At 35.5% G+C, this 60,948-nt stretch overlaps 5 protein-coding genes across 19 annotated transcripts in view; 2 read left to right on the forward strand and 3 right to left on the reverse strand.

Annotated features, from left to right (window-relative positions):
* The window catches only part of LOC135626622 (alkylated DNA repair protein ALKBH8 homolog), a 3,844-nt gene extending 1,394 nt beyond the window's left edge, over positions 1–2,450 (reverse strand). For both annotated transcript variants that reach the window (XR_010492380.1, XM_065132056.1), the window contains exons 1-4: positions 2,290–2,450; positions 2,070–2,190; positions 1,929–1,960; positions 1–94 (exon numbers count right to left, since the gene is read on the reverse strand). The exon at positions 1–94 is cut by the window's left edge and continues 119 nt beyond it. Coding sequence is in view for 1 of the 2 variants with exons in the window: in XM_065132056.1 (XP_064988128.1) it covers positions 1–94; positions 1,929–1,960; positions 2,070–2,190; positions 2,290–2,433 (391 nt within the window). In the remaining variant the exon portion in view is untranslated. The remainder of the gene's footprint in view (positions 95–1,928; positions 1,961–2,069; positions 2,191–2,289) is intronic.
* Positions 2,451–3,112: 662 nt separating this feature from the next.
* On the reverse strand, positions 3,113–6,066 carry LOC135626621 (phosphoglycerate kinase, cytosolic-like). The gene is made up of 6 exons (XM_065132055.1): positions 5,711–6,066; positions 4,952–5,029; positions 4,606–4,866; positions 3,948–4,265; positions 3,585–3,743; positions 3,113–3,495 (listed from the first exon to the last, which is right to left on the reverse strand). The coding sequence occupies exons 1-6, from the start codon at positions 5,903–5,905 to the stop codon at positions 3,301–3,303; spliced, it is 1,206 nt and encodes a 401-aa protein (XP_064988127.1). The 5' UTR covers positions 5,906–6,066; the 3' UTR covers positions 3,113–3,300.
* Positions 6,067–22,700: 16,634 nt separating this feature from the next.
* LOC135626627 (uncharacterized) lies at positions 22,701–31,526 on the forward strand. Of its 2 annotated transcripts, none has more exons than XM_065132062.1 (7): positions 22,701–22,820; positions 23,741–23,837; positions 24,874–28,182; positions 28,338–28,580; positions 30,335–30,493; positions 30,718–30,861; positions 30,943–31,526. In XM_065132062.1, the coding sequence occupies exons 2-7, from the start codon at positions 23,769–23,771 to the stop codon at positions 31,201–31,203; spliced, it is 4,185 nt and encodes a 1,394-aa protein (XP_064988134.1). In that variant the 5' UTR covers positions 22,701–22,820; positions 23,741–23,768; the 3' UTR covers positions 31,204–31,526. The 2 variants fall into 2 exon arrangements, with proteins under 2 accessions (XP_064988134.1, XP_064988135.1); XM_065132063.1 differs by having other exon boundaries at positions 23,741–23,825.
* A 781-nt stretch (positions 31,527–32,307) lies between these two features.
* Positions 32,308–34,315, reverse strand: LOC135627270 (uncharacterized protein PHLOEM PROTEIN 2-LIKE A4-like). Of its 2 annotated transcripts, none has more exons than XM_065133292.1 (3): positions 34,063–34,315; positions 33,326–33,471; positions 32,308–32,844 (listed from the first exon to the last, which is right to left on the reverse strand). In XM_065133292.1, exons 1-3 carry the CDS (start codon positions 34,120–34,122, stop codon positions 32,457–32,459), a joined length of 594 nt encoding a protein of 197 aa, XP_064989364.1. In that variant the 5' UTR covers positions 34,123–34,315; the 3' UTR covers positions 32,308–32,456. The 2 variants fall into 2 exon arrangements, with proteins under 2 accessions (XP_064989364.1, XP_064989363.1); XM_065133291.1 differs by having other exon boundaries at positions 32,308–32,850; positions 34,063–34,273.
* A 6,681-nt stretch (positions 34,316–40,996) lies between these two features.
* LOC135584101 (peroxisomal ATPase PEX1-like) lies at positions 40,997–59,458 on the forward strand. 12 transcript variants are annotated; one of them, XR_010492383.1, is made up of 18 exons: positions 40,998–41,246; positions 43,443–43,616; positions 45,665–45,764; positions 48,056–48,529; positions 49,974–50,696; positions 50,805–50,896; positions 51,674–51,747; positions 51,909–52,131; positions 52,276–52,369; positions 52,512–52,666; positions 53,328–53,555; positions 53,849–54,049; positions 54,347–54,472; positions 54,605–54,666; positions 55,650–55,767; positions 58,243–58,527; positions 59,046–59,146; positions 59,230–59,458. XR_010492383.1 is itself a non-coding variant. In XM_065132064.1 (17 exons), the coding sequence occupies exons 1-17, from the start codon at positions 41,049–41,051 to the stop codon at positions 59,082–59,084; spliced, it is 3,366 nt and encodes a 1,121-aa protein (XP_064988136.1). In that variant the 5' UTR covers positions 40,998–41,048; the 3' UTR covers positions 59,085–59,458. The 12 variants fall into 12 exon arrangements, 5 of the variants coding, with proteins under 5 accessions (XP_064988138.1, XP_064988139.1, XP_064988136.1 ...); XR_010492382.1 differs by having other exon boundaries at positions 59,233–59,458; XM_065132064.1 differs by having other exon boundaries at positions 59,046–59,458.
* Positions 59,459–60,948: the final 1,490 nt, after the last annotated feature.

The raw sequence follows: 60,948 nt of genomic DNA on the forward strand, positions 1-60,948 counted from the left end.
CTTCTCCTGAAGATGTGTCACCAAACCACACTGCCTCACGAACTAATCCGGAAATTTCAACTGCCCATCCTGGAAGATCCCCAAATCTCATAGCCTTCAAATAAGGACAAGACGCGATCAATATTATGGATGGAAACAACAGAAATTGTACACAGAATTTTATAAAGAAATAAAGCTATCAAGATACTCTCTAACTCTTTTGAGAGTTACTCAGATACTGCAGGCCTATCATTATTCACAAGAAACATCAAGAATCTCTATCAGAAGAATCTGTTTAGAGTAAATCATCACAAGAAAGACCAGCAAACTAACAGAGAATTATTGTACATCCTGAAGAATAATATAACGCTAATTTACAAGTTAGTGATAATAGTCTAGTCGTCATTCTTGAGAAGAAAAAGAATGTAATGGGAGTTCAAAAACCAGTGACTATTCCTAAAGGCAGGCCAAGGGAACCATTAAATTCAGTTTTCAAAAGAAAAATAGGTGATCAAATCAAAAGATCCATTATAACTCTAGTCATTCATATACAGGAAATCGGAAGGTTGCTTAAATCAACCGCTTCTAGACAAGTTCCTAAACTATTGTTTAATGTGCAAGGGCACATTCAGGTCATCAATTCACAAAATTAGTAAAAAAAAATGTTATTGTTGTTAAAGGACTTAATTTGTGTCAGACTCTGCTTACTTGTAGACTAGGGCTTATTGTTACTACTCAAAGAATTTTTCAGACTCAACTTGAATCTTCAGTCGGAGTCATGGCTCAAACATCAAAACAACCGTTTTACTTGTGAGGATAAATCTAGCTAGCCACTGCATAAGTTGGAGCCTTGTGCGCTGGTCTACCCTTGTTCATCACAAGATTCAACTGGACATCAGGTCCAAATATCTACAATCAAGGCATTCTTTTGAAAGCACAAGACCTCATCCTTTGAGGCCCTTAATCAACCAATATGGCAATAAACAATTGTACAAACTCCAATAACATAAAAACAGATACAAGCATCATCTAGGAAATAGAAAAAGCAATATGAAGCTGAGAATCATGACAAGAACAGCCAACAAATAGAATCAGCAGCAGCAAGAAAAGAAGAATGGGCCGAAAGAGGGGATGGGGGAAGTTAGTATGAGCATCTAAATATAGCACAAGAGAAGCAGTTAACAATACATGCTCCTAAAAGTGCCTCCTTTTCCTTTTTTTTTTCCTTCTAACTGTACACCAAGAATCCTCAAATTCATTATCGACAACCTGCCATGTTCAACAAACTACACAGGCAGGTTTGTGTTTAAGAAAACAGCAACAAACAACAATCTAATAGTTTTTACCACATGCATGCAATCTTCGTGACATGCAAATGCACACACCCAAACACAAGTGCAAGCATACACACACAAACAAGAGAAGAAGAACAGAAAAAAAAAAAAAAAGATCACCTCTACACAAACAAGAAAAGGATAGGAAAGATAGCAACCAAGGTTCAAGAATCATAGCTTAGAGTAGTAGCCATGGAGATCTGTCAACTAGTGCAATAGAATTCAGCTATCATCAGTGAGATGCTAATAGCAACAACAACAAATAGGTGGGAAAGCCTTTGCATTCACTCCTCTGATTTAACTATCATCCATACATTGTGCAACAACTAGCTTATAGGAGCATAATAAGTAGATTTATAAAGTGGCAAAACTAGAGATATTTCATGATGAGTCTAAAATGGAAGAACCAAAATGTTGATCAATCAACATGTGGTTTGGTATTAGGACCTTTAATGTTTGTCAAAATCCGATGGCAATGAGCGACATGAATTGAAAACTATGATTAAGTTTACACAAACTGCAATCATATTTCACCAGTTAACTTTGATTACAACTCCTGTCAGGTACTTATAAGTAGAACACAACTGTCAAATAAGGAATCAAAGGTAAACTTGCCTGATTGTGACAACCTCCATCGAACCACCCCTCTGCAAATACGAATAAAAAAAGCAAGCAAAATAGAAGTTGAAGTACAGAAGAAAACCACTAAAAAAGAAGAAAAGAAATATAAACCATCGAATTTGAAATGGCTACTACCTCGTCGGATCGCCGATAGCAAAGAGGACTGCTGAGCCGAGCAGAGGAAGCCTCGGCAGAGCCACAAACCCTTGACTCCGTCGACCATCTCCCAACTAAGGGGGACTCCATCCCCCTGCTTCTGCAGAAGCAAAGAGCCCGAAGCAATCGATCAACGACAAATCCGACGAAATAAAGATGAAAAGGGGGAGGAAAGGAATAAGGGGTGCGGCAGGCGAACCAAGCAGTGGAGGAGGGAGGATCGGGAGGAGGAGGAGGATTCGAATTCGTCGTCGTTGTCGCCGCCGCTGTCCGAGGATTCTCCAAAGGCTTCTTCCAGCGCGCGTCTCTGCATCTCCCGGGCGTCGATGTCGTCGTCTTCCATCTCTTCGTTGATGGTTAATTGGGCACGAATTATATAACTGCACGTATAAGGCGCAGCCCAAAGCCCATTGGCCGAATCAGGACCGTCGATTAAGAAGGCCTACCGAGATTGGGGCCACATCGAGCCCCCAACTCTTCTTTTCACATTTGAATGTGATATTCATATTTATTCCCTTATTTTAGATTAATTTTCATCTATTTTCGCTATTATTTGAAAGATTGGGTTGTGCTAGAAATTGATTTCAATTTAAATTTAATACTCGAAAGATGTGCCTCAAAACAAATAATGAAGAATAAGTTTTCTTCCTTTTTATTTTTCATCTCAGCTGTTATCTTACGTGGCCAATTATTTTTCAAGTTTTTTTCAAAAAAAATATTACGAAAACGATTAAAAAATGTTCTTTAGAAAATAAAATTTCACAAAGAAATAGAAACACTATCAATAACATGTTTCCAGAACAACAATTGTTCCCCTGCAATGTCATTTGGAGGAGAAAAAAGTGCTACTCTAAATAACATTTCCAAAGTTCAATTTTAGCTACAATATTGTCAAGAACTTTCATCCATACAACAATTGGAGAGTAGGTGTTATCATACATTTAGCTAACACAAACAAGATTCAATATCTACCATTTTTAAGGTATAAGTTGCCAGTAAAATGGGTGGAAAATAAGAAAACAGAAAGGAAATTTGCAGAATAGACCTTTTGAAGTCAAGAGGGTTTGGGTTACAGGCAATTAATTGACACCACCAAATTAAAATTTATTCGAACACATTAGCAAAACCGAGTTAAAAGCATCTGTGCTGACATCCAGCAACTCATTAGATTGCTACTAAAAGTCAAAGATGAGGGACTTCCATTTTGGGTTCAGGCATCATCAAGAGCAAGAACACCCGGCAGAGACTTGCCCTCCAGTAGCTCCAAGCTTGCACCACCTCCGGTTGAAATGTGGCTCATCTTGTCGGCAAGTCCGACCTTCTCAACCGCTGCCACGGAATCTCCTCCTCCGATGATGGTTGTGACCCCTGTCCCACTCAAATCAGCCAACTTCTTTGCAATTGCCTGCGTTAATGAGACAGAATCATATACTCCAAAACAAATAACATGAAGTTTAAGCATCAGCCTGCACTTGTTTTTCTGCAATAATTTACCTCAGTTCCCACTGCAAATTTTTCGAACTCGAAGACACCCATGGGTCCATTCCAGATGATGGTCTTGGTGCTCTCCAAAGCTCCGCTAAATGTCTTAATGGAATCTGGACCGATGTCGAGGCCCATCCAGCCATCAGGGATTCCGGAAGCTGGTACAATCTGCAGAAAGCACTTTGCTAAATCAAAATGCCCAATAATTATATGTAAATCTCTCTGGATTATGTATATTATTTATATTCATGGTTATCCCAAGTTAATCCTAAAAACAAGAAAAATAGAAGCAGACATTATATGTTGTATATATAATTTGACAATTGAAGTTACACAAGTCACCTAGAATATCCAATAATTAAATGAACAAACCTTGCTATCTGCATCTGCAGCAAACTTGTCAGCTATGACCACATCAGTAGGCAACAAGAGAGACACCCCTTTGGACTTTGCTTTCTCGAGAAGTGATGTAGCAAGGCCAAGCTTGTCTTCCTCGACCAGTGAAGAACCAACAGAGTACCCCTGTGCTTTGTAGAATGTGAATATCATTCCTCCACCAAGGATGAGAATATCTACCTTCTCCAGCAATGACTCTATCACCCCAATCTTGCTTGAAACCTTAGAGCCACCAACAATGGCAGCAAAAGGTTTTTTGGGATTGGTTACAGCTCCAACAAGATAATCGAGCTCCTGAGACACAAAATAATAGTAATTGTAAGTCTTAGCATTAGTGTAAATTTGATACAGAACAAAGACATTCTAGAAGTAGATAGAAAGAATATTTTTCTTTCGTTGAGTGAAGTAGTGTTAGTATTCACTAGAAACAACAACAGCATAAACAAGTTTAAGGTACACACAACAATTGGATGAAAAAGTTCAAGTCATATGTATCAACTAAATGAATAATTTTAAACCAAAAGGTTCCCAATACCATTTGTAAGAAAGGAAAAAAAGTGACTGATATGTTCCATAAATAATGTTCGCATTTTAATTTCACATTGCAGGTTTCTTGACACAGTGAGATGAATACCTTCTGCATGAGAAAGCCGGCAACAGATGGCTTTAAAAATTTGGTAACACCCTCTGTGGAAGCATGAGCTCTATGTGCAGTGCCAAAGGCATCATTGACATAAAGGTCAGCCAATGATGCTAGCTTCTTTGCAAACTCCGGATCGTTTTTCTCTTCCTCCTTATAGAACCTTACATTCTCAAGAAGCACAACGCCTCCATTTGGTAGTGCAGCAATCGACTTCTCAACTTCCTCTCCAATAGAGTCATTTGCCATCTCAACCTAAGCAAGTAAGTTGAGGAATTAGATCTGAAGAGAGACCAGAGTTTAGATAGCACAAATGTTTAGTGGAAGAAACAGTATATACATTAACGCCAAGAAGCTCAGATAGCCTAGGGACGACAGGTTTCAAGCTGTACTTTGGGGTAACACCTTTGGGGCGACCCTGCAAATTTAGAGCACACAATCAGTTCACTGTTAATTGCCACAATCACTAAGCAAATGGATAAAAGTTGAGATATTGACTTATGTATGTTGGGTAAGTATCATGAAACCTATGACAATAAATCACAAAAAGGTCGCAATATGCTTGCCAAGAAGTTTTGGACATAGCATTCTAGTGTATACTGCATGCTGAAGAGAAATCAAAAGTAATGCCAAGCTGAAGAACCATGAACTTTGAATCATTTTAATAATGAATCAATTATTTATATTTTATACTACTGACACCACAAGATCACAGAAAAACTTAGAAAAGGTGCCAAATTCGAGAAAAAATATTAAAAGACTAATGTAAACATTTTGAGCTTCTTTTCCACGAAGGAGAAAAATAGAAGAAACAGAATATTGAACATATGTTTCTTGCAGCATGAAATATGTTATCTCTGCCTTAGTCATGATCTACGGAAACAGTCAACGAAATAAACTAAAATTCATCAACTGCCATTCTATATTTCGCCTACTCCTACAGGTACCATTCTATAATGATAAAAAAATTTCCCCAAAAAATTCAAAGAAGTATGATAAGGAAGATAAATCTATTAGAATCATAGATACACCAGAAACAAAGGAGATCAATCAATATGCTGAAGCAACAAATAAAGAAGATATGGATCTAAGGGATCACCAAATGGCTAGCAAGGATGATCCTAGCGCCGCGCTCCATCAAGTACTTGATCGTCGGGACGGTGGCGCGGATCCGAGTGTCGTCGGTGACCTTCAGATTCTCGTCCAAGGGAACGTTGAGATCCACCCTCACGAAAACCCTCTTCCCCTTGACATCGGCTTCCTTCAGGTCACCAACATTCCTCTTCGTCGCCATTCTTCCACCAAATTAACCTCCGATCCACACACCAAGAGAAATCGCACGAGAAGCAGCAGATCGAGCTGGATCCGATCTGACACAAAGCTGAGAACAGTCACCGACGAAGTGGGAGATCGAAACGAGGGCTTTGAGACCGATGAGAGGCGGAGGCTCGAGCGAAGCGAGAAGAAGGAGTGGCTTTTATAGAGGCGGAAGGGGGCGTAGGTTAACTGGCTAACGCTATTGTGCGCCAAGTGTTTGCGACCGCGCAGCATCCCGTGAACCGCCGTGGATTTGATCTTCTTACGGTGGGCCGCACAGTGAACGGCTCAGATTGGAGCGATGGAGCATCGGACGGTCCGCACGCCTTGGTTTCCATCGACCGCAGAAAAACCAATTGAAGACTCAAGCACGTGATTCAGACACGCACCTGCACAAGTTTAGAAGGATGATTTCATAATCTACCAAAAATAAAAATTGTAAGATCTATCAATATACTTATCAAGTTTAGAAGGATGATTTCAAGATGTATAAATAAGAGTACAGTAACATCATCAACTGCAAGAAATACCTTCTTTTTACAATCTGTGGAAGATGGAAAGAACATGTGTACCATTATACATGAGTAATAGTTCTACTGGTAAATTGTCGACATCATCAGACTCTATTTATATCTGAACCCTGAAGCAAAGACATTGTAATTATCATTCTGCTGAATCAAATCTATAATATGACCAAGAGAAAAAAAAAAAAGAAGGATGGAGTTGCTAAATCATTTCCAATGAGATCTTACAACAGTTCCAGCAATTTACATTGTGCGGAAATCAACTACCTGCCCAAGAATGCATTTAGAGTTATTCTCGCTGAGTCCAGCCCGTTGGCTTCGATTATGTAAGTCCAAATATGATTTATCAATAATTAAAAGAAAAAAAAAAAAGAAGACGTGAGAGAAAGAGAGAGAGAGCGTGTGCAGCTAGGGGTGGCGGCACACGGAGAGAGAAAAGAACAAATAGAAAGAGGAGAGATAAAATATAGGATTTTGAGTTTTTTTATTTTTTCCGAATTATATGTAAAGAATCTTTATAGTAAACTTTACTATTGTGCTGATGTATAATTTACTCTTGAGATATTTTTCTATTATATCTATTTTATGAGACTTAGAATTCTCTTTTTCGATAAGATCCATGTTATATGATGATGATATGTTATTCTTGAGCCAAGATCTATGTTTTTTGATATTATTATAATCCTCTGATTATTTTAGAGAAGATTTACTATAAACTTGTTATCATTACTATTGGTGATAGTAGTTTAAGGTGGACTATGGTCACGTAATGTTTCCCGCATTGGATTTTTCACATTAAAATTTGGTTTCACTGTGTGATTGATTTATTGCTCTATTATTTATACTACTTTAGTTGATATTTGTATTTTAATATCAAGTTGGTATTTTGATGAGGAACCCATTTTGATAGGAAGGAAAAGAATTATTCTACTTTAATAGGTTTTTCCCAACAAGTGGTATCAGTGCAACAGGTTGTTGGTGCTAGTTTTTTTTCTTGTGTGATTGAAATGGAAGAATCAAATGATATGATTAAATTAAACTCATCAAATTATTCCATTTGGAGACGTATGATGGAAGATCTGCTTTATTGTAAAGATTTATATAAGCCGATCAAGGTTAAAGATAAATCTTCTACTATGGACGATAAGAAATGAGAGGTTCAACATAGAAAAGCTATTACTTATATTAGAAGATGGATGGACATAAATTTGCATGAGCATATTTATGATGAAACCAGAGCTGATGTTGTTTGGTAATGATTAAAAAACCTATTTGCGAAAAAGATAGTGGGAAATAGAATTTCTCTCCTCAAAAGACTTGTAAATTTGAAGTATAAAGATGATGATAACATTATTGAACATATACGCCTATTTTAGAGTCTTGCAAACAAGTTGATTACTATAAAAATAAATATAGATGATGAGATACAAAGATTATTACTTCTCAGCTTTTTACCAGAAAGTTAGGAAACATATATGATGATAATTTGTAACTCCATGCCAGAGGAGACTCTAACTATAGATATGGTTAAATATAGTTTACTAAATGAAGATGCTAGAAGGAAAGAATATGATGAATCTTATTCTAGTGCATTTGTTACTGAAAAACAAGAAAGATGTGGAAGAAGTCATAGTAGAAATCCACATGATTATAGAGGAAGATCCAAGTCTAGAAGAGATATCAAATATTTCCAATGTAACAAACCAGGTCACATAAAAAAAAGTGTAAGTTTTGGAAGCGAGAACAGAATAAAAGGGAGAAAAATAATAAAGAGACAAATACAATTGCTGTTGAATGTGATATCATTATTATTTGTGATGACGGTTGTGTCAGTCTTGTAGCTCAAGATAGTAACTAGGCAATTGACCCTGGTGCTTCATTTCATGTTACTTCTCATGGTGATTTCTTCAGATCTTACACTGTTGGTGATTTTGGTAATATCAGAATGGGAAATAGTGATACATTAAAGATTATGGGTATTGGAGATATTTACTTGGAGACCAGTATTAGGAGCAAATTGATACTCAAAGATGTTAGACATGTTCCAGATAGAGTCTTAACTTGATATCTACAGGCAAACTTGATGATGAGGGATTTACACACTATTTTGTGGAAAGCAAATGGAAACTCACTAAAGGTTCTCTAATTGTGGCAAGAGTAAAGAAGCTTAACTCTTTCTATATTATGAAAGCTAAGTTACACAAAGGAGAGATTAATACAATTCAGAAGGGTGAAAGTATAGATCTTTAGCACAAGAGGCTTGGTCATATCAGCGATAAGAGACTTCAAACTCTTACTAGAAAGCAGTTCTTGCCAGAGTTGTAAGATACATCTCTTAAATCTTGTGATCATTACTTAGTTGAAAAAACACAAAGAATTACATTTCATATATATCCATCATCTAAAAAATCAGATGTTATTGATTTAGTTCATACTGATGTCTGTATAATATAAACTAGAACTTTTTGAGGTGCTCTTTATTTTGTTACTTTTATTAATAACCATTCTAGAAAAGTTTGAGTTTTTTGCTTTGAAATCTAAAGACCAAGTACTCGATGTTTTCAAAGAATTTCATGTCACTATTGAAAGAGAAACTAGCAGAAAGCTAAAGTGTGTTCGAGCATAGTGACGAGTACATGAGTCCTTTTGAGAATTATTGTATGTTTCATTGTATCAGGCTTGAGAAAACAGTTCCTAAAACTCCTCAGCAAAATGGTATGGTAGAAATGATGAAAAAAACCATTGAAGAAAGGATTAGGTATATGCTTTCCCATGCTAAGTTACCTAAGTCATTTTGGGGGAAGGCTACGAGAACTACAGTTGACTTGATAAATCTTTCTTCATTAGTTCCTCTGAAAGGTGATAATCCAAAGGGAGTATGGAAAGGAAAAGATATATCTTAAAATCACTTGAGAGTCTTTGGGTGTAAAGCATTTGTTCATATTCCTAAGAGGTCTAAGCTTGATAATAAGGCAAAATCATGTATCTTCTTGGGATATGGTCGAAGAGTTTGGGTACAGATTATGAGATCCAATGAACAAGAAGATTATTAGAAGTAGAGATGTTATGTTCCTTGAAGACCAATTGTTTGATGATGGTGATAATGTTGATAAGCTAAAAACCTCTGTTTATATTCCTTGGAGTTTGAGTCCTTCACTTGTAGTTCGTGATGATCATGGGGGAGATGAACAAGAAGATTGTAGTAAGAATGCAAGTGATGATATTCCTACAGTTGATGATGCTGAACCAACTGAATAAACACTTCCACTACTAGTTGAGATTCCATTGAGAAGATCTACTAGAGAGCGACAACCATCTACTAGATATCCTCCACATAACTATGTTATTCTTACTGACAGAGGAGAGCTAGAAACTTACCAAGAAGCTATTCTATATGAGCATAAGAATGAGTGGATTAAAGCCATGCAAGAAGAGATGAGATCCTTGCTTAAGAACCACACCTATGACTTGGTAAAGTTATATAAAGAGAAGAAAGCTCTCAAGAATAAATGAGTTTATAAATTGAAGACTGAAAATAATAGCTTACAACAAAGATATAAGACATAACTAATTGTGAAAGGATTCAGTCAGAAGAAAGGTATTGACTTTGAAGAAATATTTTCTCCTATGGTGAAAATGTCCTCTATCCAAGTTATTCTTGGTTTGGCCGCCTGCTTGAATTTAGAAATTAAGCAACTTGATGTGAAAATAGTATTTCTTCATGGTGACTTAGAAAAAGAAATTTACATTGAGCAACCATAAGGTTTCAAAATCAAGGAAAAAGAAAATCTTATGTATAAACTTAGGAAAAGCTTATATGGGCTCAAATAGACACATAAACAGTGGTACAAGAAGTTTAATTCATTTATAATGAGCCAATGGTATAATAGAACTACATTTGATCATTGTGTGTTTATGAAGAAATTTTCAGATGATGATTTCATTATTCTCTTGCTATATGTTGATGATATGTTGATTGTTGGTCATGATGCTGGTAAAATTGAAAAGCTTAAAAGAGAGCTAAGTAAGTCTTTTGCCATAAAAGACTTAGGATCGGTGAAACAAATACTTAGCATGAAGATTCTTTGTGATAGGAAGAAAAGGAAGATTTAGCTATCTCAAGAGACCTACATTGAAAAGGTTCTTGAAAGATTCAACATGAGTAAAGCCAAAGCAGTTTGTTCTCCACTTGCAAGTCATTTGAAGCTTAGTTCGAAACAATGTCCTACAAGTGAGAAGGAAAAAGAAGAAATGTCTAGAGTGCCTTACTCATCTGCAGTAGGCAGTTTGATGTATGCTATGGTTTATACTAGGCCAGATATAGCTTATACAGTTAGAGTTGTCAGTCGACTTATCTCTAATCCTGGTAAGGAACATTGGACAACAATGAAATGAATATTAAGATATCTAAGACTATGTTTATGTTTTTGCAGTGATGAACCTGTATTAGAAGGGTACACAAATACAGACATGACAGGTGATACTGATTCTATGAAGTCTACTTCGAGGTTCTTGATGACATTTACAGGGGGAGCAATCTCTTGACAATCTAAATTACAGAATTGTATAGCTCTATCAACCACAGAAGTAGAATACATAGCAATTACTGAAGCATGCAAGGAAACTTTATGGATGAAAAAGTTTCTACGGGAATTGAGCTTGAAACAATAAAGATATACTATTTACTATGATAGTCAAAGCGTCATTCACCTCTCCAAGAATTCAATATATCATTCTAGATTTAAGTATATTGATGTGAGATATCACTAGATTCATGATGTGCTTGAATTGAAAAAATTACAGTTGGAAAATGTACATACCAATGAGAATAGATTAGATATGTTGACAAAATATTTGCCTAAGAAGAAGCTTGAAGTATTTAGGCAAAGAGCGGGCTTAGTACAACCCATCATATGAGTTGGAGGGAGAGAATTGTTGGGTCCAACCCATATGTTAGCTTGGATTAATGATTTTGGCTGTAAATCCGAATCTGATTTATCAATAATTAAAAAATAATAAAAAAAAAAGAAAAAGGAGGAGACGTGAGGGTAGAGAAAGAGAGATAGTGTGCAAGGAGCGATGCGATGCACAAAGAGAGAAAAAAAAGGATTTTGAGTTTTTTGCTCGACGATCAAGGTCAAACTTTATCAGTTTTGACCTAAATTATATGTGAAGAATCCTTGCAGCAAGCTCTACAATCTTAACGATGTTGATATGCAGTTTACCTTCTCTGAGGTACTTTCCTACTATACCCATTTTGTGATACCTGAAATTCTCCTTTGATGAGTTCCATCCTATCTGATGATAATATGATATTTTTGAGCCAAGATCTATGTTCTTAATGTTATTGTAATCCTCTGGTTATTCTAGAGAAAATTTACTGTAAACCTATTATCATTACTATTGGTGATAGTAGAAGTTTAAGGTGGACTATAGTCTCGTGATTTTTTCCGCATTAGGTTTTTCACGTTAAAATTTAATTTTACTGTGTGATTGATTTATTGTTCTACTATTTATATTCCTCTGATTAATATTTGTATTTTGATATTAAGTTGATATTTTGATGAGAAACTCATTTTGATACACAAAGAAAAAAAAAATATTCTACTTTAATATGTTTTTCCCAACGGTTAAGGCTCTGGATTTTCACATCGCCCATATCTATATCAGGAAATACTCTTCACCTAAATTTTTTTTATATTTTAATTTTTTTTAATAATCATCATTATTATCATCCCCAAGTAATCAGCAAACCAGGCAGCTAAAATTTCTAGTTTGGCAATATCGAGTTCTGGCTGCACGGTTTAGGTCATTCCAGGAGTCAAAGGAAAACCAGGTAATCTTCCTTTTTTTATCCACTTTGACAGTTTGAGTCACTAGGATATTGATTCTGCAAGACAATACTCTTCACCCAAAAAAATCTTTTCATATTTTAGAGCTTTTTTAACAATCATCATCCATTATCATCCACAAGTCATCAGTAAGCTAAGCAGCTAGAATTTCCAATTTGGCAGTATTGAGTCCTGGCTGATGGAATTGCAAGGTTTAGGTCATCCAAGGAGCCAAAGGAAAAGCAGGAAATCTTCCTTCTTTTATCCACTTTGGCAACTTGAGTCATTAGGATATTGATTCTATACTTTGGAAGAGTCACTAGAATATCTGTATCAGGCAACACCCTTCACTCAAAAAAAATCTTTTCATATTTCAAAGTTTTTTTAACAATCATCATCCATTGTCATCCCCAAGTAATCAGCAAGCCAGGTAGTTAGAATTTCTAACTTGGCAGTAGAGAGTCCTAGCTGATGGAATTATAGGGTTTAGGTCATCCAAGGAACCAAAGGAAAAGCAAGTAATCTTCCTTCTTTTATCCACTTTGGCAGCTTGAGTCATTAGGATGTTGATTCTGTACTTGGAAGAGTCATTAGGATATATGTATTAGGCAACACTCTTCACCCAAAAAAATCTTTTCATATTTGAGAACTCTTTTAACAATCATCATCCATTGTCATCCCTAAGTAATCAGCAAGCTACACAACTAGAATTTCTAGTTTGGCAGTATTGAGTCCTGGCTGATGGAATTGCAGGGTTTAGGTCATCCAAGGAGCCAAAGGAAATGTAGGTAATCTTCCTTCTTTTATCCACTTAGAAAACTTGAGTCATTATGATATTAATTCTGCACTTTGAAAAAGTCATTAGGATACCAGCATCAGGTAACACTCTTCACCTAAAAAAATCTTTTCATATTTCAAAGCTTTTTAACAATCATCATCCATTGTCATCCCCAAGTAATCAGCAAGCCAGGCAACTAAAATTTCCAATTTGGCAGTATTGAGTCCTGGCTGATGGAATTGTATGGTTTAGGTCATCCAAGAAGCCAAAGGAAAAGCAGGTAATCTTCCTTCTTTTATCCAATTTGGCAGCTTGAATTATTATGATATTGATTTTGTACTTTGGAAGAATCATTAATATATTTGTATCAAGCAATACTCTTCACCCAAAAAAATCTTTTCATATTTCGATGCTTTTTTAATAATCATCATACATTGTCATCCCCAAGTAATCAGCAAGCCAGACAGTTCGAATTTTCAGTTTGGCAGTATTGAGTTCTGAGTGATGGAATTGCAAGGTTTATATCATTTCAAAACAAGTAATCTACCTTCTTTTCTCCACTTCTCCACTTTGACAGCTTGAGTTATTAAGACATTGATTCTGCAGTTTAGAAAAGCACATTTTGAAACTCTGCATGGATCCACCAGGTCAGATTTGGCAAGATCTTCAAAGTTCAAACTCATTTGCAATTGCAGTGTAGTAAATGTACCATTTATTGGCAAGAAGCTTTTCCAGAACAACTGAATCATGAAACCCATAATTTTTGGGCTATTGAAGAAGCTGGTTGAACAAGTGCCTGAAAATTCATCAGACAGTTTTGAGTTCCAGCAACAGTTCTTTTTCTAGTAATACTGTATATTTCATTGCATGTTAAGAAAATAAGTGTGACCATTGCAATTGTTCAGGCAACTAGAATGCCTAACTGTTGTTAAGAAGGCTGATATTTAGTTGTTCTAGTAACATATAGTAATTCCAGAGCTATTTTCTAGCACTACTAGAAACAACTATAAAGGCATTATCAGCTCCCAATAATATGTACAAATAAGGTCGCAAGCAGCTGATTAGTACATGGATTATAGCATATGTTTCGTATCAGTCTAGAATTTTACATTTCATACTATTCATGTAAAGAATACTAAAAGCTTCTTACTGGTGAACGGTGAAGCAGATCATGGCCAAATACATTCCTGGTCAGAGAGACTATAATTATCACACACAAATCATGTATTTATTTGCCTTATTTAAGTCACAATGGATGTTCATAAATTGAGACTTGTTATCAATCATAATTAAACATACATGAATCGTAACTTGCATCTCACATAGATCAAAACATAGCAAAATAACGTTCATATTTTCTGTGCACAGTGAATCTAGCTGTTCTTCAAACCATTTCAATTTGCAGTTTTACCTTTTCGATTGTTTTTATTGTCTTTCGAAGTCTGTGCATAGGTTTTCAGCTACTGATCATCTGTCATGGTAAATTGGCACTTGAAATAATTATCCTCCAAGTCATGGAATTGCATCTCTCTTTCTCACACATCGAGTTTCTTTCCACAGTGCTGCCTTTTTAATCCCTTGAAGGCACAGAAAACATAAAGATCATTCGAACCATAAGTTTGATATCACCATAGAATGATAGTTAACACTATACAAAAAACAGCCAGTGACATCTACATAATTGGTTCTCATATTAATCTAAAACTTAATAAAGAGAATCAAATGGATCTTGAGCTTTCCTGTATGCATTTTACAACTGACGCAAGATTTCGAACAAGCTTGAAGCCTCTTTCTTTATGTAAATTAGGAAGAATTGACTGCATCTTGCTAAAGACATTATGGTCCAATAATTGTAAAGACATCTTGCTAAAGACATCTTGCTAAAGAATAGCCTGCATCTGGTATAACCGAGCAACTGACCCACCAATATCAGTTAACAATGGTGGCAGCATTACTGTTTTTTACTTGTATTCCCATCCATAAAACAAGGAATAGATTCAGGAAATCAACTGAGATCACCAGATTTTGATTGTTGGCTGGTCATCCCAGAAAACACATTCAATTTGCAGAAAACCTGAAGTTACAGAACTTTCCAAAGATCGCTAAATATGCTAAATATGTTCATTAATTTCATTTTAAACATAAAAGCAGACCAGGATGGTAGTTGAGACACATGTTCAGAGTCAACACTGCCCTTTGCTCTATGCCAATGTAAAAGACAGTATGACATCCTGGACAATTTTGCATACCATCATTTACCTAATCCATATTTAATACTGTATTCCAGATTTCTGCTAGATGATGCAATATGTGCAGCATACTCTAAATCTCACCAATTGAATGAAGATTCGAAGTTTTCAATTAAGATCAATATCAAATCCATAGAAATCATTTTCTTAACTAGCCACATTTGGATTGCATAGATATGATTCATGCAGCAAATAGAATATCACCCTACATCAAGAAATCGATTAAGGGCAGCCAGTTTGCATGAAGATCCTCCCAATGCGGGGTAGATAACTACAAATCTATGGAATACCAACTGAAATCCGGAAGATAGACAAGAAGACAACTCCAAACCTCCCGCCTTCTTTGAAATTTTCTCCGAGAAGATATATTTTGGGGTAAAATCCAACCCTTTTCGGACCCCAAGCTTTCCTCGACTAAAACGGTCAGATATTGTGAGTTAAAGATGAGAAAAAGGAAGTCTTTGATGAACGGAAGAAGCTGGAGAGGAGAATCGAAGAGGAGGCGAGAGCAATGTTGCCGAACTTTGAAGGTGTGGGAGTTGGAGAGAGAGACAGAGCGAGGCGGGGTTTTTCTTGATGAGTTAATCTCGTCCGTCCGTTCATCCGTTCGAATTCAACGGCACTGATTCACTGAACCTGTTTATTTTTCTTTAATCTTTTATTAAGACAATTTCTATTCCTTTTTAAGACAACATATTTACCCATAAGTTATTTTTTTTTGTTTATATATATATATATATATATATATATATGGGGTTAATTTTAAGATTATCTACATCCACACAAAAACCATCAACAACCACTAATTATGGTTAATTTTAGCTAGTTTGAATTATAAATATATGAAATAAAAAGTATAACTATCAAATAATATATATTTTAAAAATAGGGTCAATTAATAATCAACTGATAGAATTTAACTACATAAGTATAAGTTTTTAGATTTTATAGTGATGTATAGATCTCTGAAAAATATATATGTAGACAGATAAATATAAAAAATTATTCTGCCTCTTTCTTTTTATTTATTTTCTCTCTTGAAACTGCATATTAAATTATGTTTTAAATCTACTATGAGAGAAGATTACAATCCATTGTATCCAAACCACAATGGATTTCCATTTAATCTATTTCCAAACTATTGAAAAAAGATCCAATGTTGAATTTAAATATATATATATATATATATATATATATATATCTGTTTTGGGCCCCAACTTAGCTTTGGGAAAGGTTACCCTCATGAATGATGACAGGAAAAGCATTCTAATATTAGCTCCATGAGATGACAAGAAGACAAAGCTTTTCAGTGGGCAAAACCACCCATACTTCATGGACTAATAACATACTCCTCTTCAGCTGATGGTCACAGTTGTGGCTGTAGCTGAGAGGGGTTTTGGTTCACTCAACCAGCAAATGGCTCATGACAGAACAAATAATTATGTTGTTCTCAGTAGCTGATATGGTTGGATTAAAACCATAATAGTGTTAATACATGAGCTTTGGATGATCCAAACACTCACTATTGTTCTCCTTTCTTTCTTTAATCTTTCCACCACCACTCTCCTCTTTATGTTTGATCTGATAGCATTGGATTGAAACAGTGATTGACACTTCATTTCATGTTCCACTTAACATGTGAGTTTTGGATGATCCAAATATCTTTCAAATCAAAATCATTCAGAAATGGACTTTAAACAGTTATACTCAATATAGTTCTCAGTAGCTGAATTAAAGGTTTTAATCTTTATGTTTGGTCTGATAGATATAATTGGATTAAGGCCATGATGGGCACTTCGATTCTTGTTCATCAATGAGGTCTGGGTGGAATTGTTGTTTTCAGTAGCTGAATGAAAGACCCTACATTTTCTTTTTATCTTTACACCCACATCCTCCTCTTAATGCTGTCTGATATCATTGGATTAAGACAGTGATGAACACTTCATTTCCTGTTCATGTATGAGCTATGGAAGATCCAAATACCCTCCAAATCAGATTCATTTTCCTCAATACTGTTCTCAGAAGCTGAATAAAAGGTACTACTTTCCTTTCCAATTTTTACAGCCTCCTCTTTATGTTTGATCTGATATCACAGGATCAGAACAATGATGAACAGCTCATTTCTTGTTCATATATGAATTTTGGATCATCCACCAAATCAAATTCTTTCACAGAAGTGATTCACTCAGTGATGATCATGGAACAAATTTACTCAATATTGTTAATGTTTCAGCTATGGATCATCCCAACATCCTCTAACTCGATTTCATTCAGCAAAATTGATGAACATGAAACAACAGATCGACCCAACAGGGTTGGCATAATTTATCGCAGCTGCCAATCAATAAATCTATGATACATAAATATATTATAGTTAATAAAGCCAATTCATCTGTCACCAGCTAACGCCGGTCAGTGAAGGATTGCAGAAAGAAATGCAGGTCAGAAACGGAACAAAGAAAAGAAAGAGGAGCTCGGACTTTTCTGTAAAGAAGGAAAGCCGTTCAATCTGTCACCAGCGAACTACTGGTCAATTGAGGGGCGGCAGAGGTTGAGGTCAGGAGAAGGGAAAAAGAAAAGGAGCGCATGCCTTTTCTTGCAAGGAAGAGAACAAAAGCCAAATCGCTGGCTCCTCAGCGGAGCAAAAAGAGACAGCCGCCATCAATGGCTTTTGTCAAGCAGGTGGTGAGGTCGGCTTGGTCGGTGGAGCTCGGGCCCCCCACCTACCTCTCTTCCCTGTCAAGATGTCACCCACCACCACCTCCCCCCACACCCCCTTTGCTCACCGAAGCTGCCCACCTTTACTACCACCAAGTCCAATATAAATATGTGATGCTCTGATACATAAATGAAAGATGTGTTGTGTTTGGGGAAAGACCAACCGTCCAAGTCCATTCAAAATGTTGGATTCTATGTCGGAATTCTTATATTTGTCATGGTCTTTGATGACAACTCATCTGATTTGGTCTTCGTAATATTGAATTTGGTAGGAAAAAAAATAAATTACTTTAAAAACTGAATAATGAAGTTTTACGAGATGGCACCCATCTTTGATTTTTATAAGAAAAAATTTTAAAATACCATTCAAATCGAGGATCATTTTTATTGAACCCGATAACTTGATTTAAAGTCGATTGATGCAAAGATTAGTTTGGTTCGGTCCAAATCAAATGGATTCAAGTCAGATCCTACGAGAATGATCGAGTTGAGTTTGAATAAAAAGACAAATGAGAATATAATCAACGGCCTATGCTTCTCCCCCCCTCTACTCTTTAGTGGCAAATAGTGGCTCCTCTCTTCTCTTTTTAAGGATAGCAAGTTTCACTATTCCTCTCTAGTATTTATAAATGACAATAACATCTTTTTCTTGGCGAACTCCACTACTCCTCTATGGCAACGAACAGTGATGACAAACTCCTCTGCTCCTCTCTAGTATTTGTGAATAGTGGAGACATCCTTCCCTCTTCGGTGGTAGTGAACTTCTCTATTTCACTCTGATATTTATGAATAGTGATAGTATTCTCCCATCTTCAATGATAATAAACTTATCTGCTCCTCTACGAAGACGAATGTCGGTGGTGAACTCCTTTTCTTTCCGACATTAACTTTTTTTATAGCGGTTGTGTTGATGACATTACCGAGTGATGACGACCTCATCTCCTCTCCAGCTATGAACGATAATGTCTATGATAATATCTTCCTCTCTCCCACGACAAACTTCTCCTTTTTATTTTAAGAAAAATTAATAATTTTTTGAAATTAATTTCTCTTGTTGATTCATTAAGTTTATCACTAATTTTATTGCCAATGTGAGAGTCCTCAAAGGTTTTATATGTTTATATAATACATAAATAAAAGATATATTATTTTTAGAAAACATCAACCATCCAAGTCTATTCAAAATATTATATTCTACGTAGAAATTCTTATATTTATCATGACTTTTGACGATAACTTATCCTATTTCGTCTTATTAGTTTTGATAAAAAGAAAAAGAATAATTTACCTAAAAAATCTCAATAATGAGGTTCAATCTTTGATATTGATTTTTATCAGTGATACCTCTTTTATTTAAAATATTAAAAATATTCTTAAAATCAAGGGCCCTTTTTGTTGAATTTAGTAACTTGATTTAAACTTGATCAATCTAAGGGTGTGTTTGGTCAGATTAGGTCATGTTTGAATTAAAAGATAAAGAAGATTAAATGGATTCGGATCGGATCCTATGAAATAGATTAGGTCATGTTTGAATTAAAAGATAAAGAAGATTATACGAGGGTTACATCGAATGAGTATAGCCCTAGTGTAATTGATAACCAATGCTCTTTTTCTCTTTTTTGCTCTTCTTTAATAGTGAATAGTGACAACATATTTGTCTCGATGGTAGCAAACTTCTCTACTTCTCTTTGATATTTGGGAATAGCGGTGACATCCTCCCCTCTCTAACAGTAGCAAACTCCATTACTCTCTAATGATGAATGACAACGATGAACTCCTATGCTCTTCTCTGGTATTTTGAGAATGGTGGTGGCATCCTCTCCTCTTTGATAGTGGCGAACAACAACGACGAACTCCTCTGCTCCTCCCTAGTATTTACAAACTATGATAGTTTCCTCCCCTCTCCGATGGCAATGAACTCTTTTGCTCCTTTCCGATAATGAATGTCAATGCGAACTCCTCTATTTCTATTTAGTATTTACAAATGGTGATAGCATCCTGCCCTCTCCGACATCAACTTTTCTATAATGACTATGTTCACGGTCTAGGTTAAATGGATTCGGATCGAATCCTATGAAGTGGATCATATCAAGTTTGAATCAAAAGATAAAAGGGAGTTATATGAGGGTTACATCAAATGAGTATAACTCTAGTGTAATTGACAACCAGTGCTCCTTTCCTCTTCTATGCTCCTTTCTAATGGTGAATAGTAGCAACATCCTTTCCTCTCTGGTATTTGCAAATGACGATGATATCATCCCCTCTCTAATGATAGCAAACTCTACTACTCCTCTCCAATGATAAACTCCTATGATCCTCTCTGGTATTTGCAAATGGTAGTGGTATCCTCTCCTCTCCGATGGTGGTGAATGATAATGTCAAACAACTCTACTTCTCTCTAGTATTTACAAACGATGATAGTTTCCTCCCCTCTCCAAGATGACGAATATATTTGCTCCTCTTTAGCAACAAATGTCAATGACGAACTCCTCTACTCCTCTTTGGTATTTACAAATGGCGATAGGATTCTGCCCCCTCCGACATTAACTTTTTTATAGCAATTATGTTGGCAACATCAAGCAGCACTACAAACGACATTGATATTTATCAATGGCAATACTGAGTAGCCACCACCATTGGTATCAACTTCTCTCCGACTACGAGTAACAATGTTTTCGTCGATGGCAACATCCTCCTCTCTCAAATGATAAATTTTTTTTATTATTTTCTTTAAGGTAAAAGTTATAATTTTCTTTGAAACTAATTTTTCTTATTGATAGTAGTTGATTGTTCTCTAATTACTTATATTTATATTTTTGACATTATATAAGAATTTTATTATTTTTTATGAAATAAGAAGATATTGATGATCTAAAACTAAAAGAGGGTCTTTGTTGGTGAATATTGTTAAAATGTTGAGATCTTAAGTTTGGATCAATAAATTTAGTAGAGTTATTCAAGAGAAGCGTAATTATATTTGGAACATATTTTAGGATTATTATTGATAGTTTTTTATATTTAGGTTTGAACCGATTAATTCTTATTTTTAGTTACAATCTGGTGTGAAATTGTTAACATAGCTTTCTCTTGCCAAAAGTAACATTTCTTATAATTTTTGTATTGATAGCTTTTCTAAAATTTTATTTTAGCATTTATATAATTATCTTGAAGGGTTTATAATTCTTATCTTAATTGATGAAATTAGACAAACACTCCGTTGAAGGTTTGTTGGCAAGAAGCTAACAATGACGGTGTCATCAACATGACCCCCTTCCTCTCCTATTTATAACGTTCATTTGCTATCAACTCACACTATCTCTACTTGTTGTTGGCTATAGGGATGACAAAGGAGCTGACGACGGAAATGGTGATGTTGCCGATCACAATCGACAAGAAGGTTAGCAATGACAACCTTATTTAGCATTACCATTGTAATCACCAATGATTTTTTTCTTTCCTAACATAAATCAAATTATCATAAATAATATGATACTTTATTTAAATTATTAGTTTTCTATAGTGTGGTTAAAGAAACGATTAAAATTGATTTCCTTATCGATCAATTAAATTATTAATCGATTTATTTCCTAATAAATGATGTACTTTTTAGAATAGTTCAAAATTTATTTTTTGTATGTGAACCATAGGAAATATATATTACAATTCTATCTTTATATGTAAAAGTGAAATAAAAATAAATTATAAATATAAAAAAAAATTAAATTACTATTTATCTTTTGCGAAGAACTCTTCTTCTTGTATATAAAGAGGGATGTCCCTTTCCTCGTTCCTCACAAACCCTAGCCGTGAGAGAATCGAGGAATAATGTTTTTAAGAAAAGGATATATCAAGAGAGGTATGATACTTTTATTTTTTTATTACTAATTTTTATTTATGATTTAAGATATTTGATATTAGAATTATTATAATTTGTATGATGCATAATAAAATATTAATTTTACATTTTTTATTAATAAATAATTATAATTGAACTATGATATTAGAATGATTAGTTAATTTAATAATAATTTAAATTTATTTAATTAGACATATTTATGTTTCAAGGAAGGGTATCCAACATCATAATGTGATCTTATGTTTTCATATAGATACAGGCCCTAGTTCTAAAAAAATAAGATTTTAATGGGTCCATCTGCAATCAATTCTGATATATTCAATCAATTGGAAAAGTATATGTATCCATGACATTATTAAATCTATGTCTACAATGTTTGTGGTTTGCCATCTCGTCTCAATTTGGCTTATTTTTCAGTTTTCCTCCCCTTTAATTTATTCCCTCTAGCAAAGGAAAAAAAAATATAGTGGTAGACATGATATGTTTGTAAGTATATAATCCATACCTAAAAATTAAAGATAAAGAGTAATATTTTAGAAGAAGAAAATATTTTATGTCGATTAGAATTACCACAACAATATAATCAACCTTACAATCCAAGTCAAAATCAGCATCTCATGGCCGCTGTGGAGTCAAACCTTGTCGAGGGGCATTTTAGTCCCAACGTGAAATTAATCGTAGTTTTACGTAAGAGCATTTTCGTAATTTTAAGGACATTGTTCTATGCGGTAACCACACCCGGCTTCGGAATGGGCGGTGACGGGACTACGCGGGCCCCTGGGGAGCTCCCCTTGTTGCCGTTCTCGTACAAAAAGATTCCCCCACGCTTCTCCCACCTCTCTCTCTCTCCCTCTGTAATCTTCGCTCGACCAAAGGAAAGCCGAGGGCGAGATCGGCGCCAAGACTCGGATCGTGAGATCACTCGATCTCATCAAGGCAAGTCTCTGGAGCTATCTCGTTCTTGATCCAGCGTCGAGTTCATCTTTTACTTTTTGGTCTTCGATCATCTTGATGCCTAGTTTCGTCTTCTGCTATGATCTTTGATAATGCAAGGTCAAAGTTTTTGGGTGATGCAGGCTCTCAACCGGATCGATCGTTTTCTGTAGAAAGTTCTGGTTTTGTTCTATAAATCGTAGTAAGATCGGATCTTTTTTTTTTTTATTGTGCCGCTTCGTTCGATCGAAGGTGACCCTTTTTTGTTAGTTTTCTAATGTTTCATCGATCACTACTGTGCTCTATAGAATTTAGCTACTTTTGGAAACTAGATATATCATTTTCTTGGTGGAAACTTTCACTGTTTTTGATCTTTTTATTCCTGAAATGCTTCAAACATTTGTATTGCTCATTTGTGTTTGATTCGTTCTCTAGAAACAACACAGGAAGCATACAAACAATTAAACAACCAAAGTGAGAAAACTTAGTTGATCGCAGTCAGATCTCTGCATCCTTCTCACTGATGAAGCCTTTGGAGTCACTGATAAAACTTAGTTGATAGCAGATGTGATTTGCATAATATATAGGACCCCTGCAGCCTAATTGGTTTAGGTGGCCCAGCTCGCACACTGGTAGTCCAGTTTGACCAGTTCCGGTGGATGGTAAACGGAATCTGATGATCCTGGTTGTTCTCTCAATGGGTCAAAATTGGTCCCAAATGAAACTGATGGTGGGTAATTAAGACACCATCTTTCTTATTGGGTAATGCTAAGGCAATATTTCCAATAATGCAGTCCTACTAATTTGCGCATGAAACGTTTTACGGTTCCATTTTCTTTGGTTAAAAGTACTACTTTAATCTGGTACGATCTCTGTTATTCATTTATGCATGCATAAGCAGCCTTTTGATTGTTTTTTGTCAGGTGTGAAGGAGTTGTAAAGGAAGATAAAATGGCTGAAGACTTGCAAGCAAGTTCGGACAAGATTGAAGTGAAGCTGTCTGAAACGGTTAATACATCAGTAATCATTTCCTTCCTTCTTATGAGCACTTCTATTTGTGTAACTATAAACAATGCAAAAGTGCATATCTTGCTGCAGTAACGTAAGCTAGACTTTTTTAATAGGGAAAGTTCTTCGAAAGTATTACAATTTTAAAACTGTCTGCTTTTGTTCAATTTCAGAATTGGGTAACTGCATGTCTGAATCATCTCTTGATTCTCTTCCTTGTAAAGGAGACACCCTGCCTCCTTTTGATTTACTGGAAAAAGGAAAACCTACCGAAGCTTTTTTTTTTTTTGGAGTGATTGCTAGTCTGCATACACCATACATCAATGATGGTGGGCTTTTGCCTGATATAGTGGTCATGTATGAGCTCCATTAGAGCTGTCATTGATCCTATATTAATGAAGCTTTAAATTTATGTATATATGTATATGTGCATGTACATATTATATATATCAGCAGATGTACAAGTTATGTCCTTTAATTTATTGGGTTGCATTTGCCTGGGAATGATGTTGGCCTTGATTAAATGAGCATGAAACTTTATAAAATTGCATGTGCAATATAAATATTAGGCTTTGATCTTCTGAGAATTGAAATTAAGTAACAAGAAGCTAATGCAAGATCTATCCACATCATGAGTGTTTCCCCAACTTCGTGACTTTCTTTTGCTTCTCTTTTAAGCAGTTAGTTCCTAAGGCCTTCAGTAACCTTTAAATGAAGAAAATCTTATTTATTGTATGCTGGAGCCGAAGGAAACATTCATTTTAAATTTTAAACAAAACAAGAATTATGACAAATAGTGATTTCCATGATTTTGGACATGCCATGTATCGATGTAATTCCCGAATCCCAATGTCTGCAAAACCTCAAGGTCCAAGTCACATGTCTATTTTCTAGCAAAGTCATATCAATTTTACAGACTAGGAACTCTGAACTTCACTGCCACTGAGCTCGACAAAGCTCAACCAAGTATTGTATCTAAAAAGTAACCTACTTGTTGTTTTGCTAAAAGAAAATATAGTTGTTTTTTCTGAGGATATTTTAATCGCAGGTAGGTGGAAATGAAAAAGAAAGACTGACGAACGGTGATACAGACTTACTGAGAAAAGAAGGAAATAAAGACGAGGAGGAGTCTGCATCTGATGGGGACTTCATAAAGGTAGAGAAGGAAATATTAGTAGATGCAAAAGAAAGCTCCCACCTGCTCAATCCAATAGTGGAAGCGGAGGAAACCTTACTCACTGTCAATCATGAATCTGGCAATTCAGAAGCAAATGCCAATTTTACTAAAATGAAAGAGAAGATCGAAGATTTAGAGCTTCAACTTGAAACTGTCCTTGGAAAACTAAATAGTTCAGAAGCTGAAAAAGCCTTCCTAAAATCTGAGTTTGATCTTGCAAATGACAAGTTAGAAAAAAAGAGCAAGCGTTGTGAGGAACTGGAACTTGGACAGAAATTGATGAAAAATCAGGCTTTAGATGATGAACAGAGGTACAATTTACAGCTTGAATCCCTTAAGGAAGCACTAAAAGCTACAGATATGAAGCATAAGGAGCTTATAGATGTCAGGGAATCTTTCACGGGGTTGTCCGCAGATCTGGAGATCTCAAGGGAAAGGATAAAAGCACTTGAAGAAGAGTTACTATCCTCAGCTGGTGAGCTGCATAAACTCGAAGAACTGAGTAAACATAATAGTACCCAAGCAGAGTTAGAATCAAGGAAAGTATTGGATCTAGAGAAGATGTTGGAACTGGCACATATGACTGCAAAGGAGATGGAAGATCAAATGAGTAATTTACAAAAGGAGTTGAAGGAACTCTACGAGAAATTTGCAGGAAAAGAACATATTGAAGAAGCACTTCAAAGTACTTCATTAGAGCTTTCAAAATTTCAGGAGAAGTTAGAAATCTCAAAATCAGACATAGCTAAACTGGAGCAGAACCTTGCTTCTAAAGATTCTTTCATACATAAACTGACTGAAGAATTAAATCTGCAAAAAGTTTCTGAAGAGCAGTTAAGGGAAGATGTAACTGCACTAGAAAATGCGCTTTCTGCTTCAAGAGAAGATCTCCAAACAAAGCTTGTTAATTTGGAGAAACTGGAACTGAATCTTCAGGAACAGGTAAAAGAAAGGGAAATGGTTGAAGCTTGCTTCAAGGACCAAGAAGTGCAGATATCAAGTTTAAGAAATGATTTGTTGAACTTGACAGTAGAAAAGGAAACTATAGAGAGCACTGTGACAGATCTTAAAACAAAGTTGTTAGAGACCGAGGAACTTAATAGCCAATTGGAGGCCAAACTAAATGTGGCTGATCAGAATTTCAAGAAAACAGACTCACTTCTATCACAAGCATTGTCGCATAAGAAGGAGCTTGAGCAAAAGATGGAATTGCTTGAACAGCTCCATCATGAATCCAGAATGGCCACAGAGGCTGCTACTAAAAGAAACCTTGAGCTAGAAGGTTTGCTCCAGGCAGCAAATGCAGATGAAGAGGTTATCAGATCACAGCTGAAGGAGACTGAAATGAGATTGGCATTCGCTGAGAAGAGCAATATGGAGCTCGAGCAACATTTGAATTCTGCAGAGACAAAATACCTTGATGCACATAATGAGAAGAACGAACTTAATGAGAAAATATCACAGCTCACTGCTTCGTTGAAAGAAGTAGAGGAAGAAAATGCATTGTCAAGAAGCCATTTTGAGGGTTATGAAGATAGAATTGGCCAATTGGAATCAAATTTGAGCAAGTCTTTTTCAAGGAACTCCGAACTTGAACTGCAGATTAATGATCTTGTCAAAAAGTGTGGGGAACATGAGGAACATGCTACTGCAAAGCATGACCGCAATCTTGAGCTGGAAGATTTGTTTCATTCATCTCACTCCAGAGCTGAAGATTCTGAAAGGAGAGTGGGAGAATTGGAACTGTCGTTGGAAGCTGCTAATCATCGGACACAGGAACTTGAGCAACTACTCAGCATCACAGAGGCAAAACATAGAGATGTTGAGGCTGAATCCAAGCAATACAGCAGTAAGGTTGCTGAGCTTGTTACAGAACTTGTAGCATATCAGACACGAACAGAAAGTCTTGAAGCTGTGCTGCAAGCTGCAAATGAGAAGGAGAGGGAGTTGACAGATAGCCTAAATATAGTTACGGAAGAAAGAAAAACAATTGAAGACCTGTCTAGTAGTCATGAGAAAAAACTCTATGAATCTGAGAATCAAATTCGGATGTTGCAAAATGAGCTGAAACATTTAAGAGAGAAAGTGGAAAGTGTTCAGGAAGAACTTGAGGCTTCAAATATTCGAGAAAAAGAGCTACTTGAGAAGTTTAGATATGCTGGAGAACAGTTGGAACATGATGGGAAGACTATAGAGGAAGTTACTGCAAGAAACCTAGAGTTGAATTCATTAAATGAATCTTTAGCCAAGGATTCAGAGTTAAAGCTCCAACAAGCAGCAGCGAGCTTTAAGCAAAAGGAGTCTGAAGCTGAAGAATTGAATGAAAAGTTAAAATATCTTGAAGAACAATTGGCATTTTATAAAGAACAGGCAGTTGAAGCTACTGAAAATGTTGCCTCACTTAAGGCAGAGTTAGAGGCAAATGCAATGAAGCTGGTTTCCCTTGGGAACAATATTGAAGAGCTTAAGCAAAATGTTATGGAAGCTAATCTAAGAGGTGAACAGACAGTTTCTGAAAATGAGTTGCTGGCTATGACAAACTCAAAGCTCAAGGACGAACTGGAAGCTCGTCAGCAAAAAGTCAATGAGCTAAATGAGTTGTTGAAATCCATACATTCCGAGAAGGAGGCTACTGTTGGGCAACTTGCCTCTCATGCAAGCACCATAGCACAATTAACTGATGAACATTCAAGGGGCATGGAACTTCAATTTGCGACTGAATCTCGTCTTAAAGAAAGTGAAGACCAGCTGCATGAAGCTATTGAGAAATACAAGCAGAAAGATTTGGAAGCCAGGGACCTGAATGAGAAGCTGCTTGCACTTGAAACTCAGTTGAGAACTTATGAAGAACAAGCTAGTGAGTCAGCGGTTGTTGCAGCAAATCAGAAGGGTGAATTGGAAGAGGCTCTTGTTAAGTTACAGCATCTGGAAGGACTTACGGAGCAGTTGAAAGGCATGATTGATGAATTCGAAACTGAGAATAAAGGTTTAGCCAGTCAAAACATGAGTCTCTCTGAGGAGCTTGCAACATATGATGGTAAACTGAATGAGTTACAAGTAGCATTCAATACAGTTGTTACAGAGAAAGAGGATATATCCATACAGCTACATGCTTCTAAGAAAGAATTGGAGGATCTCCAGCAACTTCATCACTCTGATAAAGAGGAACTCCAATCACAGGTTGGTAAATACATACAGTCATATCCATGTAAAATCAGATACCTAAATTTCTATGACAACTAATTTGTAATTTAGGAGCATGATTTCTTGTATTTCACATTTGTGAGCAACTCATCTTGGGAAATGGATTTGTCATCTAAGAAGTATCATTGCAGATAACCACTGCCACAAAAGAGTACAGCATGCTCAGTGAAATGCACCAAAAGGAAAGGAAAGAACTTGAGGTGACTAAAATCCAATTCAAAGAAAAGCTAAGTGAACAGGAAGCAAGGGAAAATTCTCTCAGCTCTCTTGTGGAAAATCTTAAAGCGGAGCTGGCTGAGAAATCTCTTATGCAAGAGCAGATTCAAGAGCTTGAACAAAAGCTGTTAGCAGCTGAGAAAGCTTATAGCCAAGAGGTACGTTCCTAAACTTTTTTACCCTTCAAAAGATGCTGGTTTGCAGCAATAGAAGTTTGGTTACTTAATCATCTTGCAGTCATTACATGTATTATTTAATTTGGCAAAATCTGCTGACTTCTGGAAGTTTAATTTTGTAGCATAGTTCTAGTGATACAATATGTTTATATTATGGATCTCACTGAACTCTGGCTGCTGTTTTATATCTATTTAGTTAAGAATGCTGCGCTGTAGCAATTTGAGTCATCAACTATTCTATTCCAAAGTGCAAGTAATTTCACTGGATGAAAAGCATAAGATTTGAATGAATAGTATCGTAGTATTAAAACTTTTTGACTTTTTAAGTGCCTAACTTGCAGAGGGACACAATGTTTTGGCTCACCTAAGGTGATTTTGTCTAGATTGGTGATGGTATAGATGATCAGGTGTTGGATGAAAAGTATTATAAGAAAACATATGAGTAAGATCCACGAGAACCAAAAATAAGGGGAGAGAAGCAAAAAGTTTTACGATACATGCTAATAGGATCACACAGTGAATAAAACATTAAAACTAATGGACATTGTTTTGATCCAATATATTCTGATAGCGTATTGTTAAACAATAATAAATTGTTATAGTAGTAATACAAAACAGTTACCTGTCTGTATGGTGAAGCTGAGGTATGTTTCTTAGTTTGAAGATTGTCTTGTAACTAGAAGAAAAACTCGAAGATAGAGATTTCTCATATGTGGAAAACTAAATGCCCAACAAATCAAATTCAAGATAGTGATCACCACAATTCACAGGCTTGAAAGAGAAAGTGAATCAAATAGGAAGGGAGGCTGGCAAGTAGAATCAAATTGGTCCTGACATTGAAATTCCTGTCTTAAGACCATATGAAATGGCAATCTAGATCAATTTTTATTAATATCAGGCTTGTTTTAGGTAGTCCTAATCTTTGAATTGGTAGAAATCTATTGGGATGATGCTTGTCTGCACAGGCAACTTAGCTGCTGACAGTAACATGCAAAACATAAGGGTGCATGTTGTCAGAGACAGATATGGAGACTAAATTCTAACCCTTCTTGTAGGTCATATTATATTTAGTCCATCTATATTAAGAAGACATGTTTTTTTTGTTCATAACTTTTAGCATTATCAAAAGCTAAATTGAAAAGATTATTCCGTTATAGGGTGCTTAATTGCCTTGTAGCCCACACATATTTGGTGCCAATTTGCCTTGTGGGCAATATATAGTCTTTTGTTGTGTATGAATATATACATGCACCTTAATTATTATGGCTTGCATGTTAACCTTTCAAGGAATACACAGAGGAAAAAGGGGTATGCCATCATTTCCAACTACTTGGCAGATGTACCTGAAACATAAGATACGTATGCAAACGTATATCTCCTTTCGGAGAACATGCATGCAGAAATGCAGAATTTGGATGCATATATGTCAATGTGAAGTTTAATTTGTGTGTATTGCAGGATATTTCTAACGTGCTTTTATAGTTGCAGGAGAATGTACAAGTGAAACATTTTGGGTACATGTAAATATGATGTTATGTGTGTGTGTTTATATTGTGAACATTAAACAAGACAAGGTTTTCTTGTTGTATTATTGGAACATAGTGATGCCAAGATATATGCTACATTAGTTTGTTTTGTGTTATCAAGTTTCTTTTGATATATATCAATCATCAGTTTCATATAGACTTTCGATTGTCATTAGTGATCTCTGCTGTCTAAGTGATTACATTTTACAGAAAGAATTGGACACCAAAAAGGAGTTGGAAAGGCAAGCTTCCCTGAAGCAGTCACTTGATGCATTAGAGTCCAAGGATCAGCATGCCACACTTCTTGAAAAGCAAGTTGAGGAGCTTAAGCAGAGGCTACTAGAAGCTGAAAACCAGTACAAGGAGAAGGTTGGCACATATATGTTGGTTCATATACCTTCAGATTTGTATACAAATTTGTTTGAGAAAAATGAATCAACCTAGATACTCATATAGAACCTATAAATGTCCATAAAGTGTCATCCACATTCTGCTAGGAACTTTATGAGGCAATCAATCTTTCAAAATCTGCAACAAACAGTGCACATATCTTGAAGATTGCATTTTGTATATGACTTCTTCGGAACTCGCAGGTTATTGAAGAAAGCAAAAAGCTTACGCTTCTTGAGGTGGAACTTAATGAATTGAGACTTAAACAGACACAAACTGCTGAAATGGAAAAGAAGATTGCAGAGCTTGAGAACACATTGCAGTTGGCTCGCACAAGTGCACAAGATGTAAGATCAACTAAATCCTTTTGGTAGGTCAAGTTTCTTTCTCTTTATGGCATTATTTTGGAAACACTTCTATCCCTGCAGGTGAAGAATGAAACCTCACAGTCAGAGGTGCAGTATGCGACTGAGGTGAAATCAAGAGACCTTGGATTGGACACCTCAACACTATCAAAGAGAAAGAGCAAGAAACGAAGTGACAAGGTGCACCGGGATACAGAGGCTTCCACTGTAAATCCAAACGCCTCTGTTGTCCAAGAGCATTCAGGAGCCACGGCCTTCAAGTTCGTCCTGGGAGTGGGCTTGGTATCAATGATCATTGGTATTATTCTTGGGAAGCGATATTAGAATGGGTTAAGGACTTCCAGTCTCTTCATCGTGGAACCACCCCATTTCTTTTCTCAAATGCTCAAGTTGGTAAGGGAATGTGATTTACAAAATCATTTCCGGGGCTTTGATTTTCTTGTTGCAAGTTTTATCTTTACCTTGTAAGACTCAAGCTTTAAGGAGTCTATATTTTCATCTTGGGTTAGGAATTTGTTTTGTTTTACTTCAACCCTTCAGCATGCAACTTGCTTGCTGTATATGAGCTTGTAGATGTTTATCTGTAACTAAGAAATAATGCCTTGTGCTATTTGTTAATATTCTGAAAAGAGACAGGTTTTTGCTTATCTGATCAGCCACTTTTTGAGGTTGCTACTATTGTTCAGTAGAGCTTACTGACAGCTCACTTCTTTACTCTCCATACATTTTGAAGCTTGCTAATACTTATTTCGTCATTGCCACAATTTGACAGAATTTATTATCTGCTTTGGAACAATTTGGATTCAAATTTTCCCTCAAAGGAAGGAAAAAAAGGGATCCACAAGGAAGCAAGTAACCATAGTGTTGCATCATGTATTATAAGAAGTAGGTCTTAATCCCCAAATTCTGGGTTCTTGAGTTCATATTTGAGTAGGAACTAATTCCATGGTTGGAGATGTGTTGGTTCTCTAGATCTTAAGTAACTTATAGTGTTACATCTTAATCACAACCCACAAATGTAGACACTTTGTGTTGAATCAAAGTTTATGTACTGGAGCAAATCTTGCTTTAGAATTGGAGATCAAGCCCACAGTATCAAACATCCCTTGTTCACCTGCAACTCATCAGAGCAATGTTTCAAACTACAACCCAAGCTGTAGATTCCAATTTTCTTCCCAGGCAGAAAAAAGAGAGGATCCACAAGGAAGAAGTTGGTGATAGATGTTTGATGCTCTGTTTTCATATAGAAAGATCAGTTGCCATGCTTCAAAGAGTGTTTCATCCAAGGAGTAGGAACTGATTCAATGGGTAGAGATGTGATGGTTCTCTAGATTTGGGATTACATCATTTTCATAACTAGAACACAATCACAAACCACAAATGCAGACCTTTTTGTTGAATCAAACTTGTGTGTTTTAGCAAATGTAGTTTTAGAACTGCAACTCATCATAGCAACAATGTTTCAAAGTACAACCCAAGCTTCATTCAGATCACAAGAACACCAGACAACCCAAATATAATTCACATCATAAGAGCACCATGTACTGAAAGGTATACTGAAATCACAGACTGGAGTGTCAGTTCTGAGTGTCCATTTTAGGCTTAATAGAGACACCTGCAAAGATCATACCACCCTTCCACCAATGGCTCTCAGTTTCAGATATGCCAAACTCAACCTCTCCTTTCATGTCTTGGGGTAACTTGAACTCCCCACCATGGATCTCAAGCCACTCACAGCTTCTTTTCCTGTATGACTCCATGATCTCAATTCTCTTCTCCCTGTGCCCATCTGGGGTGACCAGCTCAAACAAGACAGGGGCTTTGCTCCACCCAAAAGCATCAATATTGAACTTGATGTGGTACACGATCTCAAAAACCTTGAACTTAGAGAGTGCATCCTTATGATTTGCCAGGTTCAGAGTCCCTTTCACTTCAAGCCAATTCACTTGAATGAGCTCTGCAACACTGTCACTGCTACACTAGTTAGTGACTTCAAAGTTTCCTCATAGCATTTCACATCAGAAAAATTACATTGTGGAGTTGATGATGAAACACCTAAATTTACGATTTGAAATGTGTACTTATCGTAACTCTCGATGCGATAAGCGATCAATCAACTTGTTAAGTTGTCCAGATTGCCAATAATAAGACTATCAAGCTCAAATTCTTAATGGTAGTATACTCATCAAACTCGTAAACTAATTCAAGTCTTTATCCGGTGTTACAAGCATATTTGCATCTTACCTCCTCATGCTAATATGAAACTGCTACTGTAATTGTTATTTGTAGGTATTTTCAGCTGCAAGCAACCAAACACCACCTGAACCTTTTATAAGATCAAAGAGTGAATTATTTCTTATGTTGGGAATAATTGTGTGTGTGAATCTTGACTATACCATAGGTTATCTTAATGTATCAGGTGGAACAAATTGAATCTTAGCAATACCATAGGTTATCTTTGGAAAAATCCTTGGGTTGCTCATCCCTGGGAAGCTCATTCCACCTCCAGAATCTTCCATCACGGCCCCAAGTTATGCTCATGGCTTTTGCTGGGATGCGAATTATGTGCTCAGCTGCATTAACCCTTCCTTGCTGTTCCACAAAGGAAAAGAACTCATCATGAGAATTTATAGTTTCTAACTGAGCTGTTTGATCTCATGAACATTAATTATTCCTGCATGGCAACAATTATAGAGGTGTTGGAAAGACAAGTGTTCTTCATGGATGTAGCTCATCTACAAAAACTTCCAGTAGAGATATCAGCCTCAAAAGCCTGTAATATGGTTTTTACTTTTTTTTTGTTTCAAAAAAAGGGGAAAAAAATGTTAATCCGTTTATAAAACACTATGAGAATTTGCTTTTAGCATAATTCCAAGAAGCTAACTTTTTTGATGCCTCCCTCGCCTGACAACATCAAGCATTTTGAACGAGAATAAGATCAACAGTCTTAAAAGTATGCTGATATATATTGATATCAATCTCAAAGGCCTGTCATAACATTAAATCAGTTTATCGACCACTACGAGAGTTTTCTCTGTGGAGAGTCGTAAGCAGCTACTCGAGCTTCATGACGCAAGAACAACAATTAGATCAACAATCTCAAAATGTTATCGGTGCATATTGAGATGGAGTATTGCAGTATGAATGAACTCGAATCTCCACACTGTGTTCTTCCTCACTTACAGAATGATCAGCAAGCCAGTGAGACGTGTGGCACTCCACAGCATGTCCCTGAAGACTCATCTCGGCCGCGGCTGCCTTCCTCCTCTGCCTTCTTCACTTGCACTGCACTGCACTGCTTCCTTTATACGACAAGAAAGAGAATATTTTCCTTTGTCGAAGACAGTGTACACAGTTCATTCCTTCCTTCACAAGTCATTCTCGAACCAAGACGGAGGGAGGGCGAGGTGGCTTTCACCTTTGGTGCCATGGAAGCTCTCCTACTGATAGATAGTACAATATAATTAAAATAATAATGTATGCTAAATTCGATGCTATTTGCATATATTTATAGATCATTTTATTTCTTAATATTTAATATTTTGGATGTTTAAGAAAGAAATGAAAAAAAGATTCCCCAATCCGACATGCACGGCACAGATATCAATAGCTGAAATCAAAGCATCAAATATTATCATCTTTGATCTGAAAAGATGTGTGAAGATATTTTATCTCTTTCTGCGGTATCAACAAAAGCAAAAGAAAAAGAAAAAAAGAATATATTTACCTATTCACAAAAGTATGCCACCCACTGATTCATAACAAGTGGTAAAGAAATTTGCAGGCAAAGGGGATAGCTCAGAATCTTCGTCGAGTCATGTCCAAGTAACACCCACCACCACCTACTGAACTTTTTCTTTGAAATGGGACCATGGTTTTTTCTTTGTCTTCAGGAAATCTGCGGTCGGCTTTCCTGTAGATTAATGCCTATTAGAAATGCCTATAATATGTAAAATGAGATGTATGCATCTTTCTTTGATATATTTATATCGAATATTATCGTTAAATGGACCAAAATGTTTAAGCAAGAGTTAACATAGTATACTCATCAGATCCATATAAGTCAATCATATGCATTGCCCACTTCCGATGTTTAAGCAAAAGTTAACATAGTATACACACCTACTTGGCCTAAGACCTATTGATCGTTATTGATGGAGTTATACTTCATCATAAAACATTGACATTTAAATCTGAATGTAGAAAGGGTGTAGAAAAAACATCTTTAATATTCACTTCCATCAATATCGATATCTTTGAATTATATAAATATTGACATTTAAATTTATGATCATTACCGATTAGGTTATGAACAACATATATATATATATATATATATATATATGGTTAAATTCTCCCACTTAGCTCATAAACCAAAGAGATGGAAAACAAACATTCAAAATTATAATACCAAAATAAAATTTTGTTTTTTAAATAATTTTACTGGGATTCTAAGTTTTGAAAAATAATTTATACATGCATGATTTTAGAAAACATGCTAATAGATTTAACAAATACCATAATATTAACATACTACCAATGCAAAGCTTAACGATTATATATCATTTGTCTCGTACTTTCTTCTATGTACTTCTCAATATAATTTACAATAATTTTTATAATTTTACTTGTCTGTTATCACGTACAAAGATAATACATGCATACATAAATAAAAAATAAGATAGTAAAAATAGTAACTATTATTTATGTAAGTAATAATACCAATTATAATAACCACTTAGACATGTATTATCATATATTTTATAAGTTACTCATAAAACCCATTCTAAGAATATATTCTTTATACAAATAGATTTAGAAAACATGCTAACAGATTTAACAAATACCATAATATTAACATACTACGAATGCAAAGCATAGCAATTGTATATCATTTGTCTCATACTTTCTTCTATGTATAACATTGTCTCAGTCCTTCTCAATATAATTTACAATGATTTTTATAATTTTACTTGTCTCTTATCACGTACAAAGATAATACGTGCATACATAAATAAAAAATAAGATAGTAAAAATAGTAACTATTATTTACGTAAGTAATAATATTAATTATAATAACCACTTAGACATGTATTATCATATATTTTATAAGTTATTCATAAAACTCATTTTAAGAATATATTCTTTATACACTTTAAGCTATAAAGCCTTAGTCAATATATCAACCATCATTAAGAAGATGATGCTCAGGTTTAGACATTTCTTGACTTTTTCTTTAACAAACAAGTACTTTATTTTAATGTGTTTAGAATGACTTAGGTACTTATCATTCTTAAAGAAGAAAATTATTATGGTGTTATCACAAAATATCTTTAGTTGTTTGCTAATTAAATCGACCACCAAGTCTTGAGATAAAATTCTATTGTCATAAAACTTCATTAGTAACCTTAAATCACACCACGAACTCTGATTCCATTATGGACGATACAATAATAGATTGATTAGCAATCTTCTAGAAAATTATCTCCCTAGCTAACAAAAATATATAGCGACTTCCTATGATCAAAGCAACTCGCAAAATTAGTATTCTAATATTCTATCACTTCTTATTGATCGGACCTTCAATAAGTGAACATATGATCTCGTCCCTTACACATATCTTATAACTTTATTTATAACTTTTTAATGCTTCGTTCTTGGGTTACTCAAGTATCTTCCCAACATTCTAACTACAAAAATAATATATGGTCTAGTATAGATTCAAACACATAATAGACTTTTAATTGCGTATACATATGAAAGATTTTTCATTTGACTCCTTTTTCACATCATTTTCAAGACATTGGCTTAGACTAAAATTTTTGTCTTTAGTCATAAGTGTAGCATTTGATGATCAATGGTGCATATTGAATCTCCCTAAGATTCAATTAATATACAATTTTCAAGATAGTTGTAATAATTCTTGAGATTGATCTCCAATAATATCTATACTAATAACATAAACTATCTAAATTATATCAACCATCTAAAAATTATTGATATGAAAGTTCTTGATTTCATATAACAAATTAGGATCACTACTGGCATGCAGGATATCATGTTTATACAAGACTAAAATAATAAATTTACTCTTACTAACTTTCATATATATAAATTGATCAATAGTATTTTTATTAAATCCGAAGAAAGAAATGATATCATGAAACTTTATACACTATTGAAAACTTGTTTAAGACCATAAATAGATTTCTCAACAAACCAAATAATCTTTTTTCTTTTTTACGAACCCTTCTATATAGATTTCTTCATCTAAATTCTCATTTAGAAAAGTTATTTTCATATCAGTTTGATATAACTTAAGATCATAATGACTTACTAAAGTCATGATAATTTTTAATAGATTTTTTAAAAAATTAAAAATATCTCATTATAATCAATATATTCTTTTTTAAATAAAATTTTTGACTGCAAGTCTAGTTTTATATCGTTTGATATTATCCTTCGAGTTAAGATAAGTCTTAAAAACTCATTTACAATTGATTCTTTTATAATTATTGTATAATTCGATAAGTTCTCATACATCATTCTTGTCCAATAATTTTATCTCTTCTTTTATGGCATCATATCATATTTTTAGAACTACTACTTCCATAGCCTATGAAAACATTAAAGAATCATTCTTTTTTCTTATATTATAATCTGATTATTATAGATATACCATATAATCATAAAATTTGATTTGTCTCATTTCTCTTTTAGATCTTCTCAAAGGTGTCGATTGTGGTTTGTTCTATAAGTTTATCAGTAATGATATTTTTATCATATGGAAGTTCATCAATATCATCGTGTTATTCATTTTTCTTAATTTATTCAGTAATTTAAGAAATAATAATTTTTTAAATAAAAATAATAAAAGAGTATCAACTTATATCTCCTCAATATCAAATCTTAAAGATTTTTCACTTATATTAGTTTTATCATATTATAGGAATATTATATTGTTAGACTCAACTATTTTGGTATTGCGGTTAGAGAAATAAAATCGGCATCCCTTGGGTTTTTTTGAATAATTAATAAAATATCCAAAAATAATTCTTAGATCTAACTTATTTTCATATAGGTTAAATATGTTGGACAATCTTAAATATTTAAATATCTTAAATTAGATTTTCTACTAATTTATAACTCAAAAGGAATTAATAGAACTAACTTACTAGGAAATATATTCAAAATATATATGTTAGTTTTCAGTGCTTCACTCGATATTGATTCAAGTACATAAGAAAATTTATCAGGCTTATCTATTAGGATATGATTGTGTCTTTCACTAATACAATTTTATTGTGGCACTCTCGATAATGAATATTGAGCATAAGAATTTAGCAAATAGGTCAGAATTTTGACCTAATTTATCATATTTACTATATAAATCATCACCCATATCTGATTTCATGATTTTGATCATTCACATCTTATAAGCCTACATCCTATGTCATTTTGATGGCTATTAGTTGGATGAAACTTAGGGATATAAATCATAAATAATATTTACTTATTTTTTCTTTAATAATATTATTTAAAATTTATTCAATAAATAATACAATAATAATCGAGTATAAATTTTAATAAGCACATTCAAGTAATAATTACAGCCAAAATTAAACATTATGCTTTCATGTGAAAATAAATAATATTTCACAAACATCATGCTTTCAACACCCTTAGCAGCGACTGAACATCACACCCCAGTTACATCTTTTCTGTGTTGTTGCACACAATAATCATTGACAATAGCAGTGACACAACCCAAAGCAATCGCTACCTATGGTAGAGCCGATAATCATAATAAATCGTTACTCTCTGTTAAGCTATTGTCAGTAGTAGCAATGATTTTACTGCACTGTCACGAACTTAACTGTAATTGTCTAAGTCGTGAGGCACCCTTGTAGCAAAGTCATGGACTTAGCTGGAATTGCTAAAGTTGTGAAGCACCCTTGTGCCAACTCCTCAAACTTAGTTGGGATTGCCTAAGTCATAAGGCGCCCTTGCAATATATGTGTTCGCAAAGGATCAACCTAGTTGTAATCTTATATAAGTCCCGAAAGACATGCGAAATAGAAAGTTGATTAACTTGAAAATAAACGATGGACAAGTCTCAATATCTCGCGAAGAGGTAAGGTTTACAAGCAATTCAATGAGCATCTTGAGTGCAAGAGAGAAAAGAGAGGAAGGAGAAAATAAGGACTTTAGAAGGTAGAATGAACAATTACAAGTTCGCAAACAATTGCTCACTGGGTGCCGAGTGCGAAGGTAAGTTTCCGTCAAGTTAATGTACGTACTTATGAACATTGTTCAACACCCGACATTACCCCGAAATCCCATCCCCTTGGTGCCACCCGGGGGGTTCTAGGATGTTGAGATTGTTGTCATTTTGCATGAGCCTGCGGTCTACAGAAAATAGGTTGTGACATGTAAAAATAGAGCTATTTTGGAGCAGTTTAGCTTGGCACGACGGACGATTATACTACAACGCTGCCAACTATCGTTATTTACATTTTTCAAGCAAAAACACATAAAACCAAAACAAAACATACTGTTATATATCTGTACAAGCATATAAAAACGAACGAATAATTTGTTGAATGAAGTTATTACGGATGTGCGATCACTGTTTGTGACAACAGACAGTAGCACCATCACACCTTAGCAGGTCCAACGAATATGGTAGGTCATCGACCAATCAACACACTTTCGATGACAACAAGTCGTCGTCCTTGGTAACATGACAGCATCCATTCCAATCCTATGTTGGATCGCCAATTGTAGCAGTACCACGGCCTAAAGCGACCGGTGCCCTACCCATAATCGACCACCGCCCTTTACAAGGTTGCCATCGGTAGTAGCAACAACTTTGCATTATCGCGCTCCAACAGGTCTAGCAACCACAGTAGGTCGTCAACCAATAAACTCACTTCTAACGACAGTAAGCAGTCGTCCTTGGTAGTGCAACAACATCCTTTCCGATCCTACGTTTGTCCATCATGGACGGTAAGCAGCACCCTTCCGTCGTCGTTCCACCCATGCATGCGAGGAAACTTGCATTGCCCACAAGTAGGTGAGGGCAATGATACATCGAACATAATCTACTTATCAGCCAACACCTCTACTCGCTGGCGTAATGCTCGGTGAGCTCATCAATGCATCCGCTCGAGCTGTAGCAATTCGGCGTTACCGCCTCCACAGCCATCAGCCATCATTCCTCTTTGCTCGCGGGTGTGACTCACTGCTTTCCGTTGCTCCTATAAACGGAGCTTCGGGGAACAAGACATGAATGAGATCTCCAACATCGCATCTTCTTTGACATGACATAGCATCGTTGGCCGACCACTATGCTTATTATAGCAACCATAGAGAAGAGAGGAAGTAAAGTTGACTATAGTCAACACTAGTCAACCTTTGGTCAACAATGCTAATTTTATAATTTTTGTTACTTTTTGTTTTTGTTGTATTTGGATAAATTTGTTTTGGGTTTTCCCTATATATTTATAGGGTTCAACTTATTATTATTATTATTATTATTTTAGAGGTAGGAATGATGTTAGTGTAGTAATCCGAACCATGTTAAATCGCTTATTTTGGTTTTGTACCTGTTTTTTCTGAATTTTTATTTAACTCGATTATATCTCGTGCCTCCCTCGCTCAATATCACATTAAATGCTTCTTACAAGAATTACCAGCAGTGTTAGCAAATCAAAATTTGTAGCAATGGAATAAGAGTGTTACTGCAAGATCTGAATTAAAAGCCCCTTGTGCTTGTTTCCATGATCACATAGCGTGTTGCTACTTGTTACTATCACCTTAGATTTTGATTTGCTAATGATAATTAAGGAATAGCTCTATAAAATAATTTTAAATATTGTAGATATATGTACATATATAAAATAAATAAATAAATAAATAAAAATATATATATATATATATATTATATATATATATATATAGGGAGAGAGAGAGAGAGAGAGAGGACAATTTTTCCAAAATTAAAAATAAAATAAAGATTCATGTAAGTGGCATTGATCAGACGGCCAAGAATTGCCCACGTTTCCATTCTCAAGTCCACCCTATTCAATTTGACAGGAAGAAATCGATCGCGAGAGTGTGAGGACGGTTGGGAGAGAGAGAGAGAGAGAGAGAGGGGGGGCGATCAGATGGAGCTCGAAGTGAGGACGGTTGGGGGGATGGAGAGCTGCTTCGTTTCTCTCCCCCTTTTTTTCATCCAAACCCTCGAGAAGACGAGGGGAGGGTTCCTGCCCCCGGTCCTCGCCCTGGAGCTGCGATCCCGCTCCGGAGGAGATTGCTGGAACCTGGCCTGGTCCGGCTCCTCTTCCAGATCCACCGCGATCGAGGTCATCCCCCATCATTCAGTCTTCTATTCTTCTTTCGATTGCCAAACTAATTGAATTTAGCCTCCAATCGTCGTCACGTCTCGCTTTTCTTGGATATTCTTTTGAATACAAACCAAATATTTTTTGTTTTATAGTTTGTTGTACGAAGAGTAATTTTCTAGGGCACCTTTCCGGGGGATTTGAAGAACAATTCCCCGTTATTTCCACCGTTTTGCGCTGGTTTTTCGTGATAGGTTTGTTGAACGTGTTTGTGTGTTTACCTTCAAAAGAGCAACTCATTTGATATTATGTTAAGAATATAAATTCAGGTCATGTTAAGCTTTTAGAGGACATGAGTGCGAAATATTTGAGATGAAAATTTATCCCGACCATGCAATAACAATTAAGTTTCACGTGTTGGGTTTGAGCATGTCAACCACATGTGAAGGAAAGTGTTAAAAATATAAAATCATAGGCCATGTCTCATCCAATAACTCACGATTTTAGATGGAATGACATTGATTAAAAATTTAAGATGGTACCAGTTTAGAAGACTCTGTGTTCAAATTTTATCTAGGCTCTGCATTGAAAAGAGATATATCCCTGATCAATTCAACCACCAAAAGTCTAGCTTGAGCTGGTTTGCCATCCGCTTGTGGCAGGAGTTTAAGAATATAAATCAGATCATATTTTGTTTCTTGCTTAAACTTCTTTAGACAAACAAAATGACTTTTGATAAAAAAATTAAGATAATCGTACATGGGTTTCTTGAGATTGAGGTTTTTCTAAGCATCTGGGTTAAATATTTCTTTCTCTCATTTTCTTATTGGCATGTTCCTTTAGTCATTTTCTATGAATTTGATTTTTCTAAGCATTATATTCATCCAATGTTGTCACATAAGACAAGTTCAACAGTGCCTTGCTATGATGTCATTCATCATCTCGGCATCTCCACGGTCGTCTCAATGCTACGTCATGTTGCACCTACTGAAGATCTACTGCCAACCCTTTTATGTACTTTGGGATTGTTGTCTTCGTTCACATAGGAGTCGTAGCAAGTGGAACCGATGGTGTTGTAGCTTTCAAAACATATGAATCGTGGCTATTGAACTTGGCATCTTATGAGACCATGGCACTGGCATCTCTTATATGAAGAACTTCAACGTAAGCCACTACTCGTGCCTTGAGCAATTGATGATTCTTCGATAGCATGGTGGCCATCTTCACCATGTTGCTCATACTACGCAGACTCCTATCACCATTGCTTGTATCTTTACGTATATTTCATTCATCTTAGTGTCATAAAGAGGTGCTCAGGTGAAGCCGAGGCTTAAGTGATGTTAGTTGATTTGGCTCAATCAACTAACATCACTTATCCCTACCCCAAGTTCGAGTCTTTGCTGTCCTCTCAGTCTCCTCTGTCACCTATCAGCTATTTGGCGTTAAAAATCGGCTGTCCTCTCAGCCACGCTATCAAAGACATCGCAATATACTTCTTCTTATTTATGTTTTAATTATTGTCTAATTTTTATTTAAATTTTTTTCTTTATCCTTAAATTAATTTAAAATGTATTTTCTCCAATTTTACATCCTAATCATTCCTTAGATATGCATACTGCCAACCTGTAATATTCTATTAATGATTATGTTGGGTTGTTTGACTTTGATTGATCGCTATAATTGTCAATTATTCTTTTAGTTTGTATTTAATTACAAATCATCATGTGTTAACTAATTGTATCCAAAGTCTGCCAGAGTTTCCTAAACCCAACCTATATTGAGTGGAGAGATCAATCGAACTGTTGTGAACCTGTAAAAAAAAAAGGAGACACAAACCAATAAAATTATTATTCATCCAATTAAGAGATTGTGCATTCACTGTAATGAAAATTCAATTACTAACTTAAGAATATATGAGATTTACTAAATCTTAACAAAATATATTTATAAATTTCTTTTATATTTATGTATCTTCAAATAATATGATTTTATAAGGATCTTACTTATCAACTTATGAGCCAAGTTTGTGACCTGCATCATTCCTAGGTAGAAAAATGAGTTTGACAACCTTGCGTTCAAGCTTCAACTTGACATGGTTTCAGTAATGCACACAATTTCCATGGTGAAGCTTAGTCATTCTTCTCTCTCTTGAAGCTTACTTGTTAGTTTCTGCTTTTTCTAATGCTTGCATATGATTTACAAGATTAAGCTTTCCAGGTTGATCAGCAACTGGCAGAATGTATTTCTCTACCAGATCATTCTAAAGTACAGGTTAAGGCCATCGCTAATTTACCGAAAGCTGATTTTGTCGATATAGAGCCAAGCGGTGAGGACGACTGGGAGATTTTGGAGCTTAATTCAGAAGTTGCTGAAGAGGCTATCTTGAAACAGGTATATTTAATTTTGTTACATGGTGGCTACATGCGTATCTCAAAATATGCCAACTACGTTTTTGTTCATAGTAATGACATAGTGCATTTATCTTCACCTATTTCAATTTAGATCAGTGTAGTTGCTTCAATAAATTAGCTTCACATCCTTAGGATCTTTCTCTGTTGAGATTGGATATTTCAGGTCTTTCGGAAATACATTTTTTGTCATTACTATAACAGTAAAATTTATATTTCACTCTCTTTCGAATGAGTCAAATCTTTTTTTTCTTCCTAATGTTGGATTCAATCTTGCGGAAGATTAATGATTCTTCTTTAGGCTTAAGTTCCTCAACTGCTAGCTTTCTACTTTCTTCCCTCCCAGAAGCTGAGTTCCATAGGTTTCATTGTTTTGCCCTCATTTACAAATAACTTGGCTTCAGGTTAATCAAATAAAGTGCTTTGCTACTTTTTGAGGGCAACCATAGTTTCAAGCTATATGACCTCAGGGCTTCGTCTGCAGACCAAAAAGTTCTTCTGCTCATGCTTCCATCACTGCTTTGTTTTGCAATGAGAAGTATACTTCTTTATATGTTCTTTTGTTAATCAATGATCCATGGTTTGCCTCACCAGTCCGTACTGGTGCACCGACCAGCTGTTGGTACAGTACGCACCGAACCATACTGATGTACTGACATACGGTATGGTGGGGCATACCACTAATTTTTCAATATGTACCACCTGTACCAATCTCCTATCAAACCGATATGTACTGCCCATACCGAGCGGTACATTGTGGTATGTCAGACCTTGCAATGATCATGCATTTGGTGAAGGTGAAGCAATTAGCACCTTGTAATGCTGAGTACTCTTTGGTGTTTGCTCATTACAACCTGTTTGGTTTACAAGCATTCTCTGAAGGCTGCAACTTCTACATAGACAACACTAAACCATAGGTCAAAAATCATTATATTATGCAAAATCTGAAGATCAGTTTGTTGCTGGATAATGGAGAAACTGAAACCAGGAGCTTTCTTAAGGAAGAAGAAAACTAAGTCATGACTTTGTTTTGTTAGTTATCAACTATGCATTAGGTGAAGCACTTTGCATCTTGTACTGTTATACATTATTTGATGCTTAGTTATCACAACGACCAGTATGAGGCTTGAGCAGTCACACAAGGTTGTAACTCCTACATAGACAACATAATTGAAAAATTGGAAAGAAAAAAAAAGAAAGTATTATGTAACATCTGAAGATCAGCATGTTGCTGGATAATGGAGAAGCTGAAACTATGTGTTTTTTAGAGAAGAGAACCCAATCATGACTTCTATTGCCCAGAGGGAGAATTATTCCTTGAAAAGTGATGATCATGATTTGCTTTTAGCATGCATTAGAATGGCATTGATCAAGTGAGTTGAACTTTAAAAGCATTTTATGTCATCCAGATTACTTGGCAAATAGGTTTCATGGTAGATGATTCTAACTTTCTAAGTATCAGCTTTTTCTAAATTCAACTATAAGATTTTTCTGATAAACTTGTTCTTCTTCAAAATTGTTATTTTTGGGTCCTACCTGATTGATCACTTGCCATTTTTGCACCAGCAGACATCCCCCATGTAACATCTCATGTGTATATCCATGTGCTTTTCCAGTTTGAATATACTGTCACGGCAAGTACCATTGCCACCTCTGTTGTGAAAAGGTATATACCTGCTAGTTTGTGCAGCATGGAGTTGCACTTTAATCGTCGGTCTTTTATACTTTCTAGTTGCACCACTAAATACCAGGACTTAAATGCATCCTCCCTAGGCCTGAAAAGGCATACTATTTGTGTCACTAAGTGATAATTTATGGTTGTCAAACAGACAATTTATTAGTTTAGTATATCTTAGATATTCACTTCCACCATGGATCCATGCACAAAGATCCTGTCCTTTTCATGCTTTGATCTCTTCCATTGAGAGAAATGATGTAGATGCTGGCTTCGCATCTGGTAAGAGTGGTACTAATTTATTTGTTTCTGCACTTCCTGTTCATCTCACATACACTTTTTGTTACTAAATGCAGGTTGGTATCATTTATGAGGGGATGAAATTTCCTTTATGGTTGCATGGTCATGTTATGGTGGAATTTCTTGTGGCCTCTACATCTCCTAAGAAATCGGTAGGTAAGAAAAATACAGTCATGTGCTCTACATCCATGTCATTTGTTGCTTACGATCTAGATGCTTATTTTTTAGTGATTACTTGACCATTCATTGAAAAACGTAAATGTTATTCCCTGCAATTGTTAGACGCTAAAAAACTCTGTTGTGTATGCATGAATTGACTGCATTATTAGTCTTATCTGGTCATACTAAGCCTCATGGAATTCTTATAAAACGGCCATCAGATGTTAATATTATGTTGGTAAATAACATCAGAAAGTGCTGTTCATTAATACCTGCAGTTATTTCTGAAGATTGTATTTCCAGGGATTATTGTGTTCATCCTTCTTTTTTTTCCTGCAAGTCAAAGAACTTTTCCCATCTCCATGTAACATGTGGGTGCACCAATCTAGGCCCTTAAGTAACAATTAATGTCGGAAGAATCTTCAGCTCCTATCGTCCTTCAGTTGGTAATGCCTTCATGTGGTACACTAGAATTCATTGTTAAGAAAAATAAGTGGTTCCTGTTTGTTCTAGTACACTCTAGCTTCTCAACATGTATTTCTTTTACTCTCTTCAAGCTATTACAAACATATTTATGGGCTTATGGTTCGTTATGTTAGGAAAGCCATCTGAACTTTGTGATTGGTTGAAGTTTACTTTCTTATGTATATATGATCATATTAGATATTAATTCTTGCTGCTTTAATGTGCCATTAAGGAAGAGCCAACCATCAATCAATTTTATTTGCAAATATGGTATTGTTGGTGGTGTCAAGTATATTTGATGCTTAGGAAAAATTTGGCCACTGTTTAAATAGGAAAATATCCACATCATTAATGATATAAACCTTTTTGAAGTGTCTGTTGCTGACTGGAACAATAATCTGGGATTTCAGTCGTTCTTTATATGTTTCTGTTTTTCTTAAAGGAAACAATCAATGCAGGAATATATAACCATTTTTCACAAAGATGATAGCTCATAGACAGCTGGAAAATGTAAATGAATATGAAAAAACAGATCCGATTGTTAATCAGTCATAAATACCTTAGTCTATGTGAGGCTTTCTTGGTGCAAAACCATGAAACACAGAAGAGCACTCGTATGAGCTTCTTGTTCTGCACTCGCAACATTCATGCACAAGGATGCTATTCCTCTTCGGACATAGCCTAGTCTTGGCATTTATATAATAATGATATCGCTTACTGTTCAATATTTCTCTCCCAAAGTTTTGGTGGTAATGTTACTTGCATTTCTTTATTTAACATTCTCAGTTAATTAATCTCCATCTACTCTTTGTTGATGTTCTTTCCTGACAATCTGACATGATGTAAGATATCTTGGAAGTTGTCCCTTTTTTACATCCAAGAGTGCCCTCCTCTGTCGGTTTCTTGATAACAAGATGAGTGACATTCATTTTCTTAAATGCTACTAATTTTCAATAGTTTCCTGAGCTATCTCTAGTAAGGTTTGACTTACCGGTCCAAGCCGGTGTGTCGGCTGCTCGACGGCATGGCACATGCCATTCCGTATCGGTGTACCAACACACGGTACACTGGTGTATACTGATGTTTCGACGAGGAAGAAAACGAGGTTGAAGAGGAAGGTTTGGTGGAGGAACAAAGGAGGAAGAAGAAGAAAGGGAGAAGTAGTGCAGCAATACCTGGAAGCAGCTGCAGCAATGACAGCATTGAAGGGAAGCAGTAGCATCACAGTAGCGAAGAGGCGGTGCCGCTGCAGCATCGCAATGGCGAAGCGGCAAAGAGGCGGTGCCGCTGCAGCATCGCAATGGCGAAGCAGCAAAGAGGCAGCGCCGCTGCAGCATTGCAGCGGCAAAACTGCAAAGAGGCAGTGCTGCTGCAACATTGCAGCGGTGAAGTGACGAAGAGGCAGCGCCGCTGCAGCATTGCAGTGGTGAATTAGCGAAGAGGTAGCGTCGCTGCAGCGGCAAAGAGGCAGTGCTGCTGCACTTCGCCGCTGCAGCATCGCAGCATCGAAGAGGCAGTGCCATGGCTTCATACGCAAGAAGAGCCCTAATATGTTTTTTTTTAATGCTGAAATGGACTGGGGCCCATCACTCTTTGATTTTTTTATTATTTTAATGCAGAATGCCTGAAACACGGTGGTCCGCGTATTGGTCCATGTCCGGACTGGTACGTACAGCCCAAACCATACTGTTTCGGGTGATATAGCAATGCCTGATCTCTAGTATTAAGTTTCAGGAGATGATAACTAGTAAATATTTGCTTATGCTTCTTTCTTGCTTTTTCTAATGATTAGATAAGTATAATTTTGTTTTGGTTCTTTTTAGTTCAACTTGTACCAGGAACTGAAGTTTCTGTTGCACCAAAGAAGCGCAAAAATGGAGTAGTTGCACACAAGAGTGCCGAAAAGCAAAATTCAACAAAAGAAGAGCTAAGGATGAAGGCACTATTACGTGTACAAGCACCAAACAGGGAATATGTACATAAATTTGAGTTCAAAGATGTTGAGCTTCGGGTGTTTCTCACTTCTGTGGCTTTTATACATCCAGAAACAGCTAAGAAGTTTTCATTTGAGAATCTTCAAGTAGCAACAGTCATACCTAAATTACAGCAAAAGGAGATCATGCAGAATGGAAATGATATTATTAATGCTAAGCGAGGAAATAATGGGTTTCTCACAGCTAGTAAGGTGAAACCAAGACATACTTTTGTTCATATTGTGTACTCTGACTCAGTAGCAAAAGGCCATGTGATACTTCCTCAATCTCTTCGTTATTTCATAGGATCAGGCGTACATTCATGTAAGTTCACAAAACTATATTGTTTTGGTGTTGATGTTTTAAGAGTTTGGTTCTTATTTTCCTTTTGTTTTGTTGTTTGAGACAATGTTAGTAGAAGATGACACTAGTGGTAGTTTAATTTTTATCTTGAGTTGCCATTTTTTTTTTGGAAATGGAGCCTGGGATCTTCTTTATGATGTTCCCATGTTAGATCGATAAGGTGATTTCTGAAGCTTAGAATCCTTTGATAGTTTAATTGTAACTATTTTAACATTGACTCTACTTGGTTAGTTCTAAAATTTATATGTTATTCTACACGAGTTGTGATATTACTTTGCTGGTTGTTGGTTGGGTTTGAGAAAGATGTTAGTTATGTTTTTTGTGTAGCAGTTTATGTTGCTCCTCCAGTTCTGATTATCTGATCTATGGTAGTTCCTTAGATACAAATAATAAAAAGGAACACCCATTGACTCTGTAAGGATGTCCATATACCATAATTCACGCAAAAAGGATTTTGGACATAATGCAGTTTGAGAGATTGATGTATGGTTTTATAACAGGTTGAGCTGGGCAAGGCTTCTAGTTAGTATTGTTTCTTCTAGATAATCAAGGAAAATCAGTTGCTTTTAGATCCCTTTCAATATTAACATCAATTCGGGATGTAAGCCTGCGGCTGATGAGGAAAAAAGAGGTCATTCATTATATGAATGGAGAGTGGTAGAGGCCACTCGGGTCATGACTATTTCTCCTAATATTAACGATGTGATAAATGATTTTAAGGTTGTGGCTATGAAATTCTTTTTTTCTGATCATGTTTGTCCTTATTTTTCAATTGATTTGTGAGATTTGATCTTCTAATTTTGTTGATTTTTTTTTGGCAAATCTTTTTTTTTATCTAGATTTAGTGTTTGATATCAACAAATTGTTTACAACAATAAGACATTTTTTGGCCATGCGGTTCATTGCCTACTATATGTAAATTATTGGATCAGTAGGCTGTAGGACTGGTTTTAGATATATCATGATTGAGCCCAAATAAGAGCAAGTTGCCAATGAATGGGCCATGAGATACTTCATGACATAAAGTAGAATTATGATCTAGATCATTAGATGGGTCTACTACCGGAAATTCAGGTTTTAACTTTTAAGTATTTTTGGGCCACGTGGAATCAAGCCTCCAAAATTATTGAGTCAGTCAATCTATCAGGTTGGGATGTGACAATGCATGTTTCTATAACTTTCATAAATTGTGTTTATTTTCTCATTCTTTTCTATTAAAAATATGTTTTCAACATTGTGTTTGAACTTTGAAGAGTTTAAGACAAAAGATTAATCATATGAATTTAAATGGAGACACTGGGGACAAGCAAAGAGTTTAAGACAAAAGATGAGTTTCTGTCTCCAAATTTGTTTATCTTACTAATAAATGTTACTGCACACTGAGAAGGCTACCATTCATTTCCAGGGGTTTATATAAAGAATTATTTGAGAAGTTCAAAGAAGGATATCCTTTCAATGAAAATTTCTCCTTGTCGGTTTAAATCATTTGGAAACGGTATTCTTGAGACCCACACATTTCTTAGGCAGGAAGGCATGCCTTCCAATGCAGATATTTTCTGCAACGGAGATATGGCAGACTGGTCGCATCATGAAGGTCCTTTCTCTTTTTTGTCTCATGAAGCTCTTCTACGTGGAGATGATGGCAGCGTTACTTTTCGAACAAAATTGGAGAAAAATCTGCTTATCAAATTATGGGTTATTGGACAGATAAATGCAGTTGCATCTCAAAGTGATCAAATGAAGGTTAACTCTGTAGTTTTAACAAATGAAACGTTGCTTCACTTTGAAATAGTTGATCATAATAAAAAGAAAGAAAATATTCCTTCCCAAGGTACATTGGAGAGGGAAAATGGGGGGGCAGAATATGGAGTTGAGCTTCTGTATCTACTCGGAATTAATTCTAATGAGTCATCAAAGGGTGATTTGCATGATAGCTTTGAGTTTGATATCAGCACCATAAGCAAAAACAATGATGATTTGCATGACTTGGAGCTGGCACTTGGAAAATTGGAGTTGGGGGACCCTGTATCTCTTGACTCGATTTTGGAAAATGATTTCAAAAGGAACTTTAATATAACCTTATCTTCTTTAAGCTGGTTGGAGACATCTATTTTGGATGTTATTAATAGTAAGTATTTTCAATTGTTCTGGTGATCTTGATGAAATACTATGGAGTTTTGGTGTAATAAGAGTGTCTTCAGATAACAGTTTCTTTATGTTTCATGATTTCTTTCAGGATTGCTCATCCTTCTATCTCCAAATTCTGGCAAATTGTTTTATGCATATGATCTTCCATCTCCCGGGCATGTGCTTATTTATGGACCTCCTGTAAGAAAGTTTATCTGATGCTTCAATATTTTTGGATAAAAATTTGTTTGTCTCTCTTGTTTGCTGACAAAAATACATTAAACCCTTTCCTTTTCTTCAAGTCATTTGTGTCATGTTAAACACAACTGATTGTTTGTGACTATGCATACTTATGTGATGCTTGGCATGCTTGTGTTTTATTGAAATCCACATGGAAACTGTGGTTAGATAAGGTCATCCATTGTTGGACTTTCTCGTGCAGGAGAACTATTCAATAGATCACTAAAGCGCAGTTTGATGTACTTGACTGTGATTGCTAGGGTTAACTCTATTAGTGTATTTAAAGGTGATTTTTGTTCCGTTATCGAATGCCTTCTAGTTTTAGGTCTTACAGAAATTTTGAAACGATATATGTTGAAGTAAGACAAGATTTTTCTCTAGTGGGTCCTCCTAATAGTTATTGAAGAACTTGATAATGATATTTGGGACTGTAGTCTGGAGCTATGATGAAAAATCTCATTGGTTATGGAAGATGAACCTTAAACACTTAGCAAACAAGAGCAATCTCAGTGCAGGCTCACTAAGTGCAAATTCATGATGCACTGAAATGTTTGTCATAATGTAAAATCACAAACTATTTTTGATATTATTTTAAAATGATAGTTACAGCTAAATTTGGAGAGGAGGTTCATATGCCATACACTATAGAAAGTAACGTATTTTGTGCAACAGATTTATGGAGTATTTATGCTTGAATAATATTTTTAGTTCTTTTATCTAGTATTTGAATGAACTCAGGGGTCAGGAAAATCTACATTAATGAAGGCTGTTGCTAGGCATTTTGAAGAGCATGAAGAAATTTTAGCTCACATGTAAGTAAATGAACTTGTTTCAGCTGTGCTGATTCTTTAATGATGCTTTATTTGCTTGGTGGAACTGAAACTGTGCTTCAAGTATCATTTAAACAATTGAAGAAATGCATGGGAAAAATTCTCTGTTTACTTATAGCCCTGATGAATACCGTGACATGCAGAGTTTATATAAGCTGTTCAAAACTTGCTCTTGAAAAGAGCCAAACAGTCCGGCAAGCAATTTCAGGCTACATATCTGAAGCTCTTGGTTCTTCACCTTCCATCGTCATTTTTGATGATCTAGACAATGTAATTTCATTTTCTTCTGATGATGAAGGATATCAACCATCCAGTTCGGCTACTGCTCTAGTGAATTTATTCATCAATATTCTGGACGAGTATGGGGTATGCTTTGGTCACTGATTATTTGTTTTCTCTGGACAGTTTGATGTGCCAATTTAATTCAATTAGCTGCAACCTAAAAACTTAAATGTTACTATGCTACCTTTTGTGTTGCACCAACTTATTTTGCTGGTCTATGCCAAATAGGAGAAGAGTCGGAACTCTTGCGGATATGGACCTGTTGCTTTTGTAGCATCTGTGCAGTCTCTTCAGAATTTACCCCAATCTTTGTGCTCTTCAGGTTCTTTTACTTCAGTCATGTACTGAAACTTATGAAATTTAAGGTTTTGTGTTCATCTGTTTGCACAAAAAGGAAAGGTCTATGCTGAAGCTGGTTCATCTGTTGCATCAAAACACTGAATATTTTAAATATTTTCTCTCAGGGAGGTTTGACTTCCATGTTCAGCTTTCTTCTCCTGCTGTCTCAGAACGTGGTGCAATACTGAAGCATGAAATTGAAAAACGCGCTTTACTATGTTCTGAGGATGTGGTCTCTGAAATTGCTACCAAATGCGATGGATACGATGCTTATGACTTGGTATTACTTTCTTTTTCTTTAGTTATTTCTTTCCCTCTATGTTTTGTGGTGTTTGTGACATATCCGTTGAGTATGATGTTAGTCTTGATGGATATATGACAGCTTGTTCTCAATTTAACAGCTGGTAGATGTTGACTTTGTATCGAAGAACATATTTCTTTGAATCCACGTTTGTGCATTTGTGCTTAATATTTTGGTTGTTATAGCCAACTACACATAGTTAATATGCTGCTGTGTTGGTTGAGGCAGTAGCTCTTACCATGTTTGTGTTGGAGAGTGGGGCTATGTTGCCAGTCATCTGATTTTTTCTATATCCTTGTGTAAGCCCTTTCTTTACTAGTTCCTCCTTTTACTTGTGTATTCCTCGAGTTTCATAGATAATATTGAGTTGCACTTCTCCATCAAATATGTCTCAGTGCCTTTTGTCCTTTGTCCTTTGTGACATAGATCTCATTTTAGTGAAACCTTTTTTTAATGCGGACAGGGCTTATCATTTGTATACCATTTCCATTAGTTTGTTTCACTATCTCTGTTCATCATTAATCGAGGCTAATTGCCACCTAGGTTGTCAAGATCCATAATAGTGTTTATCACTGTAACTTCAAGACTAAATGCTGTATTTAGAGTGCTGAGTGTTGCTGATGCATTAATATATGTGTAGGAAATCTTGGTTGATAGGGCTGTTCATGCTGCTGTCAGTCGGTTTTTGCCCTCCAGTATTACCAACAGAGATACTCAACCTATTTTACTGAAAGAAGACTTTTCAGTTGCAATGCATGAGTTTATTCCAGTTGCTATGCGTGGTCTCACAAAAGCTGCTTCTGAAGGTGGGCGCAGTGGCTGGGATGATGTTGGTGGACTTGCTGATATCCGGAATGCTATTCAAGAGGTCTGTATGGTCTCCATTTTATTTTCTTTGTTTTTTTTTTTTTGGTGATATTAGACTATAGGCTTAAGTTGGTGCTTGGGAGTTGGGAGTGTAATTTTCATGGTTCATTTTTGGTGCATAAACATTATTTTCTTAAGTTTAGTTCTTTCAGTGATTTTGTCTCTTGCATGAAGCATCTATTGTGTAGTTGTACTGTTCATATATTTTCTCGTGCCTCACAGGTGATTTTAGATAATAGCAGAACAGAAGTCTGTTTTTGCATACTGTTTAATTCATTTTCCCTGTAATTGCAGATGATTGAATTACCTTCAAAGTTTCCTGGTATTTTTGCTCAATCACCATTAAGGTTGAGATCAAATGTTCTCTTGTACGGGCCTCCTGGTTGCGGAAAGACTCATATTGTTGGAGCTGCTGCAGCAGCTTGCTCCTTAAGGTTCATATCTGTTAAAGGGCCTGAATTACTGAATAAGTATATTGGCGCTTCTGAGCAAGCTGTAAGGCACTAGTAGTCACTTTAAGTTCCTATGTGACAAAATCTTGTATGCAATAACTATGTTGATAACCAGCAATTATGAATACCAATCATTTGCAATATGATGCATCTATCTACATATATATTCGGCATTACATCACCAGATTCTTCGTTTACTTGCTTCATGAGTCTTCAATTCTTTCCATCTAAATGTGTTTCACTTTATTTTTCTCATATTCAATGTTTTCTAGTCTTTGTTGATCTCCGAGACAACTGTAATATGATAAACAAGATTTTAAATGTTTCCTATACTGTTCAGGTCCGAGACCTATTCTCAAAGGCAGCAACTGCTGCTCCTTGCCTTTTATTTTTTGACGAATTTGACTCTATTGCTCCAAAGAGGGGGCACGATAATACTGGAGTGACAGATCGTGTTGTCAATCAGGTTAATTGTTGGCTCATCAGCTGGCTGTCAAAACCAATTCTTGGTTCTGTTTCAATACTTCCAAGTAATCTGCAGTTATTGTCTACTGATTGTGGGCATTATTAACTATTGTGTTTGTTTCATTATATGCAGCTGCTAACGGAATTAGATGGTGTGGAAACCTTAACAGGGGTGTTTGTGTTTGCTGCTACTAGGTGAGTACTCAATGAGGTAATATGTTTATTTTAAATTACCAAATTTCCCATTATAATTGACAATTAATAAGCTATACTTTTCTAGTCATATTTCTTCTATGACGCAATGCTTAATTTCTCAATCACCAAATTCCTAGACATAATTGGCAATTCAGAATTTATTTCTGTGGTCACCAAAGTAAATCTTCAGAAAGTACATAATAAAGTAACACTAGTGGGAAAGCACAACATTGCTTTTGCATATGAATTATCGTTTATCCAAGTATGTTAATGAGATTGTATTAGCTCAGTGGGGTGCCAGGCCTTAGAAGTTAGAACTATGATGGCAAACTCACGATCATGCATTTTGCTTTGAAGTTGGATAAGTATCTTTTTTCCAAGTGCTATCATCTTAGTAATTAATGCAATCTGGTGCATTGTGAAATTAAGATTCTGCTTTAATATTTCTTTCTGGATATGATGTTGTCCCTGATTACATGCTTTTTTGCACCTGGTATGACCTACTTTACTGTTGTAGTTTTAGTTTTGGCATACTTCTTTGTATTAGATGCTGCAATTTTTTTTATATTGGATTTGTTGGTGCACTTATATGCCACTTTCTCTATAAGCTTCTATTAGTCATTTTTAAAAGATTTGCTCCATTTCCAGAGATAAGAATTCTGTACCAAGTATTTAATTAAGTCATTTAGTGATGATAATTTTCAGTGCAATTCACTGAAAATGCAATAGCATGATGCTAGGTTCTCTCAGAAGAGCCTATCCTGAGTGATAGATGACAGGAAAATAGTGGCCAATCTTATCAAACTGTCTTCTAATCTTAAGTTCAGTGGATTATCTTATCATTTAGTCTGTGTCTTTTAGTTTCTCAAGTCCACTGGATCTGCCTTTTTCTGCTTGCAGTATTGACTTCTTTTTTGAGTTCATCATTCTGCTTGTATGTTTTGCTAGTTCTGTAATCCATTAAATATTTCATCATTCAACAGTCGGCCTGATCTACTCGATGCTGCACTACTACGACCTGGAAGGCTTGATCGTCTTCTTTACTGTGATTTTCCAACTTGGCATGAGCGGCTGGATATTCTTAAGGTTCTGTCTAGAAAGGTTATCATTCCATCCATTGGTTATCTGTTTCTGTCTTGTAAGTGGATGCATTAATTTTTCATAGCTAGAATGCTTGGGGATCATGAACTGTAGCTATCATTTGGCATGAAGCACTGATGACAAATCCTCTCAAATCAATTAATGTGATTGACTTTTAACAAGTTCTATTTGAAAAGGGAGGTTTCAAAAGAATGAGATTGTAACCTTTGTCACTTTTTTTGTCACATTAAAAAGGAATATGGAGTTTAACTGTGCCCTCCGACTGAACTCCTTTATGGATTACCCTGACTATAAGGAAGCTCTACAAATGCAGGCTTCTCACTTTGATATAGAAGAGGGGGAGGCTGTCTTTGATATAAAATGCATGTTCCTGAAACAGGAACGACATACAGAATTATGAGTAATTTAGCATCAAATATGGAAACATCAATATTGCTTGTGGTGGTGCAAATGCTTCATCTCCTATATGCATGTCACTGTCGGCAGAATCTTTATCATGCCCTGACATCAGTGTCTTATGAGTTTTATAGCTAAGTAATTCAGTAAAAATGGGCATGCTGACCTCCAGTGGTTCTTCCTGACTCATTGAAATTTGATTTATTCAAAGAGTTTTATCCTACTTCAGCATGATCAGTTTGTATAAGAAGGGACTTATTTACCATGTAATAGAAATGTGTTCTGCTATGATGCTATCAACAGTTCAGGGGCTTATTTACCATGTAACAGAAATGTGTTTTTTTCTATTAACAGTTTTACATCTAAAGAATAGAGTCTGATTTGTCCATCTGTTGCAGCCATTTGTTCCTCTTAAATCTCCTTTGGAGAGGTTTCCAAAAATAAATTTTGATTGAAGATCTGTTAAAGGCTCTCTTATTGAATTTCCACTCAGGATCTTAGATGAATCTGATGCATAGATGTATCGCTTATTAGACCTCTCTACAGAGAAATTCAAATTCTGCTGTCATGTGCATTTATACAGTGTACAAGAAATATCAGGAATCATATCTTTGAAGTTGAATATAATCAGGAACATCCAGGACCAAATATTGCAATCAAAGTGACTGACTAGGATAGGGTTACAATTGCCAGTAAAAAGTTCTGTACTAATGGTAGTGGTAGCTAGATTAGGATAGTGTGAACCTTACCTTATATTGCCAACCTTCTATAGATGTTTTCTTTTTTTTCATTTCCTTGTAAATTAGCTTCCAGCAGGCACATGTTTCAGCAACACTACCAATTCCTTTTCAGATGATATTTAGCTGATATAAGGTCAATAAACTGTCTATTATGCTTGCCCAGAAAAAAAAAACATGGCTGAGTAGGTTCTAACCAAATTAGTCCCAAGACCACCAATATTACTTCATCTTAGTAGTAGCGTTAAAGTCAATTGAATCTTGTTGCCTCAGTTAAATGGGCAGTGAAGAGAGTTGTGGAACTTTGCAGGACAATATGACCTTATTGAATGAGGAGTTATAGTATCCATCCTGAAACTTTCATGTGAAGAAAGATGAACTCTTTTAGAGAGAGAAAATAATTTTGATCAGTCTCTCTGCCTTTCTTGATATTAACCATTTTTTGAGGGTTGAATTTCTCAATATGTCTCTTTAAGTCTTCATTGAACTGTTTTGTGTTGCTCAGATAATGGGTAACATACAACAGGCCTCATAGTACTTGTCCAATTTTCTTGCTGTTGTTGCTGGTTATTGCTGATAAGAAATGCTCATGGTCTCTGCTAGTGTCTCACTGTCCATGATAGGTGTGCATCATGAATAATCTAAAGAAACATTGTATTATTGGACCTTAGAACCAATAAATAAGTTCATATTTTGCTGTGCCTATGAAGGTAACAACTAGAGATTCAGCTTGAAGTGGAAGTGACACGGTGACATACAGAAGTTGCATTTACTAAAAACCTTTTCCCTTTCAACGGTTTTTTTTTTTTCAGGCCCACATATGCCATTATACATTTAATTCTTGTGGCCAAGGGTGAAGTGTAGTCAATTTTAAAGGATCAAGCTCCATAATGGAAACTATGGCTAATAAGTTGACTACAGATGAGTTGATTTTTTGGTGTATACTAGAAATGATGATGGAATGAACAAACACTAACTAATGTTCTTAAGTTATCTGTGGTTCGAATCTCAATTACTTCATCATTATATCAATTATTAGTTTTTTTTCTCCAATCTTGGACACTATTGTTTGGCCATAAAACAATCAATCACTATGTAGTATGCCATAGCAGCGACTGGTCAAGGGTCATTGGACAAATACAATAATTGGGTAAAGGATAGACAATGCACATCTTTGGCTACCTAGTTGTGTGGACAAGCATTTATACAGATGTCTTATTTTAGCATTAATTTTTTTGAAACAACAGAATATTAATGATTTCTGCTTGTTTCTGAATTATGGATAATTCTGCTTTATTTCATTGCATGGAAATATTGACTGATTCATCTTGAATGGGTCTAGCTTCCTTTGGCTAGCAATGTCAATCTGGAAACAATAGCATCAATCGCTGAAGGCTTTAGTGGTGCGGACCTCCAAGCGCTCCTGTCAGAAGCACAGCTTGCATCAGTTCATGAGCTTCTGGATAGTGGAAACAGTGACAACCATGCGAAAACCCCTGTCATCAGCAATCAGCTTCTGATGTCTGTTGCTTCAAAGGCTAGGCCTTCTGTTTCAGAGGACGAGAAGCGCCGGCTTCTCAGGATTTACAGTCAGTTCCTGACGTCAAAGAAGTCTGTTTCTGCACAGGTTCCTTCATAACTTTAATCTGGAGTAGATGCAATTCATGTACAAAGAAATTCATAAAGATTGTTTTAACCTTTAAAGGCGCTTAAGAGATACATTTAGTAATGTAAAGAAACACATTCTTTATTTGTAGCACTTCTTCTGCACTGATGTGTCTTTATAGCTTTAAATGTATTAAGTACCATTCAGATTTGTTGTGTTAATAACATAAATTCGCCATTTTATGGATTCTGTTATCTTGTTTTAAAAGTACTTGGTGAATTTTCCATTGGCTTCTAAGACAGATCTAGACTTAAAATCAATTGGTTGATCACTCGGTTCACAAATTGTATTGGCAATTTTGGCTAGTTTTGGCAAATGGAATTTAGATTATTGTTCTCTTTAACAAATATGTAATTTAGTATCAACCGTCCAGTTTAATCAGATGTACCAGTTATCCTTTTTCTTACACCTGCTCTAAATCACTGTCATTTACACGGAAGTGCAATTCTATATGACTTATTAGTTCTTTTTTCTTGCAGTCAAGGGATGCAAAGGGTAAAAGGGCAACTCTAGCTTGATAACACCAGATGTGAAACATGCAACTTTGTCACTTACAATAGTGTGAAAAGATTGTCCAGAGGTAGCATCATTTTCTTGGGAACTTGATCCATTCAGGATGCTGCTCCCAGCTTGATTATAATGTTCTTTTCTGTGTCTTAATAGCAGTAGATGACAGGCTACATGTAAGGAAGTAGGCATCCTTGAAGGAGGCATCACCGTCTTAATGGGTGTAGTATTTGCAGAAAGTACCTAACACAATGCAGAATTCTTGTCATCAAGTGCATGTGCTTCGAATGATCAACATGTCCTTAATATTTCTTCATAAATAAAGATAAATAAAATTATGTACCAATAAAATGTAAATCATAACTTACAGGGGATTTAGATTCAAGGTTTTTCTTTTGCCTTGAGGTGGTGGTTTGGAAGTTGACCGTCTGAGAATAGAATAGTTCTTTCATGAAGAATGCAAGGTGAAAGTATATGGACTTTCCTTCCTTCATTCATTTATAAGAGCAACTTTTCTTATTCTTTTTCTTTTTCGTCATCTTTTTCTAATCATGTTTTACTTTTTTTGTCTTCTTTTTATTTTTTTAACCATGTTTTACTTTTATTCAAGGTTTTACTTTTTCTTCTTCATTTTTTTTATCATGTTTTACTACCAAGAACGTGGGTGATTATATATAAAATCATTTACTTGTAAACTTGTTAATCTAAGATTTGTCTTGATAAGTGAGCCTGTACCAATTGTGTTTTATTTTCTTGACTCACCATATCACTTACTCCTTGTATGCATTAATGGAATCACTACAGCAAATAAGAATTCTTTGGTGTCTGCTACATGAATTATCTTGTCATCGAGTTTGATATACATGAATTCTTCAGCACCACTTGAGGTGTTGAGAAAGCTGATTCAGGGAGCTCTACTTTGTTGGACATGTTGTGGGAAGCTCATAAATTGGAGAAATAGAAGCTCTAAAGCTGCCTTAAGTTTAGCTGAACCAATTGTTTCAAACCAGGCATTGTCAGGATAAAGGAAGCGGATGATGCATTCTGCACGAACAGGTAGGGCATATTTCTTGTGAAACAGATGCCATGATTATTGACATCCAAAATGAGGCGACAGGTGGCTATCTTGATGAAAAGTACTTTGTTCTGGTTATTGTTCCTTGGATAAAAAAGAAAGGTTTGTATGATAATTGATTCTAGGGTGTAATGCGAAGCCCATTGATGTGCACTTTAAGAAAAATAATCGTGATATGTATCACGTTTAGTATTATTTCTAATCATGCTCAACATTATTTTATTTGAGAAAAATATGTAAAAAATATAAAGCACTGGAAATATAAAAATAAAAATAATCGTAACAAGATTTTAAAGGGTTTTGAAGCAATTCTAGAGTTTCAACTAAAAAGTAAATTATGTAATTACGAATATATATATATATATATATATATATATATATATATATATATATTCTCTCAGGAAAAATCTCTAGTTTTAAGAAATTTTCCTCACTTTCAAAAATTAACACGTAATATCTCTTCTTTTGTAAAAAGATTATTTTATTATTAACTCCATTATATCAATTATTATATATATTATCTTTTCGTCTATCCTTAATTGTTTTTGTCTTTGTGTTTCTTCTACCCTTGGTTCATCGTATCTGTGATGATTGAAGAGGGCAAAAGAGAATCATCGACAATCCCTTCATGTATGTTCTTTCCACCCTTCACTCGTATCCACGACGATCAAAGAGAGTGGAAGAAGATTGTTGAGAACCCACCCATTGGGCAAAGATCATAGTCCCTATTAGCCAACAACCATAGTTGGTCGAGGATTATGTCTTGCCTCGTCACAGCTCTCTCCACTAAAGGACGATGA

Source organism: Musa acuminata, chromosome BXJ2-11 (assembly GCF_036884655.1).
Source record: "Musa acuminata AAA Group cultivar baxijiao chromosome BXJ2-11, Cavendish_Baxijiao_AAA, whole genome shotgun sequence".
Lineage (NCBI taxonomy): Eukaryota > Viridiplantae > Streptophyta > Magnoliopsida > Zingiberales > Musaceae > Musa > Musa acuminata.

Excerpts from the sequence above, each read along its gene's own strand:
- LOC135627270 (XM_065133291.1), bottom strand. The coding sequence starts at position 34,122 with ATGAGTCTTCAGGGACATGCTGTGGAGTGCCACACGTCTCACTGGCTT. Across the intron at positions 33,472-34,062 it reads ACTGGCTTGCTGATCATTCT|CAAGGAAGGGTTAATGCAGC; the intron begins GTAAGTGAGGAA and ends TTTGTGGAACAG. Across the intron at positions 32,851-33,325 it reads TTTTCCAAAGATAACCTATG|TGACAGTGTTGCAGAGCTCA; the intron begins GTATTGCTAAGA and ends CTAGTGTAGCAG.
- LOC135626621 (XM_065132055.1), bottom strand. The coding sequence starts at position 5,905 with ATGGCGACGAAGAGGAATGTTGGTGACCTGAAGGAAGCCGATGTCAAG. Across the intron at positions 5,030-5,710 it reads TCATCCTTGCTAGCCATTTG|GGTCGCCCCAAAGGTGTTAC; the intron begins GTGATCCCTTAG and ends CTAAATTTGCAG. Across the intron at positions 4,867-4,951 it reads CTGAGCTTCTTGGCGTTAAT|GTTGAGATGGCAAATGACTC; the intron begins GTATATACTGTT and ends TTACTTGCTTAG.
- LOC135626627 (XM_065132062.1), top strand. The coding sequence starts at position 23,769 with ATGGCTGAAGACTTGCAAGCAAGTTCGGACAAGATTGAAGTGAAGCTG. Across the intron at positions 28,183-28,337 it reads AAGAGGAACTCCAATCACAG|ATAACCACTGCCACAAAAGA; the intron begins GTTGGTAAATAC and ends GTATCATTGCAG. Across the intron at positions 30,862-30,942 it reads CTCGCACAAGTGCACAAGAT|GTGAAGAATGAAACCTCACA; the intron begins GTAAGATCAACT and ends CTATCCCTGCAG.
- LOC135584101 (XM_065132064.1), top strand. The coding sequence starts at position 41,049 with ATGGAGCTCGAAGTGAGGACGGTTGGGGGGATGGAGAGCTGCTTCGTT. Across the intron at positions 45,765-48,055 it reads ATCTCCTAAGAAATCGGTAG|TTCAACTTGTACCAGGAACT; the intron begins GTAAGAAAAATA and ends GGTTCTTTTTAG. Across the intron at positions 52,370-52,511 it reads CCAATCTTTGTGCTCTTCAG|GGAGGTTTGACTTCCATGTT; the intron begins GTTCTTTTACTT and ends ATTTTCTCTCAG.